Source organism: Conger conger, chromosome 15 (genome assembly GCF_963514075.1).
Source record: "Conger conger chromosome 15, fConCon1.1, whole genome shotgun sequence".
Classification (NCBI taxonomy): Eukaryota; Metazoa; Chordata; class Actinopteri; order Anguilliformes; family Congridae; genus Conger; species Conger conger.
In genome coordinates, this window is record NC_083774.1 from 12,014,151 (window position 1) to 12,084,808 (window position 70,658).

At 40.5% G+C, this 70,658-nt stretch overlaps 1 protein-coding gene across 1 annotated transcript; it reads right to left on the minus strand.

Annotated features, from left to right (window-relative positions):
• Positions 1-35,518: 35,518 nt before the first annotated feature.
• On the minus strand, positions 35,519-49,056 carry LOC133111652 (annexin A2-A-like). Its single transcript, XM_061222172.1, has 13 exons — positions 48,969-49,056; positions 46,846-46,906; positions 46,280-46,373; positions 45,422-45,516; positions 44,565-44,678; positions 43,494-43,584; positions 43,027-43,106; positions 42,862-42,921; positions 42,190-42,283; positions 41,181-41,276; positions 39,480-39,538; positions 38,461-38,583; positions 35,519-35,901 (listed from the first exon to the last, which is right to left on the minus strand). The coding sequence occupies exons 2-13, from the start codon at positions 46,894-46,896 to the stop codon at positions 35,842-35,844; spliced, it is 1,017 nt and encodes a 338-aa protein (XP_061078156.1). The 5' UTR covers positions 46,897-46,906; positions 48,969-49,056; the 3' UTR covers positions 35,519-35,841.
• Positions 49,057-70,658: the final 21,602 nt, after the last annotated feature.

Genomic DNA, 70,658 nt, shown 5'->3' on the forward strand with positions numbered 1-70,658 from the left:
AGGTGGTGAAAGTTATGTTTTTGTCGTAAAGATTTATTTCATTGTTGTCTAATACTGCAATTTTATAATGTTGCCGATTTAGCCCTACCACCGTACACTACACACATGCATAATCACTCAAAAAAAAACTTGTGGAAGAACACATGGCTCATCAGTGTTGCAGTGCTGATGACTAAATCGCAGTATTGGTTTTGTGACAAGACGGATTGCATGTTGAAAATGGCCCTTGATGCCTCAAAATCCACAGCAATTAACAGCCTCTTGTTTATGACAGTAAACAGCAATACATCTCCTTCAGGAAGGAGGCGGTTCCTGGCGTTCTCGCAGAGCCGACCGCGCAGTGCGCAGGGAAAGCGCGGGAGGAGGCTGCCGGCCAGCTGGAGCGGTTTTTCTTATTTACACTGCGCCCGAAATTAAACGCGGCTTACCATGTCACGTCAAAGACGTTTTTACTGTGGTGTCGGCGTTCATAAGTACGAGAGTGTTTTATATCGTTTCTCAGCCTCTTGACGTGTTGAATTACCGGGATCCAAATAGGCCGCTGAAAGAAGGCTCCCTCTACTGGTCTGAAGTGACAGCGCGCGATACTATTCGTGTGTTTGGCCTGAAAACTAAGCCAAACTCCTGGATTTACTGACGACTACCAAATTGTTTTTAGAGTTAAAAGATACAGGATGACTATTTAACACAAAGTGTTTTTGTCCTTAAGAGAGCTTGATAATTTTGTTTCTCATTTGCTGAGCTCAGGGGGCTCTTTATATTAATATAGTGTGCATTTGATTTGTGATAGTGTTTTTTTTTTGCTTTTGAGTGAATAATACTTGTACCTGCAGATGGTTTAACAGGTTTGTAATCTAGGGGTAATTTATTTTTCTACTTATGTGTGGGACTGTATACAAACTGAAAGGTGCTTTATTCTTTTTCAGCTTAGTTTTTATTGCGGGTTCGCTTGTCACGGCAGCATCCCTTTCAGTGTCACAATCTTGTGTTGTATTGCAAGGGATGATATTAAAAGTGCTAGGAAAAGAACTCCCTGCTAGGGTTTTCTCATTTTATCACTCACCTTCTAGTAGTTAAGCCCTATTTCAGTCTCACTCAAAGGATGACGGGAAGTCAAGTAAAAAGGAAAAGTACTTTTTACCCCCAGAGGCATGTCGAACAGAACTGCGCTTCTTTTTGGAAGTACATATTTCTCTAGAATGTCAGTTTTAGCCTTTTCAAACGGGCTCCTGTGGACGGGAGCTCGCGGGTATGTCTGTGTGGAGGGAAGAAGAAAGAGCCAGGAGTGCTGCTGATGCCATGCAGCTTCCGGAACGTTCTCTCTTAGCAATGTAGGTGCGGGAGGGGGGTACGCACATTTAGAGTGGATTTTGTTTCGCGTTCCTTCTCTCCAATGTAGGCGTCGGAGTGGGTACCCACATTTGGACCGAAGGTTATTTTAAGTTCTGCGTAGGCGATGTAGGTGTGGGAATAGGTGTCTGTGTTTGGTGGGAGTGATACGTTTTGTGTTTCATGTTGGCAGCTGGTAAGGGAGTGGGCTCCCATATTTCGAGCAGGGGTTGTTTTCTGTTTGGTATTTGTGAGATGGATGTGCTGGTGGGTATCTGTGTTTGAAAAGGAGGTCATTTTGCAGTTTGTCTTGACAGTAAATATCTGGGCGTGTGTGTTAGTCTGGGGGGCTGACATTGTTTTTGTTGTAGGAAGAGGCCTCGCTGTTTAGAAGCTCAGAAAACTCCAATATCTGTGAAAAAAGGGAACTACTCGATCCAACAAAACACCACCACCACAGGCCAGCATGGTGCCAATTAGTACGTTGCAAGCAAACATATGCCCCCACTGTAGTTTCTGATTAAAGTGCATATTGATGGTATAAATTACCTCTGAGTACAATAGATTGTTGGGCATATATATGTAAATGTTTAATTAACCCACGCCTAAATCACTGGGCTGGTTAGAAGCAGAGGTATTAATCCACTGATATCAGCAATAACCTGGGTCCTCAGCCCAAAGAGTGGCTCCTTGTGACAGATTAATTTGGGGCACTACAGCAGTTTACCTCTCCTCATTAGCATAACAGCTAACTCAATTCATTAAGGGGCTGTTCCCTATGTTTGTGTTTTTCTGTAGTTTGGTCCTGAGAGGGTGGAAACTTTGTTTTCTCTGTAATCTTGGACCAGGGCCTAGAGCAGCAAAATGCCTATTCGGATTCAGTAGCACAAAGATGAATTCTGTAAATGTGTGGCAGATTCCACTGTTAATTATTTTATTTACACAATATTTCGATTAATAGATTCCCACTATCTTGCAGTAGACATTTTCTTTTAAAACAAATTGCCTGTATGATGGTTACTCCATATGGCATATTCTTGTAATGTTTGGTGATGATGATTGTCAAGTGAGCATATTTTAGTAAGTGAAAATAATTTATTTCTCATGTAACGGGGCTCACAACTAAACCACATCATATCCAAGCCTACGCTTGACATTTTACAATACGGGCACGTCCTGTGAAAAAAATGTGGGGTTGGGTGAGGGGTTATCCATTAGATAAACGTGTTTCATCATGTAAAATCCTGAGAATAGTGAAAATGTCAAAATAACATTAGGTCTCAAAGGGTTAAACCCTGCCGGTGTGAATGGTTTGGTTATGACTACCTGTTTAAACCCTGCCAGTGAATACTTTCGTTAGGACGGCCTGTTTAAGCCTATTAACACTGCCCCCTTGTGGTTGCGTCTTTGACATCCAAAATTATTGTTACATTCATATTTCTATAATAATAAAAACTGTGATGTAATAAAGCCACCACATTGTTAAAAAGACTTTCTGCTAGCAAGAACAGCAGTATTTTTGCAAAACATCCTAATAAAACATCAGCCTCCCCCTCGCCACACTCACGGTTTACAACCCTCACCTCGCCACAGACTCAGACAACAAAAGGAATATTATAATAATCCTTGATAACATTTCTCTATGTGAAAAAAATCACATTTCAATATAAGAACAAAAATATCCAATTCAGAAGTTGCATGAATAAAAACTTTTTTTTTTTCTTAGCTCATTTTATTGCACTTCCGGCCGACATATTTAAATTAAATTAAATAAATGCGATTTCACCACCAGTAACAAAATGCACAAATTGGTTGGACAACTGAAAGAAAGGTTCTGGCTGCATAATAACTTCCGTCAGGCTAGGGAATTGAATGCTGCAGTACTATAGTTGTCAAAGAATGTCTGTGTGTTTTAAATCTGTAGCTATTGGTTAACTTACAGCATATTGTATAGCCTTTCTTCAGGTTCACAGAGGACTCAGTGTTTATTTGTTGACACGCAAATTCAAACTACTGGATAACTGAACGTAGCTTTCCACTATGTCATATATATATATATAAAATGGTAAATGGTAAATGGTTGGCATTTATAGAGTGCCTTTATCCATAGCGCTGTACAGTTGATGCTTCTCATTGACCCATTCATATACACACTCACACACCAAGGCGCCTTGCCATGCAAGGCGCCGACCAGCTTGTCAGGAGCATTTAGGGGTTAGGTGTCTTGCTCAGGGACACTTCGACACAGCCCGGGCGGGGGAACGAACCAGCAACCCTCCGACTGCCAGACGACTGCTCTTACTGCCTGAGCCATGTCGCCCATATATATAAAAACAAATACGGCAATACATCATTGGACGAATGCTGCCTCAAACATTACTAACGAGGCAAGTTGAAAAATAAAGGCTATAATTACATGTTAATTTTATTAAATCCAACTATTCATTTTTTTGATTGAGTCTAACTTACTTGCCTAATAGTGCAATCACTATCCAAGTGTTGTGTTCTATATATCTAATGTTGGCCAGAGCTAGCTTACCGACATTTTCCAGGACTGTAGTTTAAGTATTTCTAAAATCAAGCATAAAACAAAAATCCTTATATCAGTAGCCTATGATATCCATTGGATATTGAAATCGAAAATTCCCTGCTTCAAAACGACCTCATTAATCCTGTCACCACAAAGATTGCCCTGCGTCATATAAAATCAAATGCATTGGCAAAGTTTCCTGCTACATAAAAATGTAAGCCAAATTGTATAGAAACCATTGGCATAAAAGTAATATCATTAGACCAGTCGAATATGGTATCTGTACAAAACTCCATCAGATTCCTTGCATAAAATGTATTGTGTCGCCACCATGACACGGTGTTATGCTATTGTATATCATGCAAATATTGGACAATCTGAAAACACGAAGAATTCTAATTGATACATTTTAAAAAATTACACAGGATCGAACTACGCGATTTTAACTACAGACTGCTGTAAATGTAAATACTCAATTTGGCAATTAGGCTATTACCTGGCTTACAATGTTGATATTTAAATGAAACTATTTCAAGACGGCCCAAAATAAAGTTTGAAAATCCAATTACATTTTTGTCAGTAGGCTACTAGTATTGGTTATACAGCTAACCACTTTCAAAATGATATTGGTAACCATTTACAAAAACTGAAGATTTGTCACATCCCTAACTCCAATGTTGTACTTTTGTACATTTATGTTTGTTTACATCCTAAAATCCAACCCCATGTCCATGTTGTATGAGGTCGTAACAGACAATTACAAGATTTGGAAGACTTGCTATTGATAAACCTGTAATTGTACTGGCTAATAGGGCTAACAGGTCTCTGGTTAATTTAAATTTGAAGTTCCGTTTTAAAAGTGGTGCGGGTTGGTTAGCATTAGGGTGAGGAATCATTTTTGGATAGCTTTTTGGACTCTTTGGGCATGCTTTATAAAAACATACTCTCATATATGTGAAAACAACACAGGTGTATCCAAAAATCTGTTTAATAGAAAAATACGCTTTTCTGATCATTCATGTGACTGGACAAAAATATATGAAGATGTTTTGTATTTGGAGACATTTGGGGACAGTTTTGGGAAAAGTCATGTGGAATTTGAATGCTTGTCGTTATCTTTACCAGATTTTGCAGACAAGTTGACATTGAGTCTGTGCACAAAGGTAACATAGCTCTTGGTCGTGTCCTTGACTTAGAAATTGAGATATTCAGTGCTAGACTATATAAACTTTGAAAAAGTTTTTTTGTTTTAATGTATTTAAATGTAGTTTAAACTGTATGTACATGCTCTGACATACATTTGTTCTCTCTCAAATCTGAGTGGCACAAGCCTCTTCTTTCATTTAAGTCTCCAACCATGTGTGTGTAGTAAATAATTTTTGAGATATTGGCAATTTTATAGAACTAGTACAAACTAGGTGGAAATTATCCTCTAGGGGGGCAAAGTGGAAAGGGCTAAACCCTGCCAGTATGAACACTGTGGTTATGACAGCCTGCTTAAACCCTGTTTAAATCCTGTCACTGTGAACAGTTTGGTTACGAGGGGCTGCTTAAACCCAGTCGCTGTGAACAGTTTGGTTACGACGGCCTGTTTAAAGCCAGTCGCTGTGAACAGTTTGGTAAGACGGGCTGTTTAAAGCCAGTCGCTGTGAACAGTTTGATTACAACAGGCTGTTTAAATCCAGTCGCTGTGAACAGTTTGATTACAACGGGCTGTTTAAATCCAGTCGCTGTGAACAGTTTGGTATGACATTCTGTTTAAACCCAGTCCCTGTGAACAGTTTGGTTACGACAGGCTGTTTAAACCCAGTCGCTGTGAACAGTTTGGTTACGACAGGCTGTTTAAACCCAGTCCCTGTGAGCAGTTTGATTACGACGGCTGTTTAAACCCAGTCCCTGTGAGCAGTTTGATTACGACGGGCTGTTTAAACCCAGTCGCTGTGAACAGTTTGGTTACGACAGGCTGTTTAAACCCAGTCCCTGTGAGCAGTTTGATTACGACGGCTGTTTAAACCCAGTCCCTGTGAGCAGTTTGATTATGACGGGCTGTTTAAACCCAGTCGCTGTGAACAGTTTGGTTACGACGGGCTGTTTAAACCCAGTCGCAGTGAACAGTTTGGTTACGACGGGCTGTTTAAACCCAGTCGCTGTGAACAGTTTGGTTACGACGGGCTGTTTAAACCCAGTCGCTGTGAACAGTTTGGTTACGACGGGCTGTTTAAACCCAGTCGCAGTGAACAGTTTGGTTACGCCGGGTTGTTTAAACCCAGTCGCTGTGAACAGTTTGGTTACGATGGGCTGTTTAAACCCAGTCCCTGTGAGCAGTTTGATTACGACGGCTGTTTAAACCCAGTCCCTGTGAACACTGTGCTTATGACGGCCTGTTTCATCAGGTGCCGCCGTGCTCTGGGTGTTTGAGCTGATCACAGAGGGAGAGCGGATCGCGTCGGGCCCGTCCCGTCTCCGGGGAGACGTGCTGTTTTTTGCCTCTAAGGTAAGATCAGGATTCCCGGGATTTTGGAATTAATCATGGCGCTTGGGTGCCGCGCGCGAGTTTCGGGGAGGGGGTGGGAGAGGCAATTACGCTGCCCCGGCTGGCCGTCCTGTCGCGGTGACACCCTCCCCCAGGCGGCGGCAGTGAGACGGGGCACGGGGAGGGGGAGGGAGGGGTGGGTACACGACCCAGAGACACGCCATGAAAGAGCTGCCAGATCGCCAGCCATCCCAGGCACCTGCCCCCATCTCTTTTGTCAACTTTTGGCTCCTTAGGCTTCCAACCGAAAGCAGCTTTGCATAGCTAAATTCTCTTTCCCCCCCTCTTTGTTTAATTAATTAAACATTAAACGAAAACAAGATAAGCTGTTTTTTTATTTATTTAACAATCCTGTGTGCTTGCTTATTTACTTCAATGGACAGGATTTTTTAAAATGAAGTTTTCTTTTTTATCTGAACAGTATTTTTACCAGTTAGATATTATGGATTTTATATTTGGATGCCTGCATATAAAATTGTATTTTGTTTACCACCTCCATCTTGTAGAAGAATAACAAATATACCTTGCATTCCGTGGGTATTTGGTTGCATTATCCTTAATATTATTAGAACTTCTCCTGCTGTCAGTGTGTTTTTTCTCTGGTAAACCACAGTAAAGTAGTAATAAAGTTTGTTTTTCTTTTCTCAGGTAGAAGAAAACATGGCACAAAGAAATTCTCAAGTCTATTCTTTACTTGTTGTTTTATATTGGAATAATCCGAGACCTGCCTCTCAGATTGCAAAATAGGGATCGTTATTTTTGAAAACAGACATCTGTTTTGTTGCTTTAAATATTTGCAGTCTCGTTGTTAATGGGCAAATACCCTATTGACACTTCACACAAAATGAAATGCGCATGAATATTTAATGGGCTTTAATATAAAGACTCTAAAGACTCGTGTGTGAGCACCGTACAACAATGCTCGTTGTTTGTTCCCTCAGGAGACATCGACATTAAAGCTAACCTCTCCGCTGCTGTTTGCGCGCGCGGCTGTTCATTACCAAGCGCTCTTGAGGTGGGGAACGGAAGGATCCAGCGCGAGGTAGAGCAAATAAACACCGTAGCAACAATATCTCTCCTGGATACATAATATTCGAGAAAAGGGGAGTGGGTAAAATTAATGCTGGCACATTTTGGAAGTGGAAAACAAATTGCGTTTTATTTGCATTGAAGTAACGCATCATCTGATATTGTGCGGTGCGAGTTAACACCGCCTATCCTCTGTTTATTCAGAGTCAATTTCTGTTTATGTGATAAACACTGTTGTATCTAAACTTGAATTCGAGACAGCAACTAAAAGCATTTCCTCTCTACATTGAATACATTCAATTATCCCATCAGCCCATCTTCAATCTTAATTTCCATGGGTAAAAACATTACTATAATACAGAAGCTATAATTTATGGGCAGAATTAATTATTCTGATGATTGATTCAATTTTGTTCAGTTATTTTTTTTTTGGCCTTTATAAAAATTTTCTACAGTTTTGCATTAACATCCCTCCTAGGTAATTATTTTATTTTTAATGTTTTTCGACCTTGAAAAGTACATAATTCGGTACACGGAGGATACCGCAGCGAAGCTGTGCTTCCCTCTCCAGATTTCGTGGTGAATTTTCGAGAAGAACGGGAAAGCTGTCAGAGGACGAGGAAAAACCCGAGGAGACTGCTCTGAGTTACGCGCTCTTCAAAACTCTCTCGGAAGTGAGTGATTTTCTTTTTTTTCTTTTTCAAGTCTTTCTCCTTCCTACTCCCGCGCTCGTCTCCTCCAGCCTACAGCGATCGCTTTGTGACTGACTTTCTGAGCGCGCGTCCGATCCTGACGGGAAGCAAGGAGAACACTCTCTGTCTCTCTCTCTCTCTCGCTCTCTCTCTCTCTCTCACTGGGGGAAAGTGACAGGCTGCCTAATTGGGACTAATCAACTGGCAGCTCAGGTTGAGTGGCACTGGAGCGATCTGAAGAGAAATGGCATTGACCCAAAGAGCTAGGAACCGCCTTGGGCCGCGCTGAAACCGCCTTGCCTTCCACCACGCCACACGCCGCCTCGTACCATATTCAAATTCGACTACTGCGGCAGCTACTTTCACATTCTTGGGTCAAGAACAAAAAAGAGAGAGAGGGAGAGAGAAAGAGAGAGAGGGGAAACTCAGATAATCAAAAAGGAGACAGAGACAGTAAAAAGAGCACTGCTTGACAATTTTCCCATCGCACATTAAAAAAGAGCGGTCTTGTTCAAGAGCGGCGCGCTACATTATTCCTTTTTATAATTTCACTTACAGCTATTGCTTTGAATTACAGAGGAATCTTTGTTAAGAGTAAGGGGGAGGAATCAAAAATTCATCAGAAGGAGTTGTGGAGAGGGTGAGGAGAATGTATTTTGTGCTGGAACCAACATTTGCGAAAGTTCCAGCTCCTTAAGCAATTATTAGCGGTGATAGTTTGACATGCTCAAGAGTTGTCAACAACTGGCTTTAAACAAAGTACAAAGCAGAAATAAACAGTGCCCCCGGCGAAATTAACTTGGGGACGTGCGGCTCCATGAATTATACATGCTGTTTCAGCAGTGCGGTTATATCAGGAGGCCCCGTCTCACTGAATGCCATAGTATCAGCACGTCTATATGTAAAGCAGCAGTAGAGAGTGCTAGGATGGAAAGAAAGAAAGAAAGAGAAAGAAGAGGGGTAAAGAAAATGACACGTTACTGTATAAATGGGTTGTATCATTTTCAGTGACACCTAATGAACAACATGGTCCCTGGGGTCCTCATTGTCATTTGGTCTTTTCTTTCCATTTGTTTTTCAAGCTCAATTAACTAGTGTTCGCCCAGAAATTAATTCTGTTCCCAAAGCTCCCTTTTTTAATCCAGCTAATTAGCCGACTGCTTAAGACATAAAAGAAAAGTTTTATCTCTTTAATCTCTTATTCCCTTCTAGTTCTTCGAAATAAAAACGAGGGCGGTGTCGGCGAGCTCATTTTTTTCGCAGTGCGAATTGTAGTTGAAATGCTTCAGCGACGTTTCTATTTGTCCTCTCCTTTTATTTTAACAGATAGTTGTGCGCGCGGGTTGTTTGGAGTCTGTGCTTTTTATTTATTTATTTATTGACTGGAAATGGGAAAGGAAATGTTGCTCTTTTGCGACCACACGCGCACACAATCAAAACCCGGTAATAAAACTTGCAAACCTCGGGCCCCTTCGAGGCTGCGCTTTGAGAGATGAGTTCTGCGCTAATCCCGGCGTGTCTCGCCCGCGGCGCGTTACGGCTGATCAGGCCGGCGGCGGGTTAATGCATGCACCTGAGAAAAGCGCGGTGTGACAATTCAAGTTCGGTGCGACAACCGATGTGCTCTGAATCGGAAGCCGAACACCGCGTCTCATCTGCATGAGATATAGCCAATGTATGGTAATTCCACCTTTTTCATTATACAAATTTTCGTAGGTTTCAGTATGTGGGCTGCATTGCGCCCCGGCAGAAGTTATGTATCACGTCCGTATATGAATAATGCAGTGCTGCTGTGTGTTGGCAGTGCTGTCCGGTTCACCTATGGTAGCATCTGTTAAACTTTGGTGTCAGATGCCCGGAATGAAGCGGTGGACAGAAAATCTGGTGAGTCGGTAACCTTGGTACCCGATCTTCAAAATGGCGGTCGCTACCTTTTCTCCGTCAAAGCCGGCGTTACACACGGGGAGTGGGCCTCGTGAGGCAGTCCCCGTCTCTCTGCCTCCGTATGTAAAGCTCCTCTCAGCCTGTTCACACAGCCGGATCACCTCTGTGTGGGGCTCCTCTGGTCTGGGTAAGGCCTCCAGGGCCCCGGTGCTTCTCCCCAGCTGAGGCGCTCACCGCTGGTTATGATTAAGACCGTGTGATGGCCTAATCCAGGCCCGGACAGACCCCCCTGGAGGAAGATCTGCCTTTCCTCTCCTTTAATTGCTGCTCCCCTGAGCTCACCTCTAACCTGCGAGAACTTTGCGTGCTCATCTCCCTCCCCTACAACGAGGTCTCGGAAAATTGGCTCTCCAAGCAGCTTGTAGGCTACAGATAAAGGCCCTGTTTTTATTTCGTTTTGTTTTTACCCGCCGTGTTCTGAATAAACAGCAGCCTGCGGTTTGAACGGGGTCATATTGTGTCCATGGTCGGCCCTGAGAACGTTCATTTTCACCACGTCCACAGAGGAGTTCCTCTGCTTTTCCGAGCGTCTGGCTACAGTGTAGGGCTGTGAGGCTTATTTGTGAGGTGTAGCTTATCCAACCTGCTCTGTGTGTTCTAATGACCTTGATATGCACTTCTTTGTACCTTGCTTTAGACAAACACATCTGCTAAATAAAATGAAATGTAATGTAATGTGAAAGCCAGGGCAGTTCTCTTTAGCAGTTGTCATAGCTTTGAGCTCTCTGTAGTAGTTGTCATAGCATTTAGCTCTCTGTAGCAGTTGTCATAGCATTGAGCTCTCTGTAGCAGTTGTCATAGCATTGAGCTCTCTGTAGCAGTTGTCATAGCATTGAGCTCTCTTTAGCAGTTGTCATAGCTTTGAGCTCTCTGTAGCAGTTGTCATAGCTTTGAGCTCTCTGTAGCAGTTGTCATAGCAATGAGCTTTCTGTAGCAGTTGTCATAGCATTGAGCTCTCTGTAGCAGTTGTCATAGCTTTGAGCTCTCTAGCAGTTGTCATAGCACTGATTCTCTGTAGCAGTTGCCCTAGCTTTGACCTCTCTGTAGCAGTTGCCCTAGCATGACAGTATGCACCAGGTACGGATCGTACAGCTATCATGTGCTTAGCATTGCCATGGAGAGATGAGAAGACCATCCTGGGACTCCTTTAAACCAGCTTCCCCTGAAATGTTAGCATAATGTATGGGTTAGAGGAGGTACCTAATTCAGCCAAATTATTATCAACAAATGCAACATTATTTGAGTTGGGTCATATGGTATCCACTACAGTTTTTGATGGCAGCTGTTTCATTGCATTTCTCTCAATGTTCTTTACTTTAAGTAAGTATTACATATCATTTATCCTGTAATATAGGTCAAAATATATTTAGAATTAAGTGATGCCATCAGATTTCTCCTGATTTCTCAGATAAGTTGGGTGCTCCATTTAGAAACATGCTGTACACTTGTCATATGACAGGCTGAATAATGTTTTAGGTGAGACTAGCTTATCTCAGCAAATAAACACCCCTCAGTTGTGCAGACAGTGTTCTCTCTCTGGCTGTTTTTAAATTCCCTGGCTGTCTGGTTGTTAGCCCAGAGAGCTGTCAGGTGAGGGTAAAGCAACATACCCATAACCAGGCCCTCACCACTCAATCTCATTCATCATTACACTCTCATGAACACTACCACATCACACTAAATCATTTAGTCATCTTTGGCTGCGGAGTGTGCTTGTGAAATACTCTTTTCTTGATTTATCTTTCCAAATTTGTAATTCTCGTCTTTTCAACGTTGTTCTTTCCCCTGTAAATATTGAAATATGCTCCACACCCACTCCCTGCTTGTGCATTGGTAACAGACAAAACATCAGCCACACTTCGGCTATTTTGACAGTTGACTCGATATTGACCAAACACTCCCAGCATAGGAAAACAGACCATGGATTTAAAACCGTACTTGATATGCAGACCCTTTATGTTTGGTTGAATTATGTGTGTTTAAATGCATCCTGCCACCCTGTTCAGCGTGCGCCAGCGTTCACCTTCCATCGTAATGCCACATCAATAATCAAATAATCAGCGGCCCATGAGCAAACAGAAAGCGCTGGCCTTAGCATATTTAAAAGCGGCATTTCAGCGCGCGCCCATTAACTTATCTCTCCGTTATTTATTTCCTTTCCTTGTTATTAACGCCGGCAGCAATATTATTCTAATTATATCAGTCCAATCAGCAGTATTGCGTGTCCGGGCTCATTTGCATCAGCGGGAGCTTTGTCTTTTCAAACTGCCGTATTAATTCAACGAGACGGCAAGCGCTAAAACGGACTCCGGAAGCGAAGGTCGCGCTCGGGCGTAATTGTGTTCGTCCCACTCCGGATGACGGATAGCGCTGCCGTGAGCTTCCCGAGCTCAAATGAACATCACACTAATACATTAGTTTGCCCTATAATATCAATATGTGTTTAGTTCTGGGTGGGCGTGACTGGCAAGTTGGCCGTCTATGGTTAAAGGCACGTGGGGTTTGCTATAATAAGTCAATTCCGTAGATTAATCATGGCCCGGTTGCCGGAGTGGCTGTGTTTCAGAGGCACTGTGGCGTGTGGAAGATAGACTGTACACGGTTTATGAGCGGTCCAGGTGAGTCATTACAGAAGCAAGCCTCACAAGGATGGATTTCTATTAAAAGCCATAACGATGATGACCAATTGTAGGTTTTCCCTGGTTACGCCTTAAAAATGTATGGTCATATATTTCCATCGTGTTTGTATGTATAGTTAGTTATTATATGTTTGTGGCTAGTTTGAGCTTGACAAGGTGCCAAAGGTTGACAGTTATTCTTCTGCTTATCCACAGCCATAAGATGTTTTTCAAAATGCAAAATGTAGCATGAATAAGCAACCGTCTCAATACTGATATTAGTAGCAGACCGGAGCTCGATAATTTAATTTAATGCTGAATCATTCATCATTTTTTTTATTATTCAAAAGACACATCACAACAAATCCCAGTCTCCTAAAATACTTAAAAAAACAATGAACACACATCACAGATCTTTGTTTACTGTTGATAATAGTAAGGAGAGAGATAGGGATAGAGAGAGAGAGGGGGAAAGATGCAGAGAGAGTTCCCGAGCTGATAATAGTGTTTAATTTATCACTTCCTCCGGTGTGTGACCTCTGCGTGTCCCTCTTCCTCCACCTCCTCCACAGCTGCTCCAGTTAATTGTTGGAGCCAAGAGTAAATGAAAATCAACTGGGCTAATAATGAATAGAGGCTATTACTCTCCGCGGTGCACAGCTCAGCTCGGCTCGGCAAGCTTCAGCGAGAGACATTACATCCCCCCTACCCCACCACCACCCCCGCCCCTGCCCTGCCTACATACCCCCTACCCCACCACCACCCCCGCCCCTGCCCTGCCTACATACCCCCTACCCCACCACCACCCCCGCCCCTGCCCTGCCTACATACCCCCGTACCCTACCGCACCCCCACCCCTGCCTACATACATACCCCCCTACCCCACCACCACCCCCACCCCTGCATACATACTCCCACCCTACTCAACTCCTGCCCCTGCCTACATACCCCCCTACCCCACCCTACTCAACTCCTGCCGCTGCCCTGCCTACATACCCCCCTACCCCACCCTACTCAACTCCTGCCCCTGCCCTGCCCCCCCTACCCCACCCTACTCAACTCCTGCCCCTGCCCTGCCTACATACCCCCCTACCCCACCCTACTCAACTCCTGCCCCTGCCCTGCCTACATATCCCCCTACCCTACCGCACCCCCACCCGTGCATACATACTCCCACCCTACTCAACTCCTGCCCCTGCCCTGCCTACATACCCCCCTACCCCACCCCCCGCCTCTGCCCTGCCTACATATGGGCATATGGGCATGGCCATTCCTGCATATCCATAACCCCCACTCCCACCAATGGGCAGGAGTGTGGTGTAGAGGGCTGGGATGCTGTGCTTGCAACCAGAAGGTTGTAGGTTTAGTTCCTTTGTATTGTATTTTCCTTTGTATACGTTCTGAAGCCACTGTAGCACTGGTTATGGTCAAGGTGCTTGGCCCTCAGCTGACAGCTATCTGGGCAAACAACCAGACAGTCAGGGTATTTAAAAAAAGGCGGAGAGAGAAAAGGAAGAATGGTAATGTTCAATGTGTATGGTTTGCGGATTGTTGTATCATACAGTAAGAAGTGTACACTGAATGTAAAATACTGTGTTGGAATGTTTAACATGGTATTCTTTTATCTAATGACCCCAGATAGAGTATATAATACAACCTAGCCCTGTAAGGTAGGAATTACCAGTGTGTTGAACACTCAGCCAGTGGCCGTATCCTCAACCGCCTCACCCCAAAGCATGCGGAGGGTAGCGAGTCGTATCAGCATAAATAAACAGAGAAGCCATTTTCCTCCCCGCCACTCAGAGACGAGCGAGCGGAAGCAGGTCATGCTTCGCAGATCTTCATCCCGCGTTCCTGCCCCGTCGAGTTTTACACCCCACGCCCCCGTCGCCCACCCGCCACCCGTACATACACGGTGTTGGGGTGGGGCACGGGAGCCCCCCCCCCCCCCCCCCAGAGAACGCCTTCAGTGGGCCCCAGGAGCTCCACACCGAGGGGGGGTGGGGGAGACTGAGACTCCATTATGACCCGTCATCAATCCTTCCTTTTTCAAAGGCATTACATTCATCAGGAAAATTAAAAAAGTGTCATGTCTCCGGTGATTTGTATTCTTCCATCAAAAAACACACACCTTCAGAGTACTTCAATTTGCATATTCTTAGGGTGTAATAATAACTCATTGGGTGACCCAAGTCTATAAAGAGCTGGGGAATATATTAGTCCCCTAACATGATTCCGGTGGAAATATGAAAGGATGGGGTGGTCAGAATTGATAAAAGCCGGCAGCAGTCTTCTGAAGAGGGACTTGGATCTGCGGTGGCGAAGCAGGCCCTGATTAATAAAGCAGTCAGAAGGTTTGATTGGACTCTGATTGGAGACATGGATGGCCATCGGCGTTTCCCTGCGGTGATTTGCTGCGTGGAGTCTCCAGCGGAGTTTCAGAACCCGCTAGTCGTCTGTGGGCGGCCATTTTGGGGTAGACGGTCCCAAATGGTTGGAGATTATGGAATTCTCCAGACAGGAAGAGAAAGGGTGAAATCAATATTTGTATTAGCGTTTTTTTTCTTCTTTTTCTTCTACTGGTACTTTGGAGGGGAGGCGGTGGATGGGTTGAGGGTGGTGTTCTTAAGTGGTGAGAAGAGGTAGTGTTTTTGTATCCGTCTTGCATATGGAGGAGTTCTTATCTATAAATCCGTGTCACTTGAATGTGACAGTAACTACGGGGTTAACAAACAAAAACAAAGCCTCGCTGCTTGAGGAAACTGTTTGTTCACATTTACTCATAAAACAAAAACTAAACCAACAGCCAGGGCATTCAAAATCCAATCATTTGCAGGTGCCGGTAATTAACAACATTTTCTAAACTTTGCATTTTCAAATACCCGGCCAATCACCTTCCGTTCCCAGCCCCAGCCGAAACATGCCTGGTGTATTTATAGCATTCTCGGCTCCCGTTTAGATTGCATTACAAAGGCGCTCCCTTCCTCTGCGATGGCTGTGGTGCTGTGCAGACATGAAACGGCGAGCTGGAGCGAAACCGCCTTCCTGCCAGCTATTTTTCACCTACAAAACATTCCCGAAATATCTTTATTTTGTTTTGATTTGCGGTAAAGTGTACATTAATAAAAATAAACATAGACACAGCGTGTGATATGAATCTGCCGCTGCCACTATCCTCCCAATAGATGAAAATATCTCTTATATCTCTGTGTGTATGTGTGTGTGTGTGTATACACACACATACAGTGAGCTCCATAATGTTTGGGACATTTTTATTTTATTTTTTCCTTGATTTGCCCCTGTACTCATGTCAAGTGCTCATTCTCAGCTTTTATTTAAGGATATTTTTATCCACTTTTGTTCACTGTATGGAAATTACAGCATGTTTTACATATAACCCACCATTTCATGGCACCATAATGTGTTTGGGACATAGTAATGTTATGTTATAATAATGCTTTTGCGGATCATTGTCTTGCAGTAGGATGAAGCAACGTCCAATGAGTTTGGAGGCATTTGGTTGAACCTCAGCAGGTAAGATGAGCAGTTATATTATCAATGAAGTGAGCCAATATCCATGGCAGCCATACATGTCCAAACCATAAAACCGCCACCGTGTTTCACAGGTGCAGGATGCTTTGGATCTTGGGCAGTTCCTTTTAGCCTCCACACTTTGCAATTCCTATCACTGAGAATCTTGGTCTCATCTGCACACTATACCTTTTTCCAGAACTCTGCAGGGTCTTTTAGGTACTTCTTCACAAACTGTAACTTGGCCATCCTGTTTTGGAGGCTCTGTAGTTCTGTTTATGGAGTCGTTTGGGGACAGTAGTCACTCCCACATCCATCCCTACCTCCTGAACAGTGTTTCTGATCAGACAGGTGTTCGGGAGGTTTTTCCTCATTATGGTGTGAATTCTTTGATTATCATCCGTAGATGTCTTCCTTGGCCTACTTGACCCTTTGTGATTGCTGAGCTCACCAGTGAACATCAGTCTTAATGATGTTCGAAACAGTTTCTTTTGGTAAGTCTGTCTGTTTTTTGTTTTTTTCCCCCATCATGGCTTCCTCGACTTTCCTTAGCACAACTCTGGTCCTCATGTTGGCAATGACCAATAACAGAATCCAAAGGCAATCAAAAGCCTAGAATCAAGGCTAGATGCTGAAAGCTCTCTTATACCTACACTAAGGAAGCAATTTAACTCACCTGACTAACCGGAAACACATGTGCAGCCATTTGCCCCAAACATTATGGGGCCCTGAAATTGGAGGTCTATGTATAAAAAGTGCTGAAAATCTGTACTTTAACCCCATGTGAAAGGTTTGATTTGAATAAAATGTCTTTGTCCCAAACATTGTGGAGCTCACTGTATATACATATAGACATACACATAAACAGAAATATGAATACAATATATATATACATATATGTATTGTTTTGTCTATATTCAGGCCCATCAATATTTAAATCTTATCATGTTCAGATTTGTTTGATGTTTGAAGTGACATGCTCCGCGCTTATTCATTATTCTTTCTGGGATGCATATGCAACAGAGCCGGTGCTTTCTTGTGGCTGACAGTTGATTAGAGGTGGGGTGAAAAGACAAGGCGCTATGCTAATGTAAACATTAGAAGTTGCTTAGATGAAAGTACCGGCTCTAATAAGGGACAGTGGCCAGCATTAGCATCGGGCCCCGTTGAAGGTGCGCGTAGGAAGACGAGGCCTCGCCCCTACATGCCTTCAAGTTATAGAGGCGAGCGCTCTGGCCTGGTCCTCCGCAGCCTTTGCTGCACTTTGCATATATGCGCTGCTTACCCATGCAAAGGGGACGCGGCTAACCGGGGCTCTGAGTGATCTCGGTGACATCGCCGAGTCATTTTGTTTATCATTAAAGGGAACACCTTGTTCTATTATCCATGAGGGACTCCCTGTAATGACTCTAATGGCACCCCCTCAATGGCCTTTCTGGTGGCGAAACCTGACAGCCATCTTTCCAACGCTTTCTGAACTCACCGTTGATGGGGGGATTAATGTGTGGGGGGGGGGGTGTAGGAGAGGAGAGGAGAGGAGGGGGACTCAGGTAATTACCTCATAGACCTCAGTTTTTGGAGACCTGGGGCTCCCTGCAGAACGGGGCTTTTTATGTGTAATTAGCCCAAAGATGGCTAGAGTGTCCCAGCATGCTCCAGGACGCGGGGACTTTCAGCGTTTGATAGGATCAGCGCGGCCTGACAAGAGGCAGAGCGCCACCACAGCGGGGGATGTGTGCGCCCAAACGTGCTTTCGGCCCACACATCTACCCCCCCCCCCCACACACCCCGTTATACCGTCACTACACGTGTAAGAGGGAGAGGGAGAGAGGGAGGGGGGGGAGCCATCTTTTGACAGAATGCCTTCCTTGTTGTTATGTTTGATATTTGGATGATTAAAAAAAAAAAGAAGGATCTCTGTAGGATAAATCAGCCCTGAAAAGTCCGTGAGCGAGAAATCAAATAGCGAAGAGAAAGTGCAGGTCTGAGCAGTGTTTTTTCGTTCGTGTCCTGTGATGTTTTCAGTGGAGCTGCACGAATAGCCAAGGGCTAGCAGAAATTCATGCTCTCTCATCCTGTTTAAGATTTTTTTTTCTCCCATTTTAATGATCCACTTCCTGTCCTAAAGTAAAGTTCTCCACTGGAAGTGCTCCGCAGCTAGTCAGGGCTTTCCGAGTCCTTTGAAATAAGATGTAAGTATATATTTAGTTTTGTTGTTGAAAGGCTTCTAGGCCTAGCCAGAAAATTAACAGCATTGGTGATGACCACGGTCCTATGGCAATAACAGTGATACTCTTTCTAGGGTGAAGCATTAATGACATGCAGTATAGGGAAATGTGGATTCATAAATTAAGCACAAAGATAAAATATTTATGTGAAAGGAATACTGTAATATGTGTCTTGTATTTATCGTTGTCGTTGTATCACACATCTTTGACATTCAACGAAATGGACTGCAGTGTGAGAACTTGCATGAAAGTCTGAACATGATGTAGTGTCAGTAGTCTATCTGTATCAGTTTAATGGGTGTCATGCATTTTAAGGACATAATCCCCCAATAACAGTTTAACAAGGCAGGAAGATGACAGCTAGCATGCTGAGCGCTGACGCGGTATCAGTCAGTGAGACAACCCGATGCCTCTTTTCCTCTTCACTGTAAAAAGTTTGGGTTCCCAGACAGATGCTCCACCATGTATCTATATTTTTTGGGAGGGGGTCGGGGGGGTTGTGAGGAGGGAGCAAGAGCAGGCTGAAGCCAAACAAAGACTCTTTGCGGTTCAGCCGCAGAAATCCTCGCAGCGTTCAGCCGATCCCGCTCTCGTTCCTCCCTCCGCACCGGCCCCAGAGCTCAGACGGAAAAGATTAAATATTTATGCTAATTGTAGAGAAACTTCTCGCAAAAAAAAAAGAGACAAGGAAAGACAATCAAATGAAGGAGGGGAGGGGACCTGTCAACGGGAGCTGGCATCATCGCGAGCGGAACTGTTGAGGAGCCAGATATCAAAGCCTCCTTCCTGATATCTCCTGTCCTGTACGGGGCTCACGGAGGTCTGCTCCTCCTTTAAAAATATTTATAATGAAGGCGCGGCATCAGGAGGGTGTCTGAGCGGATTAGGGGCGAGCTCGTCTCCTCCCCGATTCACGGCCCCGGGCTCCGTCTAAACGCACCTGATTCTCCGCTCTCCTGCAAGAAAATGAGCCCGTCCCCACTTGAAAGCGCGGCACGGGCTGCTAAAGTTTGCATATTCCCGAGAACAAGAGCACACAACGCGGAAGAAAAGGAATGTCGGGATTAAACAAGCGGGAGGCGGGCATAAATAAAAATTTTAAAATGCCGGGTCCTGGCTTCCTGGCACAGAGACTCATTTGCATTGCTTTATAAGAGAAAGAAGGAAGGAATGTGTGGGAGAGATGGAATAAGAAAGAAAGAAAGGCAGGGAGAGGGAAAGAAAGGAAGGTAATGACAAGTGACTGAACTGATTCAACATTCAGAAACGGCAGAATTCATGGACTGCATAAAATGACAGCCATCTTGTGATTTAACAATCAGGATTCAAACGGCTATACACTGTGCTTAGGCTCTGAATCTCTATTGTTTTTTTTGTTTTTTTACAATCCTACATTTCTCATTAATTCAATCATCTGTTGAACTCATGACACAGAAATACAATTCCCGGCTGTATTCTGTAAGTACTGAAAAACCGATGCCCAAGTGCAAACTGCGTTCTTTTTACGTTAAGTTTTTTTAATGACTTGCCCAACTGCACAGACAGGACTACGGCCTGATCAACTGGGACCCTTAGCACACCACATGCTAGAACTTTTAGCATACGTAAAACTAATAACACAACTAATGATTGGTACAAAACAAGTACCATGACCAATCAGTGATCATGTTTGCAGACAGAAAAATAAGGGAAAATAAGGGGGGAAATGAACAGAGAGGTTTTTCATGAGCTTAATCTCTCAGGAAACCAGGGCCTGTATTTAGATAAATAAGGAAACAATCATTTATTTTCTTTTTATAAGTGGCATGGTAAATATATTTGAACTTCCAGTAAAAAATACATGACTATTTTCAGTATTAAATGTTTGACATGATTCATGAAATGTTCCTTTCAGTCATGTAGTGATTTACTTGTAGAGTGGCTTGGGTTTAATAAATGAAAGGCGATATCCATATTCATTGAATCCACTTATGAATAATTAGATCAAGTAGGGTTGCGATTGTTGTCAGAGAATGAATAATTTGTTTTGTTGTATATGATGTGGCTGCTAAGTGTTGTTTAGGTTGTTTTTGCTTTACACTGCTGATGAGTTATAACTCTCTGCAGTTACTGATAAGCAGGTAAGTTGCAAGTCACGCAAGCCGAGAGCTTTGGCTGTTTGTAGAAGAAGACTGAATATTAAGTGTGTGTTTAAGTTGGAGTGTCTGGCTCTTTATTCATATGGCTCATAGTGATTAATGGAGCCATTTTGAAAGTAGCAGCATTCATAATGCTGACAGGTAAACCTTTTCGATCCTGCGGACCTCTGTGGGATGAAGGAAAGAAAAGTAAACTTAATGGCAGGGACTGTAGCCATGTTTGCGCAGTCAGAAAGATGCATACTTTGTCATAAAACCTAAGTCTCCCCACACTTGCTCTATACCAGATTTGTTTGTGTAAAAAAAAAAACACATGGTCATGTATAAAACATTTCTTACTGTGCCCCTCCCCGACCGCCATGTTTTGGAATGGCCAGTTGCAACTGTTGGGCCCGTAGCTAACATGTCAATTCAGCAGTGTTCTCCAGTTCTCCTGTTTGTAGTTAGCCAAAGATAAGAGCGTCTGGATAAGAGCGTCTGCCAAATGCCAATAATGTAATGTAATGTAATGTAACTTATTGTCTGTGGCTGATGTGGTCAGCCTGCAGCTGCAGCACTGACCAGAGGGGTCACTGTTGTGCAGCTAAGTGGGACGTACTCGAGTGAAAGTCCCTGCTGTAGTACACCATGGCCAGTTATGTATCGCCTGATGAGATTAGATAAGGCTGGTTGAGGATTTACAACTTGTGGTTGCTCAGTACCTGTATGTAACATAATGACATTCATAGCAAGACATGATCAGTGAATACTGAACTGACTGACTGTACTCAGGGGTCACAGCACAACATTTTCCATCCAGAATACATCCACTGTGATTTAAATCACTGATGAGGAGGTCTACACCTGATTCCTCCATTTTGAAGCTGTGCACTCAATCTATTATGGCATTCGATCCTGCAAGTTAAAGTTTTTAGCAATAAAACAACATATGATATATCATGAGCGGTAAAATAAATGCTCATATTATTTTCATTTTTGCACAAAAATAATGAACAAAGTGGCTGGTACAATTCATAGCCAAAAGCCTGCAGCCCTTTTTAAAATTTTAGATTTTATTTAAATAAGCACCCTTTGATTAAAACCTTCTCACAGATAGGCAAAGGGCATGCTGGTTCACCCTTTTGGTCGAGCGCTTTGGTCACACCCAGCCACGGTAGAAGGTTCTGGAAGGAGCATGTGTGCTAACCCCCCCAAACCCCCCCGAACCCCCCCTGCCGACCTGCTCCCCTTCCCCAGGAGCAATAGCTTCTGAGAGCAAAGTTTGGCTCTGCGATCGCCACTGGAGATCCGCAGCCTATCTGTCCCTGGGCATAGCTTTGATCAAAGTCGCACCACAAGACGTATCCTTGAGGGAAAGTTCCCCCCCGATTCTCTGTGGCTAATTATAATTACAGCCTTTTTAATTGTGCGTTTTAGTGAGGACGAGGACTTAAGAGCTGTGAAAGGGGCTTGTTTTCTTCCTGACTTTGGTAAAAAAACGACCAGGTCTGAAAATAAACCTGTAGGCGTTTTTTTGGCGTTCTTCTCTCAAGTGCGTCCACCATACCCTCACGCTAAATCAAAGATTGTTGCGCGCATCATTTATTTCTGGGCTGTAATGTACACATAATACACACTAACCTGGCGACAAGTCTAGTGTGTTGTGAACCGGCTGATGCACAAAGATGGGATTTCCTCAGTGTAGTGGCAACGCAGACCTGGACACGCTGCCGTTCGACCGCAGGTTATGTTTGCTGACCGTAGCGGTCGCTGGCCGAGGTCCCGCACTACCTCCTCACGCTACCTACCAGCCAGTGTGCTAGGAGTGAGCAGTGAACTGGTTAACAAAATAATTGCATTGGAACATCTCTTTTCTTTCGGCTGAGGCAACACAGGGCGCCATTTTGTTTTTGCCTGCCGGGAGCTCTTTTTTAATTTGCTTTGTGTTGTCTAGCAAGAGCTGAAAAGGACCATTTCCCTAGCAGCCAAATGCTGGAAAAGAGAAAGACAACCCCCCCTCCTTCCCCTTTAGCGTGAGCGGCTGTAGGCTACAAGTGAGCGTCATCGCCTGTTCTCCCCCCGCGTACATTTCCATATCCAAGGCCACCTCGAGGGGTTGTGGGGGAAGTTGGGCAGTTCTGCCCAGGTTTGCTTGGGGGAGAACCGAAGGGGGTTAGAGAGGGAGGGGAAGGGGGTCATGGGATGCCAGGAGACGACAGCTCTGCTCATTCAAGCTCTCTCTCAGCCACTTACGTTTGAAGTTCGGCCCTGGCAACCGAGAAGAACTTTCATACATAACGGGAAACGCAACAACAGTACAAGGAGAACAACAATGTGTTTTTTCTTCTTCTTCTTCTTCTTCTTCTTCTTCTTCCTCTCCTCTCTCCTCTCTGTTCATTTCCCCCCTTATTTTCCCTTTCTTCAAAGGCTGGAACTCTCGTCAGCGCCCCAGGGTTAATTAACATGAACCAACAGCCGAGCGATCAGAGAGAATAAAGAATCTCCAAAGGTTAAGTGTCATCTGAGAACGTGCTGTCAGCAATAGAGATGTGTTTTTTCCCCCTTGTGGTCTAATGAAAGAGCAGCCAGTGAGAGAGAGTGGAGACCTAGTGACGCACCTCTTCAAAACTTTGCATTTTCACTGTTATGCGTTGTTACGTGGTTCGCTGCAAACCTTTTAAAATGGTTGAATGAAAGGTGTTGAGAGCCGTTGCTCATTTTGTACGCTTGTGTTGTGATTTTTGTTGAAGACATTTTGACTAATTACAGTGAAAACAGAAACAGTTAATAACAACATTGAATTAAATAAAATATATATATTAAATGGGATATACTTCAAGTGATATTCTTTATTTTTAAGTTCTGAATTACAGTCACTGACCTGATGTTTGTGCATCGCACACTGAAATATTTATTTCTGCGTTGACATGCCTGCTTCACACAGGTTAATTAATTGTAAATTATTAATAATTAATATTTTTTTTCATTTTTTATTTTCACATTCCAGTTGATTGTCATTGCTTGATTGAATAATTGTGGGCTCAGTATTGTCTGTGTGAGATTTTTGGGATTGATGCCTGGTCCTGATGGTGTAGGAATGGTGCGTTATAAAGAAGGTTCCGGAGCCGCCTGTGCTTCTGATTACCACGGCGACCGATCCTTTCTCCATGCCTCCTCCCTGACATTTGGATCATGCTCGAGTGTCTGCCTGTCCGATTTCCATCTCCTGCATGAAGGTGAAGTGGTGCGTGTGTCTCTGCACAAGTGTGTGTGCATGTGTATGTGTGTGCATGTGTGTGTGTGTGTGTGTCTGTGTGTGTATGTGCTTGTGTGTGTCTGTCTGTCTGTGTGTGTGCTTGTGTGTGTGTGTGTGTCTGTGCGTTTGTTTTTGTGTGCGTTTGTTTGTGTGTGTGTCCTCGTGTGTACGTGTGCCTGTGTTTGTGTGTCTGCCTGTGTATGTGCATACGAGTGTTCATCTATGTGTGTGTATGTGTGTGTCTGCGCGTTTGTTTTTGTGTGCGTTTGTTTGTGTGTGTGTGTGTGTGTTTGTTTTTGTGTATGTCCTCTTGTGTACGTGTGCCTGTGTTTGTGTGTCTGCCTGTGTATGTGCATACGAGTGTGTGTGTGTGTTTGTGTGTGTACTGAATGTGTGCTGAGAGGGGGCCTCCAGTGCCTGACAGTGACAGTAGTGTGAGGGCTGACCCTCGGCTGAGGGGGATTAAGGTAGCGTGACAATCCTGGATCACAGCCTCTCTAAACCTACACTGGCTCAGTGCCCAGGTTACAGGGTCAGCGCTAAATGCTAAGACTCAGGCATTCACGGCCACGAAGGAATGTCCACCTCTTTTCCTATCTCTGTTGCACCCGGGCTATAGTGATCGCAGGATTTTATTTGTTCGCTCATTTCTGAACTCAAGCTGTGTGCTGTCACCCCTTTTCAGCAAGCTTTCTTTCCACTGAAATGCGTTTGTTTGACTATAAACAGGATGGAGTACACCTCATTTGCTTATTGAAGTAAAAATATCTTTACCGACGAGCCAACTTTAGTTAAGATATAGGCACGGATTTAAGATTTAACTTAACTTTCCTGTGGCTCGTCTGGATGTCATTTCCAGAGCTTCTGATGATCTGAAGATTGTTGATGTTTGTCATATTTTCATACCACATCAGAAACAGATTGTGTGTTGATTCACAATGTTTTTAATTTCATTTTTGTAAATCAATTGATCCCTTACACACACTTGTTTCTTAACAGCACTACTGTGTTACACTGTCGCGGGTCAGCGTAAGGCCAAGCGTCAAGACTTTCGGCCAATCCCGGCCGGTTACAGTGATACCGCGCACGAAGGTCCAACAGAACCTCTTCATTAAGAGACCGCGCTTGATGGCGCACGTCATCCCCATTAACATGCAGCCTCCCGTAGTGTTTGTCTTAACCCGTTCTCAGAAAAAATATTACGCTCACAAACAACTGGTACACCGTGCGGAGCTGAGCCCAGCCACAGAGCCTTGTACAAACACGGAACACGGCGAGGGCGGGCGCTGCCTCCCCCAGACGATTAGAGCCACTTCAGAGGCAATCACGATTAGCACGCTGGCGCCGCGCCACCGGTCCCCGCCCACTCCCCCCCCCCCGCACGCGCTCGCAGACGCCGTCGATGAACGGGGGGCCGCGCGGAAGCGGGGGAAACGCGGTCCGACAGGGCGCCCCTCCAGGAGGAGGAAGACCTGACAAGCCCTGTCTCTGTGACAGGCAGCAGGAAACACCCGGTCTCCATAGACACCCCGCCCCGCATGCTGCTGTGATCCACCTGTCACACACACACAGACATGCTTGCACACACAGGCACACACACACATGCACACAGACATGCTTGCACACACAGGCACACTCACACATGCACACACACACACATGCACACAGACATGCTTGCACACACAGGCAGTGACACATATGCACACACACACACACACACACACACAGACATGCTTGCACTCACAGGCACACATACACACACACACACACACACGCACACAGACATGCTTGCACACACAGGCACTGACACACAAATTCACACATACACACACACACGCACACATGCATGCATATACATACAGACAGACAGACATGCTCGCACACACATGCACACACACAGACAGGCTCACACGCACACACGCACACATGCACACATGCACACATGCGCGTACATTCACATTTATATACACACATACACATGCACACACTGTGGGGACCAATAAGACTGACACATTGTTCCTGTCTTTCTCCCAGCTCTCTGCTATATCAGTGGTTGCCTTGATCTTCCAAAGAGTTCTCCTGTGATGAGTTTGGGAGGAGGATGGAATGAGAGCCAGCAGCTATATCCATTCCATAGTGTGGTCAGCTGGCCTAAGAACAATCAAAACAATAATCTGCCCATTCAATTCCTTTTAGTTATCAATGTGAACTATCACGTCTACTCAATCAGTCTGTTTTTGATCAGCTGTCCAAAAAAGCACGGGACCAGTTCCTTGGCATTGGTTGGTTTATCCTCAGTGTTTGGTGAGTGACTTGCCAGACCTGGGTTAAATTCATAATTGTTCTGGATTCAAATACCTTTCTACACTTTCCTGAGCTTGTCTGGTGTATTGGAACAAATGAAATACTCTCCAGCGAGTGCAAACCCCACCTTCCGGTCCTCTAGGTTGGCTCAATTTCACCAGGCAAGATCAATCGAGCACAGAAAAGTATTTGAATACAGAACAATTACGTATTTGACCCAGGTCTGTGATTTACACCAGCAGTGATGAGGAAGGGATTGCTCCACAGGACGGAATGTTCTAGAAATGTTTCATGGCTCCCTCCTGTCTGAACAGCGGGGTGAGCAGGGGGAGGTCACGGCAGGGGGAGACGTGTGCAGTCTGTAAGTGTTTGGACAGTTGGTACGATTTCTGTTCTTTTGCCTCTGTAGTCAAACACATTGGATTTGAAATGAAACAATAAATGTGAGGTTAAAGTGCAGACTGCAATGAAGCACCATCCTATGAGTTTGTAGGCATTTGAACTTTATTGATAAAATACTTCTGCACGCTTTAGAATACATGCCCAACTGTCCACACCCCCACCACCATGTTTTACAGATGATGGGGGGTGTTTTGGTTCTTGGGTAGTTTACAAGTCAATCATGGTCTTTTTTTTATTTTTTTGCTGTAACCTGGCCATCGTGCTTTTGAAACGTACTAGTGGTTTGCGTCTGGCAATGTAGCCTCTGTAAATCTGTTTTTGAAGTGTTCTGTGGAAAGTAGTCACTGAAACATCCACGCCTGCCTCCTAAAGAGTCTTTCTTGGCCTACTAGCCTCTTTGCACATACTGAGCTCACTAGTACTCTCTTCTTAATGATGTCACAAACAGTTTATTTTGTAAAGCCTATTGTTTAAACTGTGTTACTGACTAATAATGGCTTCCTTGACGGTCTTTGGTACAACTCTGGGCCTCATGTTGAAAAACACTAATAACAGACTTCAAAGGCCTTGAATCAAGACTAGATACCAGAGGCTTTCTTATACCTGCACTAAGGAAACTATTAACAACTGTACACCAGACTATTCTGCAGAATGTCTCCACATTAGGTCCTGGCCCTACCACTAGTTGGTGGTATTGTGTTCTTATCACTCATTGACTTTCTTATCTCTGAAGAACTGGAGTTCAATGAACAAAATGAGCTTTGAATCGAAGTTAGATAGATAGATTTATCAAACTTAGCTTAATATTATCCATAATTCCTCTTTTAAAATGCACTCCAAGTAATAACAATTGCCTTTGCCATCTGTACTGTAGTGTATGGCTGTTGATAGCCATCACCCATAGCTATGTCTGTATAACAGGGGACCCCTAATGCGCGTATCATAACAGATTTTCTGTGTTGGCCTGTGGGGCCCAATCGTCTTGGCCCCACTTATGGTAACACCCCCACAAATAGTTAGTGCAGGGTGCAGAAATCAAAGCTAGGTGTCAATTGATTAGCTGTCTGTAGATAATCTCATAGTAGTTGTAGCTGTAGTAGCGGTCACATTATAACTAGTGCGGTAGCCTAATATTTGACTGTAATGAAGTGTACTGAAATGACCGTTTTAATTGTCTCATGTTTATTTCACCGTTTATAGGCTTGACAAGCTGAGTGGTGCCCCACTAGAATGTATATGTCAAAAATGTCACTGCTATTCAGAAGCAGCTGAGAAGCCAACCGTCCAATTACTTTTGGTCCCTTAAAATTGGGCAGACTATGTGCAGAAAGACATATGATTCCTACCTTCATCATCACTTGATATAGATGTAAATACCCTCAAATTAAATGGGACAGTCCGCACTTTAACTTCACATTTATTGTTTCATTTCAAATCCAGTGTGCTTGACTACAGAGCCAAAAGAACAGAAATTATACCAACTGTCCAATTACATAAAGACTGCACTGTATACGTCTGCCTCTCTATGTGTAGAAATGGTCACTGCAGCGTGAGGAGCGGTGCATTATGGGCTTGTGTGCCGCAGGGTCTGGATGTGGCCTCAGTATTCACACACACACAGGGGACCTGCACTGCTGGTGGTGTTTCCATTCAGCACCTATTTCAGCCCAGAGCACAATGCAATGCATGTATGTGTGTGTGTGTGTGTGTGCGTGCCTCCCTCACATGGCCTATATTGAAAAGGCAACACATTTGCTTTCCGCCAGACTGAATTTTCACTGTGCAGATTCAATTGCTATTAAGGCACTCGAGTTGTGTATAGAACAAACAAGAGCAATGTTGACTTTTCATTAGTGAAATTAGGTTAATTCAGTGAGAGTAAATACAAAATAGGAAACAATAAAACCTACATGCAAACTTACATAGCTGAAGGGCCTGCTTTGAATTTAGCTATGTGTCCTGTTCCGCGACAAAGTCGCTGTATTGGGTGGAGAAAAAAAGACAGGGGTCACTCATATCTGTTTATTTTCAGATCCTGAAAAGTGGTGCTAACTTATGCAATGATGCTATTACCCATCTACCTGTAGCATTCTTGGCAAATTGGGCAAGATGTGGTTAAAAACTGTGAAAATGAGGTTGCTACTGAAAGCGGTGTTAATGGGGCGATGGGGGAAACGTTCCCTCTGGCCTCAGTGGGAAACAACAGCCCAGTTCGATGTGCTGTAGGAGGTGCCATCTTTCAGAAGTGACGTTAAGCCAAGAACCCAATTCACTACGGTCATTACATATCCCATGGCTCTGACCACAGGGAGGAGGGGGCTAGCCAATGTCCTGGCAAAATTCCCAGTGTGCACCTCTCAATCTGGCCACAGTAATCCCCCGCTTTAATTGGCTTAATGAAGCCCACCCTCTCCACCTTGTCTGGTGTGTGATGAGTGTTCTCGTGCAAAGTGTGTGTTACATGTTAGTGGTGGTTAAGGTACATACCCCCCTCCAATTTAGTGCTTTGAGATACTTCAATGGCAGTCTGTAACAGTAACATTATTATTATTTATTCATTGTTATTAGTATTACTTATTATTATAACTCCTCAATCAAATAAATAAGTATGCAATTAAAAATGAAATAAAATAAATAATGCCTCGTTGCAGAATATAGCAAGGAGGCATTGCATTATGTGTCTGTATGTGTGTGTGTGTGTGTGTGTGTGTGTGATATTATGACATTCACCACTATGATGCATTTAATATGAAGACATTTCTTGTGTAATTTAACGTACTGCACATAGCTCTTCTGCTTTCTTTTGGTGTTGTGGGAGAAAAAATATTCATATTGTTCCTGAAAAAGAAAATAATATATGTAAGTGTATTAACCTTGCGTCTGTTTTATAAAAAAGAAAATAATAAAAAATCTGGATATAATTTTTCTTATAAAATACGCACCCAGCCTGAGTATTGATTTTGAAATATTGGGCATGTATGTTCAGTTTACCACATGATTACCAATATAGGTTTTTATCAGTATTGTATCTTATATATTACTTCTATACATTTATCTTCATTATCTCTATCGTATATCGCAAGCCCATTGAAATATTACTGTCAAATGTATTTTCTCTGAGCACTCAGAATGCATTTTCTTTCCATGAGGGAAATGACAGTTAAAATGTTCAAAGTAACAGAAGAGCATGCATCGCCCGCACGCTGTGACTCGCTCTTCTCCATGTGTGTGCCTTTGTCTGTGGATCTGTGATTGGCTGCACATACATACAGTGCAGACAGTGCCACACTGTAGGGCTGCAGAACTTGTTATTTTTTATAGTTTCCATCCATTTTGTTTTGTAGTTTCCGTCAGACGTCTACAAAGATGGAGCAGTGCAGACGGACCGAGCGTGTGAGTGATCTCTCTTGTTTTTTTTTTGTAGTTTTGGTTTGAGAATCATGAAAGGAGATCGTCCCGATGACAACAAAGGCTGAGAATTCTGTTACTAGTTTGAAAAAAGGCCGAGTTGTTAAAGTGAGCTATCCTTCGCCTTAGTGCCAGTGTGCCCGCAGGCTGAGAAAGATGGCTGCTGTGGTGGGGGAAGGGGAGTGTGTGTGTATGTGTTTATACATGTGTATGTGTGCATGTGTGTGTCTGCGTCTGCGTCTGTGTGTGTATGTGTGTGTGTGTGTGTGTGTGTTGCTGTGTTTATGTGTGTATATGTGCATGTGTGTTTGTGTGTGTGTGTCTCAATTATTACATGCACATACTCAATGGTCATAATGAGGTGCAATTCATTCATTTTAATAGTGAAGAAATTGTGGTTGGAGCAATAAAAAAGAATAAGGATACTAATTAAGGAGAGGTGCATCAGTGCTGTTTCTGAAAGCCCCTCTCCCTGCTGCTCAGCAGCTCTTCTGGCGTAACCTGTAGCGGTTCTCCTTTGCGCTGCGGCAGCACCGCGTTAGCGCAGAGGAACAGCTGCGGGGCGGCGCGGGATCGGCAGGGAAGACCTCCGCGGCCCATAATGCAACACCACGCCGCGGCGTGCGGCAGACCACCAATCCACGCCACCGGCACAACCTTCCCCGAGGAAGGGGGGCCCCCAACAACGAACGCTGCTGTCGCGCGGAAAGTGCCGGAGAACGGCGGTGCTTCTCCCCGGCCCGACGAGCCGGCTCAACAGCTGGGCCTTCAAATTTTAATGGGGCCTCTTCTGAGAGGGATGTTCCTCACCCCCGGGCCCGTCCGCAGGCCCGGCACGCGTCCAGCACCCCGCTTTAACTGGGACAGTCTGGCGGGAGAGTGCACCTCTGTCACCACCGCACCCCCCAGTAACTGAACTGAGGCCGCTGGCTCAGTCTGGGCCAAGCATAACGGCCCACTGAGGGCCTCACCCTGGAACTGACCCCAGATCAGCGCTGAGGGTTACGGCCTTCTGCGCCGCTCGTGAGTCACGCCCTTTGGAATGTGCAGTGCCCCACTGACCATTCAGCTGGTCTTTCACAGCCTATGAGCATTTGTTTAGTACTAGGACGTAGGGCAGATTTACAGGACACTAAATGCGTTTATGATTTATGTATTATAAATTTGATTTAAAAAGTCATCTGCTAGAAAAGGCAGACTGTTGGTGTCTTTTTAGCACACAACGGCGATTAAAAGTCCTGTTTTTACTATTGGGGAGCTGCTACTTCCTGCTAGTCCAAAGTGACACAATGTCACTTTACCCCATTTCAATATATCCATTTATATTTATCATTATGATGGGCATGTTGCAGACACTCGTAACTAAAGTGATTTACATTTTCTTTTTGTAAAAATAACAACAGCAGTGTCTTACCTGGGGCTATGTTACAACCCCATTCCCTAACCTCTATATGAGTCTCAGCCTGTTGTTGTAGGGTGTACGAGACAGTGGAGTCTAACAGTGGTACAGAGTATAACATTCAGTACTAATGATGGTAGTCCCATCTTAATAGTGCATTTTATGCAGGAAACTTGCGTGGCGTTGTCCTCCATTTTAGATTTTTTCACAATTAAACATTTATTTACCCATTAATGATAACTAAAGAAAATGTTTGTAACTGCACTGTATTCGAAGGCATTGGTTTTTGATTTCAATTAATTCAGTAAGGGGCGACGTATAGAGGAATTCTAAAAGTAATCCTGTATGAAATGAATGAGCATTAAGGTGTCCCCCATGCTTAACTTTAAGACAAACACCCAGCGCCCGGGAATGGACGTAAAACATCACAATTTAAAATGATGGGTCCTGTCACAGGTGCATTGACCTTGGCGGGTTGCAGCTGCAGCGTTGGTATTGGCAGTGTGGCGGTTTAAGGCGGTGACGGGAAGTTCCCGTGGCCGTTGTGGAGTTTCCCGAGGGTGGGGCCCGTCGCAGAACAGCATGTTATACATCCACATAAAAATGGAAAAATATGGGTGGTACTCTATTCTTTATGATGCACAGATTAATCTGTCACCGCATCAAAACATCAATCTCAGCCCCCTGCTTCGCAAAATACTATTTTACCTTGCTTTATGCAATATTTTATCTTTCATTGGCAATAAACATTAAAAAACATCACAAAAGGATAATGTCCTCATCAATATTATTACTTAATGACAATAAATTTTAAGGGACATGAGGACACAGATGTGCTACTGTACTTTGCTTGGATTGGAGTTGAATGACATATTTAACGTAAATATCTATTTTCAAAATAAAAATAAAATAGGCTTTCAAGGTTATTGGTTACTGCTGGAACTAGGAGGTCAGTAGTGAATTGAGTTTAATGTGATTTCATTATGTACTCTATATAACTACACCTTTATTATCAATGACTACTTTTGTAGTAGTCTTTTTTTTTTTTCTCACCAGCATCCAGAAGGAATATAATCCTGTTTCGGTCTGCTGTTGAATTTTGCCAATTTTCATCCATGTGTATGCATGCCTGTGTGTGTGTGTTTGTTTGTGGGGGTGTGTGTGCATGTGCACACACGCTTGTGTGAGTGTGTGCATACTGTATACGTGTGTGTGTGTGTGTGTCAGTGAGGGTCTGTGTCTGCGTGCTTCTATGAGTGTGTGTGTGCATGCAGGTGTGTCTCCGTGTGGGTGAGTATGTGCCCTGATCGTGTCTGGTGCAGGTGACATAATAATGGCAAAATAATAAAATGAAAGAATTTGGCCGTGGCGGTTTTTGGTTCTCTGTAGTGGAAGCGTGTAAAAAAGCCTCCTCCGTCTTTTGCGTTTGCGTTTTTCCTGCAGTCAGAGCTCATCTTCAGAGTGCTCGCCTCCCTCAGCCTGTGAAGAAGTGCCTTGTCAACGCTATGGCGGATCCCGCATCCTAAGAGACCTCAAACTAAACAGGAGAAATATATAGAAGCTGTTTGCTAGTATGCAAATCACTCTAGCTGGAGGTCAAATTAACATTTTCAATTAAAAAATTAGTGCCAAACAAACAAAGCAAAACACACTAATGATTAAAAAATCTAAATAAAGCCTCTTCACTGGAGAAGAAGGGAGGAGGTTGAAAAGAACAGCATTCGTTGCTGAAGGAAAAAATAGTTTGAACTTCCTGTATGAAATTTAAGTACTGTATTTATTTATGTACTATAAAAGCAAATATTTCTGATGTATATAGCAGATATGCAATGTAAAATCATGGAATATTTAAAGGGCTATTACTTAATACGTATTGTGCATCATAGATATATTCAATGGGTAATGGCATTGCATCCATCATAAAGGGTTTAAACATCATTATTTGTGTGGGCTATTCAAGATCACTGGACTAGTTGCTCCGTAGTTGAAATAACCATATTTGATAAATCTAATGAAATATGAGCCATTTCTTTTTTTAGTCAGCACGTTTACATGAACACTAGAAGTTCAACTTTATACTGATTAGGGCAATAATTGGGTAGTTTCAAATGTCAAGTATATATTTTATTCAGATTGAAATTGGTTTAGTTCAATTTAGGCATAGTGCAATTAACGTATTTGGATTATGTCATTTGATTTACTGTGCCCTGTATATACCTTAATCAGATGCCTTTTGGTGTTTTCACTCTGCGCCTATATTGAAACAGTTGTCGCGTGCAAGCAGGCAAGTATGAAACTTGACTGGTGGTGACGGAATGGTTGATGGGTATAATTTATGTCATAGAACAGAACATGAAGCTCTCTTAAGTTATATCTAAGCTTATTTTCTGCAAAAATGGAAAACCCTTTGGGGAAAAAAGCATAGGAAATCTGCTGACGGCAATGCTAACTTCCTTAGCACTATAAACTGTAACACTCAGTTACATGAGTAAACTGAGTTTATTAGCCACGTAAACTCAGTTGTTTACAGAATCCTATCATTCTAAAGACGTGTAAATGGTTTAATCAAACTGTTGCCTTAATCTGTGTGTTTACAATAGTCGTGTTATTGTGTGCATGCTGTGAGTGAGACACTGTTGGTATAGATAGAACTGCTATATCAGACATCCAGTATAATGCAAAGATTGAACGCAGTCTAGTTATTTAAATTGACAGAAGTTAGCATCATTAGTGTCTAGCATTCTCTGTGTTTGACAGGACTCAGTGTTAAAGGCAGTCGCTGCATATGGATGCATGTTCATGTAAACTCTGATGTGGAGACACATATGGTATAGTTAAAGGAGCTTTCAGATATGTGCCTAAAAGAACATGCATTCTTTGTAGGTTGCATAATATCCTCTGGAGAAGGGTATTATTGCTTACTTGTCTGTACTCGCTGGGTTCCTTGGCATGTGGAAACGCTGTCACACCCCCTCCCCACCCCTACAGAAACCATGTATGTGCATATCACACATGTTACAGTCATGAACACTTCTTCTTTGACTATACTGCTCTCTGTTCCTTGTCACTTATCTCTTACGTTCCGGCCTTTTATCATGCAAATGTTGTGGATACACTTGACACGTGAACATCTTATCACGACATTATGTTGAGCGTGATGTATATATTATATTTTCGCCGTATACAATTGGTATTTCGTGAGATATGCAGCAGAACATACAAACATATGAACCTGAATCGCGGACTAGCCGACTCGTCGAAGAGGGATTGAAACCACAAGCAGTACTTGCAATTATGCTTAATCAAACTCGTTATTATCAAAAATAGCAAATAAGGGGCATATATTTGCACTGTCGATAATTCTGAAAAAATAAAATGTTATTGTATTTGTTATATGTTATTGTTATATCAAATATAGCTGGTTACTGGATAGGAAATATGGAAAATCTAAATTAATTGAAATTATTAGATCCTGCTTAGCACTTACTTGATTACAGGCTATGAACATAATGCAAGGATACATCTACAAAATGAGAGGAACCTATGTAAACAATTAGGCTTCAGTAATGTGAACAATCATTCTAGTCAATAACAGTGAATTAGTCAATAGAATTGATGCATTTTCACAAGTTTTGTTTGGGTTTTTTAAAAATAATATTGCATTGTGAAATTAATGTACATATTTCTTCTGTGATCAAAGCCTGTCTGTTACTTTCAAATATGCTTTTTTGGTTCTAATCCAACTTTCACAAATTAAACTGTCACTGTTATGCCTTTAGTTGACTTGTGGTCAGTGAAGAATGTCTCAAATAATCAAAATAATGGTGTTGATCTATTCCCACAAGGTCTCAAAAGTAATTTGTAGAAAAAAAGGCTTAAACATCTTTTTAACATTTAAACATATAAAATGTGGAAATGTTGATATAGTTTCCAAAAATAACACCTTGCACTTTGTATATGTAAAAAGATCTGAAGACTTCAAAGTCAATGCACAGCAAGCCACAGATGGTTTCAGGTCACATCCTGCTGATGCTTCTGCACTGTATTACTCTAGCGCACTCTTCTGGACAAATTTAGAATTACACTTTACTTCACGACGCGTGGTTATCCGCAGAACCGCATGTCAACTGATTTCCGCATCACACGATAATCTTTTCAAACCACGCAAGATACCTCTTACAACAGAACACACCTTGAATGTCGTCACGAATGAAAACCACCTGACGTGGTGTGTTTATTATCACCAATGAAACAGGTTACATGCGTAGCTCTGCAGCTTCTGGTCCTATAGGTCTTCTTTCATTTTTAACTGAAAGGCAGTGATAACTGTTTTTCCTTTTATCAAGTAAAAACAGGCTAACAATGCTGATACTGCTTGGCGTTCGGGGAGGGGGTTGGGGGGGGTGGCGCTGGAAGCTCGGTCTGTAGCTCAGATTGACTGGGCTCTATTCCTCAGGAAGCTCTTAGCAGGGCAGGAGGAGGAGGACAGCTGTGCTGAGGGATTGTGGAATAGCTCCGGCCTCAGTCGTCTCCTGCGCACAGACTCAGGAGGACCGCCTGGTAGTCCCCTTTCGTGTGCTCCTGTGGGAGAGGAGAGCAGCGTGTTCAGGAATACACATCGTTCCCACTCACACTGGTGACTGATGGGATATGGAGGTATATTAGGGCTATAGATCAGGGATGTGGTCTGTGAGGCATGCTAAGGGAGTGTATATGTATACGCTAATAAAAACTGTCTATCGTAACAAGCACTTTTAGTCTTGTAATAAAACTTAAAGGCATACTATGCCTTTTTCATCATACTATGATTTTCACCTTGAAAACAGTATAAAACAAACAGGCTCAGTCATTACTATGATAGACTGGTGACCTGTGTCTTCTGCTTGTCTACTTCATTCATTCATTCATTATCCTAACACGCTTATCCTGAACAGGGTCGCAGGGGGGCTGGAGCCTATCCCAGCATACATTGGGTGAAAGGCAGGAATACACCCTGGACAGGTCGCCAGTCCATTGCAGGGCATGCTTGTCTACTTGTATTTGATATTCTATAACAAATACAAGTAGACTAATACTCATAATCTGAAAAGCATGTGTCCAATACACCAAACTCATACACTATGATCCAATAGAAGGAGGAGGGGGGCAAGAAGTGACGATTGGCTACTGCAGTGGTGAGCTGGGTTTGCGAGAGATTAGCCTTAGTGGCTAACCATTATTCAAATGGCTGGCCAGCTTTCAATAACATTATTTAACAGGCATGTTAAAAGCTAACTAAATTCAGTTTTGTATGTCTGCTGGCTGGCCGTGAGAGCTGGGTCCCAACGCATATACTAATGTTACTGCTTATATTTTCGGGAGATTCTAACAGCATATTTCCTCTCCTGGGCAGGGAGCTCATGCCTAAATACAAAAGACTGCCAGACTTTCAGAAGACTTGAGATGTCTGATAAAAATAAAAGTGACTATGAATTGATGCGTTTGTGAATATGCATGGTTATGTTATAGATTGGGCAGGCAGGCTAGCAGATTAAGCAGACTGAAATCCACTGCTGTGACTAGTAGCTGTTAGTAGCTGTGACTAGTATCACCACTAGCTAACGTTTACATAACGTAAAGTTATCGAACTAAACACAAACACAAGTAATGTCAGTTAAATGGCTGGTCAAACTGCCTGTGTGGGAAGCGACTACTATAGCTGATGCTTTCTGAATCATATCAGACTGTGGTTTCTTAGCTCATTGCTATCACGGCACACTGGAGAGGCGTGGTTGAGAATGGGGTGTATACGTTTTTTGTATGTAAACAGGGGTGAGAAATCCTGCATAGCATGCCTTTACGATCTTATTTTTGTTTGCTCATGTAGAAAATATTAGTTGGTTTGAGTTACTGTTTGCTTGAAATGTTCTTATTCTATTGGCAAATTATCTTACCTCAATGGCAATATTTTTGTCTTTTTTAGCAAATAAGTGAAATAGATATGATTTTAAGTCTCAATATAAGTACTAAAATACTTGGTGAGATTTACCTTTTTGTGGTAAGGCAGGGGGTGTACTGTGGCGTACTGAGTGCATAGAGTGGGTGGAATGGGGTGGAGGTTGGGGGTGAGTGGGTTATAGAGTGGGTGGAATGGGGTGGAGGTTGGGGTGAGTGGGTTATAGAGTGGGTGGAATGGGGTGGAGGTTGGGGTGAGTGGGTTATAGAGTGGGTGGAATGGGGTGGAGGTTGGGGTGAGTGGGTTATAGAGTGGGTGGAATGGGGTGGAGGTTGGGGTGAGTGGGTTTTAGAGTGGGTGGAATGGGGTGGAGGTTGGGGGTGAGTAGGTTATAGAGTGGGTGGAATGGGGTGGAGGTTGGGGGTGAGTAGGTTATAGAGTGGGTGGAATGGGGTGGAGGTTGGGGGTGAGTAGGTTATAGAGTGGGTGGAATGGGGTGGAGGTTGGGGTTGGGGTGGAGGTTTGGGTTGAGTGGGCTATAGAGTCGGTGGAATGGGGTGGGTGTTGGGGGTGAGTGGGTTATAGAGTGGGTGGAATGGGGTGGAGGTTGGGGGTGAGTGGGTTATAGAGTGGGTGGAATGGGGTGGAGGTTGGGGTGAGTGGGTTATAGAGTGGGTGGAATGGGGTGGAGGTTGGGGTGAGTGGGTTATAGAGTGGGTGGAATGGGGTGGAGGTTGGGGTGAGTGGGTTATAGAGTGGGTGGAATGGGGTGGAGGTTGGGGGTGAGTAGGTTATAGAGTGGGTGGAATGGGGTGGAGGTTGGGGGTGAGTAGGTTATAGAGTGGGTGGAATGGGGTGGAGGTTGGGGGTGAGTAGGTTATAGAGTGGGTGGAATGGGGTGGAGGTTGGGGTTGGGGTGGAGGTTTGGGTTGAGTGGGCTATAGAGTCGGTGGAATGGGGTGGGTGTTGGGGGTGAGTGGGTTATAGAGTGGGTGGAATGGGGTGGAGGTTGGGGGTGAGTGGGTTATAGAGTGGGTGGAATGGGGTGGAGGTTGGGGTGAGTGGGTTATAGAGTGGGTGGAACAGGGGTGGAGGTTGGGGTGAGTGGGTTATAGAGTGGGTGAAACAGGGGTGGAGGTTGGGGTTGGGGTAGAGGTTGGGTTGAGTGTGCTGTAGTGTCCAGCCGGGGGGAGAGGAATACTCACAGCGATGGTCTGGTGGAGTGACTTCCCGTATTGCTTCTTGAACTCGGTACGTATCTTCATGAGGTCGACCTCACAGCGTGAAACCATGATGCGTGTGACCACCTTCTCCTTTGCCCCTTTACTCTGAGAGAGAGAGAGAGAGAGAGAGAGAGAGAGACAGAGAGAGAGAGAGAGAGAGACAGAGAGAGACAGAGACAGAGACAGAGAGGGTTAGGGTTAGACCCACTTTGTAATAAAACCGTGAAATTCTTAGATATATTTATACAGTGTTTATCTATATATCTACCTATCTATCTCAATCCAACTAACATTATACATCTGATATATCCATCCAACAGTCCACTGGCTTGACTAAACAAACTCCTCTAACCACAGGTTGAACTGTGTTCTCACTTGTTTTTCCGTGTGCATTGAGTGAATACGCTGACATCATAGCCCATCAGAGTTTCTGCTCCCTCCCACTGCTGCTCTTGGCTGAGAATGCCTTTTCCTCCATGCAGTTCCATGCAGACTGTATACTTCAGACGTACGGCTCCACTTAAAGCCATGCAAAGCCTAATTACAGGCAAACACGCCCTTCCTACTTTCCCACACAGCACCATATGTATGCTGGGCTGTTATTTGCTTAAATGATGGTGTAGTGTGGTAGTCTCTGCTGTGCTTTTCCTTCATTATCCATTTTCTGTTCACTACCTGTATACTGTGTACACAGTATATACACTCAATGAGCGCTTTATTAGGTATTTGTGAGGCTTATTTTTTAGACTTATTGGTCTGCATGCTTTTATGCATTTAGTTGCTGCCACATGATTTATTGGCTGATTAAATATTTGCATTAACAAGCTGGTGTACAGGTCTACCTAAGAAAGTGCTCAGTGTACCCTGATATACATTAGAATTTCACACACATTGTTTCACTTGCCACAATCACACATTACCACTGTGTTTCTGCATTACTGAAATGCTTAAAGTTACTGAAAGTTACTTTGTTTTGGGATGCAGTTCAATATTTGAAATACCTTCATGCCATCATTGAGCCTGCTCGCAAAGTACAGCTGCTTGTTTTCAAAGCACTGAACTGCAGAGAGAGAGAGAGAGAGAGGAAAGGAAATGGACAAGAGGAGAGAGCAGGGCATTTTTAAATAACCTGCATTTTGGTGCTTGTATTTTCTCATTGTGTATAAAGTGTTCCTGGTTAGGGGGCTGCCTGAGGTTCTTCGGCATAGATCCACCCCCTCTTTGGGGCATCCTTTCAAATCAAATGTTGTTTTTCTCAAAACAGCTTGCAATTATGTTTAATAAGAAATGAATCAACTGCTCGCAGAGTACAAATGGGAGCTGAGGAGGGCTGAGGGCCCTGGGGCAGTGCAGTCACCTCACTGTGCCAGTCACAATACAGCCAGAGACACGCAGATCAGCTAGTGCTTTACACACACACACCCTCGTGCGTGTGTGTATGGGTGTGGGTGTGTGGGCAGTGCAGTCACCTCACTGTGCCAGTCACAATTCAGCCAGAGACACGCAGATCAGCTCGTGCTTTACACACACACACACACACACACACACACACACACACACACACACACACACACACACACACACACACACACACACACACACACACACACACACACACACACACACACACACACACACACACACACACACACACACACACACACACACACACACACACACACACACACACACACACACACACACACACACACACACACACACACACACACACACACACACACACACACACACACACTCATGGACACATGCACACCCAGGGCGGCCTGTAGCGTAGTGGTTAAGGTAAATGACTGGCATACACAAGGTCGGTGGTTCTAATCCCGGTGTAGCCACAATAAAATCTGCACAGCCGTTGGGCCCTTGAGTAAGGCCCTTAACCCTGCATTGCTCCAGGGGAGGATTGTCTCCTGCTAAGTCGAATCAACTGTACGTCGCTCTGGATAAGAGCGTCTGCCAAATGCCAATAATGTAATGTAATGTAAATGCACACACCCACACCCATACACACACGCACATGCGCATGGACACACTGACACACACACTCACACACATGGACACATGCATACACACACACACACACACACACTCTCATGGACACATGCACACACCCACACCCATACACACACGCACACACTCACACACATGGACACATGCATACACACACACACACACACACACACTCTCATGGACACATGCACACACGCACACTCACATGGACTCATGCACACACTCACACACACACAAGCACACACACACATGCATATGGACGCCCTCACACACGCGCACACGGACACATGCACACACACTCACAGAGACACATGCACACACTCACACACAGAAGTATGCACACATATATAGACACATGCATGCACTCACACACACACACACACACACACACACAAGCACACACACATATATAAGCATACATATACACACACTGGCGCATAAGAACATTCACATAAACACACGCTCATACATACGCACACACACACTCACACGCACTCATATACATCCATACTTAGACATGAACACGATGCATACAGCACATGCTCAAATTCGTACAGATATGAACATCTATCACACAGACCACCTTAGAGGTTACAATTTGCAAGTGACCATTCCATGATTGCATCCTAATTAAAGTCTGATGGACTATAAAATGAAATATAAAAAGCAAATACCTAGTGTGACGAATGATGTCTCCAGGTCTCCTTTCACTTCCTTGCGGATGCTCTCCTGCATGTTGTAGGGGCTGTAGTTGTTGTACCTCTGGAACACTATGAAGAACAAACACATTGGGCTCTGTTCCTCTCTGCTTATCGTCACCTGCATGTTTTAAATGTGCGGCTGGTCGCTTATGGCAGGGGTTGCCAAACGTTTTAATCTCTTAAGGCCCTTTCTGAAATCTCTTAAGGCCCTTTCTGACCCTTACGCCTGTGCAATGCTTTACTCTATCCAATATGCACTACAGGCTATATGGTAGTAGTGTGGCTAAATTTGGATGTCATTATAATAGAGATCTATGTAAGCATTTACCACAACAAATATATTAAATTATTCCATGTCCGTGGTATTCATATCACAGTTTGCTAATTAATAAAGGATTTTTTTATTGTAATGTCTGATTTGTTCAATACAGAAATGAAACCTTTTCTTGGGCCGTGGAGGCAGTTATCAGTTAGGCTATGCTAATAGGATGCTAACGGCAGCACTTTCAGACCGAGCTTGATGTTAGCATTTACTGTCCCTTGCATTTATATTTCCACATTTCCACGACAAGGCTTTTGAATCGAATTCTTGCCATCAACAAGACTTCTATGAACCCTTGGTACCGTAATATTATCCCCATTTCTTCATAATAACAGTAATTATGCTCTCTCTTTTTCAGCACTGTGTCTCTTCCCCGGTGGCCTGTAATATGGGATCTACCACAGATACCCTAATTACTGAACATGTAGTCATCCCGGTATGCTTAACATTGGGAATCCTTTCTCTGCAACTGCTGGAGCAACAAAAAACATTTTGATTTGTTATGGCTGCTATGAGTTCATGAAGGGATGTGAGCAGAGATGGAGCAGTCAGTCGGCACGCCATTACACATTAACACCTGGCAGCCATTTTGTCACCACGCATACCATGTACGGAAGTGCAGAACGTCGGAGGTAATTGCTAAAGTTTCTCTGGCAGTACCTTTCTGTAGGTGCGGGATGCTCCTCTCAGTCATGATGGAGATCCAGGTTGCCACGTCTGTGCCACGCCTCTTGAGACCAGCATCGTAGAGAGCCTTCAGTGGGGGAAAACACATGGATTATGAGTCCTCAGTCTTGAGGAAGAAGGGTCATATTGGCAGCATTACGACATGGAGGTCGAAGAACACTATTTGGTAACCAAAGGACTTGCAGATATCAATTCTAGGCCCTGTATTAAAACCTTTATTTAAACAGGGGCAGGCCAATTGAGAGTGCTATCTTTTACAATGGTGCCAAAATTAAAGAAAGCAACATATATGTATAGGAAAAAAAGTGAATGCATATAAAAAGCAATAATGAACATTGATTTTAAAGCATACTTTATGAACTGAAGAATCTGGTGTGTAAAAATGGTCTTCTACAGTGACACTATATGTAATTTGACAGCCTTTCCTATAGTGTGTACACTGTATGTGATTGTCAGTTCAACAAATAGGTTTGGAGGGGTGCCAGTCCATTACTCATAATCTATGTCTTTTAATTAAGCAGGGCAAAGTGAGGACCCCCAAAGCCTCAGAGTCTGGTTAGCGGTTAGCGTCTTTTATTTGTGCTCAATGTAGCACACAATATTACTAAACCGCATAAGTGGAAAAAGAAAGAGCCTTTGACTTACTCTGGCATCCTGGTCGATCTTCTCTTGGTCCTCTATGCTACTGGGTCCCTCTCGCTTTGTCTTTTGTGGGACAAGAAGAGGCAGATGTTAAGACCAGAATGCAGCAGTCTCGATGGATAAATCTGTTTATCTTTAGCCTTGGCTGGCTTAGGCCCTGGGTCTCACCTGCACGAGGGCCAGCAGAAGCTTCTTGAAGTCTCCTGACGTGTCACCGGACACATCTTTCTCCAGCTCTGCCTTATACACTGCAGAGGAAAGAGAGGCTCAAATGCACTGTAAAAAAGAAGTGTCTTAAGAAGTGTTTTAGTCTTCTAATGAGACTTAAAACCAGATTTATTTTCTTTAAAATATAAAATATTATTTTACTTTAAGTAACTTCTTCCTACTCATTCGAAATTGTCCTACCCCATTGGCACATCTTGAAATGGAGTCAAACTGTCTCACCTCATTGGCAAGCTTTTTGTCTTATTTTGTAAAATATTTAAAGTCTAAATATGAGACTAAACTACTTAAGATTTACTTCTTTTTTGGTTTTTGCAGTGTGTGCCAAATGCCTTCAGAATCACACATTTGTGTTTTGAAAGCACGGTGGTCCCCCATCCTCCCACAGTGAGCAGGTTCCTCGCACTTACTCTCCTTGTAGACCTGTTTGATCTGCTGGAGTTCTTCATCACTCCGAGAGCAGACCATCTCGATCAGGGTTTCTTCATCTGTACCCAAGCCCTGTGAATGTATGAATAGACTGCTATACATGCTGCCTTTGCACTATTTTATAACATAGAGCACTTTCAATTAATTTAGCAGACGCTTTATCCAGAGTCTCTTGCAAACATGGATAAGTGCATTCACTTGGTTTATATAAACAATAGTTCCAGACCTGGATAACAGTATTCCCAAACCAGTGAGCTAGTCTAGAATAGTCTGCTAGCCAAGACCTAAAATACAACTGCTGAATATAGATTTCATCCTTTACAATACTAACACAATAACACCATAAAAATACCTGATATATCTGAATGAGAAAAATGGTGAGTATGTGTATGTGTGTGAAATTGAAATTGAGTTGTAACAAGTAGCAAGTGAAAATTTACTTAAAACTGGGAGGAGTATCCACAATAACCTTGCCAAAGCTGCCCTCTGTTTCAGATCAATACTGAGGCATGCATAATACAGGAGACATATCTGCAGCATGACACTGCACTTTGCATGTTCCACTGCAGGTCCCCCTGAATTGTAGTCTGTTAATGTGCCACTAGAGGTCAGCAGAGGCTGGGCTTTGTGTTATCTTTGCACACGCCCAATATTTCAGCCTTTTTCGTTCTTGCTCCCGTTTTCTGACAGTTAAGAAGGCGATCTTTCTAAACAGGTTTGTTTTATCTGTCTACTTTGATGCTGAATGTTAATGGGCATTAAGCTGTACTGCAGCCGCTGTTGTTGCTAATAACTAATATCGTTCCAACAGTTCTGCATTTTACCTGGAACTGTTGTTTTTTGTTTGTTTAGTTTGAGCTAAGCTATCTTTATTAGAATTCAATCTCCTTGGTCCACCTAATATTGCACATAGCTTAGGCATAGTCTGCATATGGACACATTGTGTGCAGGCTTCAGTAGCCTGACCAGAAACAGACACGTAAAGCAGCCAATCCTGTCACAGAGAGGGAGGATGTTACCACATACAGTAGCCAATCCAGTTAAGGCCTGACCTTTATGGAGCCTCGGATTTCAGATGCGTCAAACTGAGAGGTGCTCTTCATCAGGCCCAGGATCACCGACTCCAGAGACCCCTTCAGTGCCCCCTTCAGGGCTGTGATCATATCCTGGGGAGAAACAATCCAAACACTTCAGACTAACACAGAGCTTTCAGAAATACTCCAGTATATCTCTCCCTATTGGACATTTCTTGCCTGTTCATAATGGAAAAACAGCTTACTTGCTTACTGTTGCACATGTAGATTGAGTACATTGGATAAGAAGGTTGTTAAGTTGGTGTAAAGTTTCTCTAAATGTAGTATTGATGATATACATATTTCCAGGGTTAAGCTGACTGTGGGTGTGCCCCTAACTACTGTGTATGCTAAACATGCTCTGACCTTCGTATCGCCATGCCATTTTCCAACGGTACAGCAGGAGTGTCGCAAGCCACCTGCCCTTGTAATAAAAAGCCCCCGCCTCTTCCTCTATGATCTATTGGACTGTGATTGGACCCAAAGATGGCTCCACCTCTTCCTCTCTGTGGGACCTCCTAAAAGGTGTGGTTTGCTTCCTGATAAGTCTGCTCATAAATTCTCTCAGCGAAACCCCAGAAATATGATTTGTACACAACTACCTCATCTAGTGTACTCATGGCCTGCATTCGGGAACATATCATGTACTAATATAAGTAAGCAGTATCTTTAGTAGACAGTACAGTTTGAGTGTGCAGTAGTTTGGAGGGTGTTCTCGACATGGCCATGTTGTTTGATACATTAAAATCTGAGCAAGGCCATCACCCTCTATTCTTCATTGTTTTGAGGGGAAAGGAAAGTTGGAGTAGTGATCGGTTTCTTAGCCCTGCTCTGACCTTCTTGACTCTCCTCTCATAGCAGAAGGCGATCTCACGACGCTGGGTGTAGCTGCGTTTGGTGAGGATGTCGATGATGGTCTTCTCATCCACGCCTGAGAAAACAAATCCAGGGAGAGTTTCGGGTGGGTTTTTAAGGAATCCACATCTGCGACGCAAAATGGCGGTTTAGCAAGTTAACCATCTAATTTACTCTGACTGCAGTATACCGAACAAAATCCCCTCAACCACACTGAGCCAGGCCTGTTTGTGTGCACTGACATGAAAAACCAGCCTTTCAGACAGCAATGGTATGCTCTGGGTAAGCTTCAATAACAACCAAAAACCCATTGCCCTTGTGCACATTTTCCAACGATTATAATGCGCTCAAGAATGAGAAATGAATCTGGAAGTTGACTTGAGTTTGCACTGTGCTCTTTGTCCTCCCGTATGAAGTTCATCTGCCTGGCTGAAGCCTTCAGCCGCAGCCAACCCCTGGGCGTTGCCCGGGAAACGTTCCTGCTGTGGTCTGTGAGTCCACACAAGCAGGAAAGTGACTCATTTTCACCAGTCATCCTGCTCTCACATGGAGTGGGCAAATGGGGGAAGAGCTGGTACAAGCATATCTCCTTTTCTGTCTCCACCTTTGTATCTCAACAGAACAAGTACAAAGGCAATGTTGATTCAGGCTTTCAGCGGAAGTCTTCTGTCAACAGTGCCATTTTTCAAAATATAACCAATAACAAACTAAAAAGAAATCATGATTCAGCAGATTAAAGTGGTTTAAAACCTTTCTCACCCATTACAGTTTCTGGCATGGAAACTCAATGAGTGGTTAATAGGATTTTGATTCAGAGAGTCGGAGATGTTCCTTCTTACCCTTGGTTTTGATAGCTGTCTCGATCCTGGCAGCATCCTTCTCTGGGTCAAAGTTGCCACAAGCCACCACAGTTGGGTACTTGGGTTCACTTTCCTGCAAATTTAAAGTTAGGTGAGTCGGCTGTTTTAAGGTGGCCTAAAATTAGTCACTACAGTATAATAGTTTATAAAATGGCACTTATGGAATGTAATTATGTGTGGACCCCACATGTGTACAGTGTAATTGTGCTGCAGAATCATCGTGGTCTTCACTGTGAGACATAGCACTAAACCAGACACAGTGGTTATATGAATTCAGGGCGGCCTGTAGTGTAGTGGTTAAGGTACATGACTGGGAGGTCGGTGGTTTGATCCCTGTTGTAGCCACAATAAGATCCGCACAGCGATTGGGCCCTTTAGTAAGGCCCTTAACCCTGCATTGTCTCCTGCTTAGTCTAATCAACTGTACATCGGATAAGGATAAGAGTGTCTGCCACCCTTAAATGCCTCTTTTGAGAGGAGCCATATCTCTAAGATTAGAGTTGATCTTAAGTGATGCTTTTAGAAAGGTCTGTATTGATACTTACTGCACCCAGATTAAGAGACAGCTGACCCAGGAACTCGGACACCAGTGCCATTGTAACCTACCTGCAAAAGAAAAACACAGGGCTTTCTGTTCCATGTAGAAATCTGCCTCTTGTGCTGTCGAAAACTTGTAAAAACCTGTATATGGCTTACTATGCTTCAGTGAATGACTCCCCGTCTCACGACTATGGTTACTCATGGTGAGGAGAGCATTGTTGTGCAATCACGTTGCAGCAAAGGCCATGTTGTAAACTGGCGGACAGGCACTGATACGGCTCCTTATGATTGAATTACATTTTCTATTACATTATAGGCATTTGTAGGCATTATCTAGAGCGACGTACAACAAAGTGCATACCCATAACCAGGGACAAGTGCACTGAAAGACCCTTGAAGGAAGTACAGTTTCAAGTGCTAAGAATACAACAAAGATAAGGACTTGGAAGATAAGCCCTGTAGATGAATCTGATGACAAAGGATTATGTCTATAAAACCATTTAAAGAAACACGTTAAGTATACACTTATGTAGGAATGCTGAATTCCCACAACACTACGTGAAAGAAACATTAAAATTTAAGCCATTTATCAGTTGCTCTTATCTTGAGTGACTTACGCAGATTACATTCTTTTTACATACTCTCAGAGTATACTGCTGGATATCTATTGGAGCAATTCAGGTTAAGTACCTTGCTCCAGGACACAGTAGCAGTTCTTTACATGGAAATTGAATCTACACCCATTGAGTTACTAACCCAATGGCCTTACTGTACCACTGCACTGTACTGCCACTCCTGATTAAGTAACATTCTGATGATCAGTGAACTTGCCAGACTGTTTGTGAAGAAAAATAAATAAAACCTGTATTTAGTTGCAAGTAAATGTTGACTGCATCCAGACCAAGTGCCTGAGAGTGAGACATTTTTGTGAAAGCCTTCAATGAATCCCTGCATTAGGAAACCATTGTGCCATTGTTAAAATAGCTGTTTTTAATGGTCATGTTTTGGCTATAGCCCTGAAGCGATTTGTACACATGCCGCGCAGCTACGGCTCTACAGTGCTCCCATTTTATGAGCATCATTTGCTCCTTAAAGTTGATGTGTGTTAACTAGAAAATGATCTAGGAGCGCATCCACTAATCCACTAATCCACAAAGTGAGGAGCACATGTGCTCCTTGGAAGAAATGTTAGCGTAGAGCACTGCTAGCATCCATCTAAATTTTTCCGAGGAATATCCCACCCACCCCCCTGCCCAACCCCCCGCCCCCCCCCCCCCCCCCCCCCACTACCAACTAACCACACCCCAATTCAATAAATCTTTTCTTCGATACTGCCTGGATACTATGTTCCTATGTAACATTTTCCTCACTGTTCTTACTCCATACATAAACACAGTAAATCTTAGTTTAAATAGGCCTGTGCAAATAAAACATTTCAGAACTCGATATTGATATTTCTGGGAAATCTCTACAAGTTATTTTGGCCCTGTGCTTTTTTAATCCGTTTACAATGACATAAATAAACCCAGCAAAGTCAAAAAGCAGTGAGAAAATTCAACGCTATTTATTTACTTGGATACCCATCAGACATTAGAGAGGCAGTGATTAGAGCAAAGCCACAGTTGCTTGTGTGGTCCTAGATAAGTAGTTTTGATACCTTTCAAAGCAATCCTTTGCCAGACACACCCAGCAGAAAGTCTTTCTCGGAAGAATGTGAAGCCAAGACATTTTTAAAAGCCAGAGGAGGCGAAGGTAACTACAGTGGCATTAGCTCATTCAGACATGTACATACGACACGTAGTTACTGAGAATTTAAATATTTGTCATTTGTATTGTTTCAAATGAATCAAAGAAGAGTTTGAATTATGCACAGATACCACTTGTATCTGTACCTAAATCTCATTCAGTAAAAGAGTTGCTATACATACATAGGCAGTACTTACAGTATAATCTGTGACTTTATTCTACTTTATACTTTTTGTGACCTCATTCCCACAAGCAAGCTAGCGTGTGACTGGCAAGGTCCAGGGCAGTGTGAGTGTGTGAAACCGCAGTCAGCGTTACTGTCCGCAGTAGAGTGCAGAGTTAGAGCAGCACAGACCCGAGAGTGAGCTGGCAGAGGCCTTACCTTGGTGAAGACAAATCAGATGCTGCACAGAACGTTTCCCGGCTATGAGGAGTCCGCAGGGTGTGGCGCTTTAATACAGGAGGTGGTCCCTCTACTGCCAGGCCGAGCCCCCGGGCCTCCCCCGCCCCCTCAGCTCCTCCCCCCTCTCAGTCTTTTAACCCGCTGCAGAGAGGAGCAGGCTGGACTTCTCATGCTACACGAGCGCTTCTCACTGCAGTGACAGACAGCATGCTGGAGCATGCGTCTCCAGTGTACTGTGTGCTTTTTAAAGGAAAACTGAGCCTGGAACTCATTTGGATTTGTTATACACTGTGTGGAACGGATTAGGACAATATTTTTGCTGTGGAAAGAATGGTACAACTGAACTGGACTAGGCTGCACTGTGCTGGACTCTACAGTACCTGATAGAATAACAAAAAGAAAGAAGGGTGTATGCTACGTAAGGATTGTTCGTAATGATCGTTATTCTTGTATAATAAGGCTTTTCATTAAGTTGAGAAGGAATTGATTTTGGGATTGCAGATCACAAAATCACTGTTCTTCTGTAATTGGTGAACAGTCATGTTCAATAGCATGGGCTGCTTCTCTTCCATTCATTTTGATATTATATATCCTAGACCTGTCAGATAACTTTTCTCTGGAAACTGCTTGATCTTCCAGCGGGACATTCGAGAGACTGCAACACTGAGACACGCCCCTCAGCTGTATTATCCATGGTGAATATTGGTACTACATTGCTTTATGGGGATGCTAGATGCCAATCAGAAGCTGGGGTGTCTGGCTGCTGTCTGTATAGTTCATAAGAAATCCATCTCTCCTATTTTGTGAAACATCCTCTTACATCAGGATTTAGGAATGCATGCAGTTTTATTGAATGTGGGGTTTCTTGTGTACACAAACACTTCCTAGCCACTCCCATTGGACCGGCATTCTTCCCAGCATGCAGTACTCTAGAGTGAAAGCTGTGTGGGAGCCCTTGAGTTCTCTGCGTCAGAAGCAAAATCAGGTCTAGACGAATGCCTCATCCTGACAGAAGCTGGAGTAAATCATCCTTGCTCATGTTGTTTTATGTTGTTGATGATTACAGTTGTCTCGGAAAGACAACCATTTTGAACTTCTCTTCTTGGTGAGGGAAAGGTGGGCTTAGTTCAGTCTCCTATGAACCCCTTAAGTAATGCCGTTAATGGTTACTATTCTTCAGCTCCTTTGACAACATGCATAATACTGTTTTCCAAGAGGCACTTATTCTACAGTAATTATTGTGAAAACAAAGTTTTGTGTAATATCTATAAAAATAGTGTAATATCTATAAAAGTGTAATATCTATAAAAATACATAATAAAAAGTTTTCACATTTTGCACATAGTCTTATGTATTTTTTCATTTTCCACTGAAAAACATTTTTCCAAATAAAACACTTAAAAAACATTTGTTTGCATATATTTTTGCATGGGTCTATTATAAAAACAATTGCCTTTCCATTTCAGTCAGAAAATGAGAAGAAGAAAAAAATTTGTTCCATTTTCCATGTTTTGGACATAAGATTAAAGTCTTATGTATTTTTCCATTTTCCATGGATAAACATTTTTCATGATAATTGTGTCAAAACACATTTGTTTGCATTTATCTTTGCATGGGTCTATTATAAAAACACTTGGCTATTCATTTCAGTCAGAAAATGAGAGGAAAAAAATGGTTCCATTTTCCATGTTTTAGACTTAAGATTATAGTCTGATAAATTTCTCAAACCACATTTGTTTGCATTTATTTTTGCATGGGTGTATTATAAACATGATTGCCTATCCATTTCAGTCAGAAAATGAGAAAAAACCTTTTTTTTCATTTTCCATGTTTTAGACTTGAGATTATAGTCTTATGCATTTTTTAATTTTCCACTGAAAAACATTTTTCCCAATAAATGAGAAATAAAAATCTTTGGACCATTTTTCATGTTTTGGACATAAGACTTTAGTCTTATGTATTTTTTCATTTTCCACTGAAAAACATTTTTACTAACAAAACACTTCAAAAACACTTGTTTGCATTTATTTTTTGCATGGGTCTATTATAAAAAAATTGCCTATCCTTTTTTGTCAGGAAATGAGAGGAATTTTTTCTTTTTTCCATTTTCCATGTTTTAGACTTAAGATTATAGTCTTATGTATTTTAAATTTTCCACTGAAAAACATTTTCCCCAATAAAACCCTTTAAAAACATGTGTGTGCATTTATTTTTGCATGGGTATATTATAAAAACGATTGCCTATCCATTTCAGTCAGAAAATGACAAACATGCAAAACTATTGCCTATCCATTTCAGTAAGAAAATGAGAAAGAAAATGTGTTCCATTTTCCATGTTTTGGACATAAGACTTTAGTCTTATGTATTTTTTAATTTTCCACTGAAAAACATTTTTCCCAATAAACCCTTTAAAAACAAGTGTGTGCATTTATTTTTTCATGAGTGAATTATTAACATGATTGCCTATCCATTTCAGTCAGAAAATGAGAAAAATAAAATGTGTTCCATTTTTCATGTTTTGGACATAAGACTTTAGTCTTATGTATTTTTTAATTTTCCAATAAAAAACATTTTTCCCAAGAAAACCCTTTAAAAACATTTGTGTGCATTTATTTTTGCATGTGTGTATTATAAAAACTATTGCCTATCCATTTCAGTCAGGAAATGAGAGGAAACTAATTTGTTCCATTTTCCATGTTTTAGACTTAAGATTATAGTCTTATGTATTTTTAATTTTCCACTGAAAAACATTTTTCCAAATAAAACCCTTTAAAAACACGTGTGTGCATTTATTTTTGCAAGAGTTAATTATTAACATGATTGCCTATCCATTTCAGTCAGAAAATGAGAAAAAGAAAATGTGTTCCATTTTTCATGTTTTGGACATAAGACATGTATTTTTTCATTTTCCACTGAAAAACATTTTTCATGATAAATGTCTCAAACCATATTTTTTGCATTTATTTTTGCATGGGTCTAATATAAAAAAAATTGCCCATCCATTTCAGTCAGAAAATGAAAAGAAAAAAATTGTTCCATTTTCCATATTTTAGATTTAAGATTATAGTCTTATGCATTTTTTAATTTTCCACTGAAAAACATTTTTCCCAATAAAACCCTATAAAAACACATTTGTTTATTTTTTGCATTTTCCATGTTTTGGACTTAAAACTAAAGTCTTATGTATTTTTTAATTTTCATGATAAATGTCTCAAACCACATTTGTTTGCATTTATGTTTGCATGGGTCTATTATTGAAACGATTGCCTATCCGTTTCAGTCAGAAAATGAGAGGAAAAAAAATTGTTCCATTTTTCATGTTCTGAACTTAAGACTAAAGTCTTATGTATTTTTAAATTTTCCACTAAAAACTTTTTTCTACATTTTCCCATTTTTAACTTAAGACTATTTTCTAATGTTTTTTTTTTCACTTTCCACTGAAAAACATTTTTCCCAATAAAACCCTTTAAAATATTTGTTTGCATTTATTTTTGCATGGGTGTATTATAAAAACGATTGCCTATCCATTTCAGTCAGAAAATTAGAAAATAAAAAATATTGTTCCATTTTTCAAGTTTTGGACTTAAGACTATTGTCTTATGTATTTTTAAATTTTCCACTTAAAACCTTTTTCTCCATTTTCCCATTTTTAACTCAAGACTATTTTCTTTTGTAATTTTTTCATTTTCCACTAAAAACCATTTTTCCCAATAAAACCTTTTAAAAACATCTGTGTGCATTTATTTTTGCATGAGTGAATTATAAACATGATTGCCTATCCATTTCAGTCAGAAAATGAGAGGAAAAAAATTGTTCCATTTTTCATGTTCTGAACTTAAGACTAAAGTCTCATGTATTTTTAAATTTTCCACTAAAATTTTTTTTCTCCATTTTCCCATTTTTTACTTAAGACTATTTTCTTATGTATTTTTTAATTTTCCACTGAAAAACATTTTTCATGATAAATGTCTCAAACCACATTTGTTTGCATTTATGTTTGCATGGGTCTATTATTGAAACGATTGCCTATCCGTTTCAGTCAGAAAATGAGAGGAAAAAAAATTGTTCCATTTTCCATGTTTTGGACTTAAGACTAAAGTCTTATGTATTTTTTCATTTTCCACTAAAAACTTTTTTCTACATTTTCCCATTATTAACTTAAGCCTGTTTTCTTATTTTTTTCACTTTCCACTGAAAAACATTTTTCCCAATAAAACCCTTTAAAAACATTTGTTTGCATTTATGTTTGCATGGGTCTATTATTGAAACGATTGCCTATCCGTTTCAGTCAGAAAATGAGAGGAAAAAAAATTGTTCCATTTTCCATGTTTTGGACTTAAGACTAAAGTCTTATGTATTTTTTCATTTTCCACTTAAAACTTTTTTCTACATTTTCCCATTTTTAACTTAAGCCTGTTTTCTTATTTTTTTTCACTTTCCACTGAAAAACATTTTTCCCAATAAAACCCTTTAAAAACATTTGTTTGCATTTATGTTTGCATGGGTCTATTATTGAAACGATTGCCTATCCGTTTCAGTCAGAAAATGAGAGGAAAAAAAATTGTTCCATTTTTCATGTTCTGAACTTAAGACTAAAGTCTTATGTATTTTTAAATTTTCCACTAAAAACTTTTTTCTACATTTTCCCATTTTTAACTTAAGACTATTTTCTAATGTTTTTTTTTCACTTTCCACTGAAAAACATTTTTCCCAATAAAACCCTTTAAAATATTTGTTTGCATTTATTTTTGCATGGGTGTATTATAAAAACGATTGCTTATCCATTTCAGTCAGAAAATTAGAAAATAAAAAATATTGTTCCATTTTTCAAGTTTTGGACTTAAGACTATTGTCTTATGTATTTTTTAATTTTCCACTTAAAACCTTTTTCTCCATTTTCCCATTTTTAACTCAAGACTATTTTCTTTTGTAATTTTTTCATTTTCCACTAAAAACCATTTTTCCCAATAAAACCTTTTAAAAACATCTGTGTGCATTTATTTTTGCATGAGTGAATTATAAACATGATTGCCTATCCATTTCAGTCAGAAAATGAGAGGAAAAAAATAGTTCCATTTTCCATGTTTTGGACTTAAGACTAAAGTCTTATGTATTTTTTCATTTTCCACTTAAAACCTTTTTCTCCATTTTCCCATTTTTAACTCAAGACAATTTTCTTATATATTTTTTTCACTTTCCACTGAAAAACATTTTCCCCAATAAAACCCTTTAAAAACATTTGTTTGCATTTATGTTTGCATGGGTCTATTATTGAAACGATTGCCTATCCGTTTCAGTCAGAAAATGAGAGGAAAAAAAATTGTTCCATTTTCCATGTTTTGGACTTAAGACTAAAGTCTTATGTATTTTTTCATTTTCCACTTAAAACTTTTTTCTACATTTTCCCATTTTTAACTTAAGCCTGTTTTCTTATTTTTTTTCACTTTCCACTGAAAAACATTTTTCCCAATAAAACCCTTTAAAAACATTTGTTTGCATTTATGTTTGCATGGGTCTATTATTGAAACGATTGCCTATCCGTTTCAGTCAGAAAATGAGAGGAAAAAAAATTGTTCCATTTTTCATGTTCTGAACTTAAGACTAAAGTCTTATGTATTTTTAAATTTTCCACTAAAAACTTTTTTCTACATTTTCCCATTTTTAACTTAAGACTATTTTCTAATGTTTTTTTTTCACTTTCCACTGAAAAACATTTTTCCCAATAAAACCCTTTAAAATATTTGTTTGCATTTATTTTTGCATGGGTGTATTATAAAAACGATTGCTTATCCATTTCAGTCAGAAAATTAGAAAATAAAAAATATTGTTCCATTTTTCAAGTTTTGGACTTAAGACTATTGTCTTATGTATTTTTTAATTTTCCACTTAAAACCTTTTTCTCCATTTTCCCATTTTTAACTCAAGACTATTTTCTTTTGTAATTTTTTCATTTTCCACTAAAAACCATTTTTCCCAATAAAACCTTTTAAAAACATCTGTGTGCATTTATTTTTGCATGAGTGAATTATAAACATGATTGCCTATCCATTTCAGTCAGAAAATGAGAGGAAAAAAATAGTTCCATTTTCCATGTTTTGGACTTAAGACTAAAGTCTTATGTATTTTTTCATTTTCCACTTAAAACCTTTTTCTCCATTTTCCCATTTTTAACTCAAGACAATTTTCTTATATATTTTTTTCACTTTCCACTGAAAAACATTTTCCCCAATAAAACCCTTTAAAAACATTTGTTTGCATTTATGTTTGCATGGGTCTATTATTGAAACGATTGCCTATCCGTTTCAGTCAGAAAATGAGAGGGGAAAAAATTTGTTCCATTTTCCACGTTTTGGACTTAAAACTAAAGTCTTATGTATTTTTTCATTTTCCACTAAAAACTTTTTTCTACATTTTCCCATTTTTAACTTAAGACTATTTTCTTATGTATTTTTTCATTTTCCACTGAAAAACATTTTTCATGATAAATGTCTCAAACCACATTTGTTTGCATTTATGTTTGCATGGGTCTATTATTAAAACGATTGCCTATCCATTTCAGTCAGAAAATGAGAGGGAAAAAATTGTTCCATTTTCCATGTTTTGGACTTAAGACTAAAGCCTTATGTATTTTTAAATTTTCCACTAAAAAACTTTTTCTCCATTTTCCCATTTTTAACTTAAGACTATTTTCTTATGTTCTTTTTTCACTTTCCACTGAAAAACATTTTTCCCAATAAAACCCTTTAAAAACATTTATTTGCATTTATTTTTGCATGGGTGAATTATAAACATGATTACCTATCCATTTCAGTCAGAAAATGAGAGGGGGAAAAAATTGTTCCATTTTCCATGTTTTGGACTTAAAACTAAAGTCTTATGTTTTTTTTCATGTTCCACTAAAAACTTTTTTCTACATTTTCCCATTTTTAACTTAAGACTATTTTCTAATGTTTTTTTTTTCACTTTCCACTGAAAAACATTTTTCCCAATAAAACCCTTTAAAATATTTGTTTGCATTTATTTTTGCATGGGTGTATTATAAAAACGATTGCCTATCCATTTCAGTCAGAAAATGAGAGGAAAAAAATTGTTCCATTTTTCATGTTCTGAACTTAAGACTAAAGTCTCATGTATTTTTAAATTTTCCACTAAAATTTTTTACTTAAGACTATTTTCTTATGTATTTTTTAATTTTCCACTGAAAAACATTTTTCATGATAAATGTCTCAAACCACATTTGTTTGCATTTATGTTTGCATGGGTCTATTATTGAAACGATTGCCTATCCGTTTCAGTCAGAAAATGAGAGGGAAAAAAATTGTTCCATTTTCCATGTTTTGGACTTAAGACTAAAGTCTTATGTATTTTTTCATTTTCCACTAAAAACTTTTTTCTACATTTTCCCATTATTAACTTAAGCCTGTTTTCTTATTTTTTTCACTTTCCACTGAAAAACATTTTTCCCAATAAAACCCTTTAAAAACATTTGTTTGCATTTATGTTTGCATGGGTCTATTATTGAAACGATTGCCTATCCGTTTCAGTCAGAAAATGAGAGGAAAAAAATTGTTCCATTTTTCATGTTCTGAACTTAAGACTAAAGTCTCATGTATTTTTAAATTTTCCACTAAAAATTTTTTTTCTCCATTTTTCATGTTTTGGACTTAAGACTATTGTCTTATGTATTTTTCTCATTTTCCACTAAAAACTTTTTTCTACATTTTCCCATTTTTAACTTAAGCATGTTTTCTTATTTTTTTTCACTTTCCACTGAAAAACATTTTTCCCCAATAAAACCCTTTAAAAACATTTATTTGCATTTATTTTTGCATGGGTGAATTATAAACACGATTGCCTATCCATTTCAGTAAGAAAATGAGAGGGGAAAAAATTGTTCCATTTTCCACGTTTTGGACTTAAAACTAAAGTCTTATGTACTTTTTCATGTTCCACTAAAAACTTTTTTCTACATTTTCCTATTTTTAACTTAAGACTATTTTCTTCTGTATTTTTTAATTTTCCACTGAAAAACATTTTTCATGATAAATGTCTCACACCACATTTGTTTGCATTTATGTTTGCATGGGTGTATTATAAAAACGATTGCCTATCCATTTCTATCTGAAAATAATAAGAAAAGAGAGTTTGGAACATTTTCCATGTTTTGGACATAAGATTATAGTCTCATGTATTTTTTTATTTTCCACTAAAAACATTTTTCTCCATTTTCCCATTTTTAACTTAAGACTATCTTCTTACGTATTTTTTCATTTTCCACTGAAAAACATTTTCCCAATAAAACCCTTTAAAACCATTTGTGTGCATTTATTTTGCATGCGTGTATTATAAACACGATTGCCTATCCATTTCAGTCAGAAAATGAGAAAAAAAGAAATTGTTCCATTTTCCATGTTTTGGACATAAGACTTTAGTCTGATGTATTTTTTCATTTTCATTTTTGAAAAAACTGACCTTTGTGTGCATTTTTTAATGTGGTTGCAATATGAATGTGATTGCCTATCCATTTAAGCCCAAAAAAAGATAATACATTTTTTTGCCCATTTTTCCCATTTTGAACTCAAGACTATTGTCTTATGTATTTTTTTAATTTTCCACTAAGAAAATTTTTCTCAATTTTTCCCATTTTTAACTTAAGACTATTTTCTTATGTATTTCTTTAATTTTCAACTAAAAAACATTTTTCCCTTTAAATATGTTATAAACCTTTGTGGGCATTTATTCCAATGTGATTGTAATATGAATGTGATTGCCTACCCATTTCAGCCCAAAAATAGATACTTTATATTTTTTTGCCCATTTTTTTCATTTTGGACATAAGACTATACTCCTATCTATTTTTTCATTTTCCTGTAAAAGTATTTTACCCAATAAAAATCTTAAAAGATGTTTGTGCGCATTTTTTTGTTTTCCACTGAAAATCATAATGTCATCATCATAAATGTCTAAATCCCTTTATGTATAAAATTATACTAATTCATATAGTCTTATTCATTTTCTACTGAAAACATGTTTCAATATGTTTCATCATGAAAACATGTTTCACCATGTTTCATCATAATTGTCTGAAAACAGAATTGTATTTTTTTTATTTCAATGTGGTTGTGATATGAACATCAACAGTTAAAAACTGAACAATTAAAAGAAAAAAATTGCATTGTTATTTTTTTTCCCACTTTTCATTTTTTGGACATAGGACTATAATCTTATGTATTTATTTCACTCTGAAAGACATATTTCATCATAGATGTCAAAAAACACAATTGTATTAATTTATTTAACAATATAAATTAAAAAACAATTCTTTTTTGGGGTAATTTTTGGACAATAGCCTTATGTATCTTTGTATTTTTGAAACATATTTCATCATAAATGTCTCAAAACACATTCAGAAACTTCCTTTTTTTGTGACCAATTTCTAATTTTTGGACATAATACATTAAAAAAAGATCCGCACAGCCGTTGGGCCCTTGAGCAAGGCCCTTAACCCTGCATTGCTCCAGGGGAGGATTGTCTCCTGCTTAGTCTAATCAACTGTATGTCGCTCTGGATAAGAGTGTCAGCCAAATGCCATTAATGTAATGTAATGTAATGTGGTCAGAATATAAACATAATTTCCTATGCAACTCAATCAAAAAATGGCAATGACATAGTTGTAATACCGACATGACTGACTGTCAGAAAATGAAAATATTCATATTTCTGACATAAGACATATCGTTTTATCACATTTTTATTTTCTTTTGAAAGACATTTTTGACAATGAAATTCTTTTAAAAAACATAACATGTGTCCAGTTATTTCATAGTGGTTGTAATATAAACATGATTGCCTATTTTTTTTAATATACAAAGACATAAAAATTTTAAGCAGTTGTGTTTAAGGTTTTTGATCCAATCTGATGTTGTTCCCAACATTTTGAGGAAACACATGCTAATTTTGGCCATTGTTTACAACAACAGTACTTAAACATTTCATTTTAGTGACTGTCAAACTCACAACGAAAAGACTTTCAATAAAAGAAAAATAATATCTTCAATACGCTTATTTTACTTTTGTAAAATACATGCCCAATCCATGCTAGATTCCTCTCCCACTTGCATTTTTTTCAAAAAATGATCTTTAGTTTAACCCTAGAACATTTGTAGAAAAATATATTTTTATATTCTATGAATATTCATTCAGTATATTCGATAGGGGTACAGTTCAGTCATTTCATAGGTGTAGGCCTTTCAGTCCAACCAATCCAAGCTCAACAGTGCTAGCCTACGACCACAGAAGAGGCACACCGATGGAGTTCTGCACATACTGTTCCAAGCCTCCTGCCTGGACCCAGTTCACCCTCACATCTCTGGAGCCCAAGAGTGATTTGTGATTTTGTTTCCTTTTTAGGAATCTCTGGCAGAGTCTCTCCGGTGCAGGGAAATGCCTGTGAAAGAGTTCAGGGAGCAGCTGGAAATGGGCTGTCTGATAAAAGGACGCCAGCTGAACACAATTCCCCTCTCGTCCTCCTTCTAAGATGGACGGGCGGTCAGTGTACAGTACAGTCAGCGGCACAGCCACTAAGCTTCCTGAAATGCTTCTGTTATGACTCATCACGCCACGTGGCTGTTTTGCTGCTTGTTTGCCATGTTTCCATGCCAATCCCCACATTACTTTTGAAAGGCTAGCGAAAGCACATCTCGGAGAGAGTGTGTGGTTGCATTTCTTTGCCTCAGCACTGATGAACAGGAATTATCCAACAAGCTGTAATGGTGTACAGTTATCTTACAGTATTTTTACAATCACTTCGACCCCAATCTCACAAGCTTGTGATCAATTTTCAAAACCTTAGACACAACACTCAAAATGGTAAGCACTTGTAACACAGCCCCTTGGCCTGTTCAAAACATGCATTGTGCATTCATGTCTTTGAAGAAATCTTACACTTCCAAACTCATTGGTTCAAATTCCTCATATTTCATGAAATACTATAGGAACATTTGTTTCGATCGCCCACACAAAAGATACCTATAGCTTTACTATTTAGTTGTTTTTACAATACTTTACTCTTGCAGGAAAAAATACTTGATACATGTTTCAAAATGTGGTTCTTGTGGTTCTAAATAAAGGGAATTGTGGAAACAGTAGAAGAGAGTGGAATCATTGAAAAAAATCTGAATACTGTAAAAAATGAATATAATTTTAACATACTGTGGGTTTGTTTCAGTTTTTTTTTACAATTGCAAACAAGCATTTTTTGATAGTTTTTAGAATTTTTTTTAGAACTTTTCACAGTTCGCACAAGAACACTGTATGTGCACCAAACTGAATGATCTTTTCATTGCTTTTACAAAAAATCAGGCTGAACCACCAAAAACTGTACATTTCTACGGTCCAATTTGAAAATCACTAACAGAAAATAATGCATCGACTGTAATGGTTGTTCGTGTTTTTTAGATCATTGTTCTATGATTGACACAAAAAATTCTAGTGCTGGTGCTTTTTCTTTGAGACATGTTCACAATGGTTTGGTAGCTTTGATCCATTTTGTGAATGAAATGAACTGACGTATGTCAGTTGTATGAAAAGTTTTGAAAAAGCGAATTTTTAGCAGTTGTAAAAAAAACTGTAAACATAGCAACAAAATCATAGGTACAAAGTGGGAAAAAATCAAAAGACACTGTCTTCTACCAGGACAACACCCCCACCTCTAAGATGAGAAACAAGCCCACCTCTCTGAAGGGGTACTCGTCGTCTGCCATTCCATTGATGTTGCAGGTGGATAAACATCCTTACTCCTGCTCTTACTACTATGTAAAATCAATCATCAGTCATTTGACCACCAGCTCAAACACGTGTGTCATAAAAGGTTGAAAACCCCTGTGACAAAGGATAGTGATGCAATATTACATTCAATGATAATATGGTAAAATTGATCCTGCTCCAAAGTAATGGCTGTAAATCGATTAATTTATCCTAAAACATTCATGATCTAAACATGGAATGTTGTTACAAGTAATCTGTTTCCATAAAACTATGTTTTCAGAGTAATGTTACGAAAACACAGTAATTAGTGTCCAAGAGATTGTAAAAAACTGTAAAAATACATTGGATACATTGGTAGTTAGATACATTAAATTGAGATGTAATGAATGAAAAGACAATATTTTCAAATGTAATGTGTGTATTTCATTTTGAAATGCTAATACCTTGAAAGTTAAGTTGAGTCATTGTAAACAAGTGATTTAGTTCAGTGATCAAATGATTTTTGGTTTATGTATATTGTATCCAAGCAATTGAAAAAAGTGTTTAGAGTTTAGAAAAATTCATTTTGATTATCCGTTTTGAGTTTTGTGTCTACAGTTTTGAAAAACTGAAATTACACTGAAATTAGTGTCATGTGTTAGTGATTGTAAAAAAAACTGTAAGAAAATGAATTTAGCAGGACAGTGACTTGAGGAGTGTTCTAATTGAATTGAACAGCATAGCATATCTGTGCAAGATACATTCGTTTTTGCTCCAAATGTTACCTACGCAAAGAAAAGGGAGTATCACCATCATAAATCAGCTCAGTGAACACATCCTGAAAGAATGCTCTTTAAAGTTGTTGAAATCTTGGTCCTCGCATTGTGCTGTGTTTTGGTTACAGTACACGTATGACAGCCACATACAATGCTTGGTAGACATCCATGCTTTTCAAATGGAGTACTTCATGTTTGGAGATGCTGAGAGATTAGTGGGAATGTCTTTTCTTGCACTCCAAGACTGTGAATAGTCGTTCACAGTCTTAGAGTGTGACTGGATTCAATAGGAACACCTCGAGCTTATACAGGAGACAATATGGCTGTCGAGAAGGCCTGTTTTTAAAAAGAGCCGTGATGCGGACAGCTTTGCAGCATTTAATGCAAAATAACACTGGCGCCGTTTGACTTTGTGCCAGTATTTTTTTTTCCTTTCCCCGAAGTGGTCATCCTTTTTTGCGTCAGATACATTTTATAAATATAGTTTGTCTGAATACTTTCCATGATTCAGCGTTTCTACAATTAATATTCATCCTCTTACTTATCATCAGACTACTTCATTCACAAACTGGTAATAAAGACAGATGCCAGTTCTCAAAATTTAACCACACAATTGTCCAGTTCTGCCTAGGTTGGACCCACACTCCACAGTCATCAGGGAGATCCAGATGTCCAGAGGCGGGTTTAGATGGATAAGAGTGTGTCTGTAACTCCCACTTTACTCTTTTGCTACAAAGTGGGACTTCATCAGATTCTGCACACTGTTTAAAAAAAAAACATTCCCATATTGAAGAATTAAAGTTGATCACAATACAATGATTGAAATGGAATTAAATCATTATCAAAAGCCTGTCAAAAAAACTCCTGCCAGAATAAGTTTTCAACACAACTCAAGCCAACCCCACAATTGTTTATGAAGGAGCTGTTGCTCTCTGTTTCATCATACTGCTAGTGAAATACCTCACATTGCTTCACTGTTGATTGACTGACAACCAGTAACTTATCTAGATCACATCAGGAGCAGGTTTATTGATTTTCAAGGTACACTCCTAGCAAGAATTGCAATAGATTGGCAGGTTTTTCCCATGTGGCAGGGAACAGCAGTTTTCTGAGGAAACAGATCCATGTTTCACCAAGAGACTTGCCACAGTGCCACTGCACTTACCCAGCTGCTGTGTGAGACTGTCCTCATTCCTGGGCTGACGTATTTTCAGGGATACACCCGCAATTGAACTAAACTAAATTAAATTCAAATGAAATTGAATTGAATCAAATACTTCAATTCATACAAAGGATTGGCATTAGGCCCTTTATCGAATTGAAATCAGGTTGTCTCTATTTCATGCAACATTAACTTGCAGCCACAAATGCAGCTGATAGCCGGCTAGCCTCCAAATAACGTAAGACACATGATCTTTAAAAAAAAGTTTTAAACATTTAAACCTGAATTTGACATTGAGACATGCAAATCAGGCGGCACGGATGGTGCAGTGGGTAGCACTGCCGCCTCATAGCAAGGAGGTCCTGGGTTCGAATCCCGGTTGGCCGGGGGCCTCTCTGTGTGGAGTTTGCATGTTCTCCCCCTGTTTGCGTGGGTTTCCTCCGGGTACTCTGGTTTCCTCCCACAGTCCAAAGACATGCAGGTTAGGCTGATTGGAGAGTCTAAATTGCCTGTGGGTATGAGTGTGTGAGTGAATGGTGTGTGTGCCCTGCGATGGACTGGCAACCTTCATTCATTCCAAGCCTCTGCAAGCCTTTCACTGGTCAACCCTGAGTTAAAATCAAGCCATGACCAGCTTGAAATAGCAGCTACCAGCTGTTTCAAAACATAGCTTGAGCTGGTCAAACCATGTTAAATACAGAGCTAGACTAACTGGTCAACCAGCTTCCAGCTGTTTCAAATGCCTTCCCAGCTGTTTTTTTTTCAGCAGGGAAGACATTTGGACACAGTTCATCTTTGAGTGGAGCTTACAGGAAGGAACATAACAATGAAGTTGACCACGCCTTTTCCTCTCCCTCACACACAAGTATAACACAGAAGACCCCCTGAATACTATTCAGGCTTAATACTCTTTTGTGATTACTATGACATATTATCATTACTAGTCCCTCAACTGCTGGTCACCACAGTAGATACTCACTAGATATTGAATGGCTCTTTTTTTTGGGCTTTGGCTATCACAAGCTTTGAAACCACATTGAAACATTCTTTGGCTGTTTCCACAGTGTATGAAAATGAGCCAAAGATACTACATTCACTACCTCCCAACTGTTGATAAAGCAGTGAATTTTGAGGAATATATCTCATTACTGTGCAGATTTTAGGAGCTGTTCTGGACCTGTAAGATGATAGTCTGGACCTGTAAGTCCTGGGAAAAACTGTACATGAAATTTCTGGAGCAGAATGAACATGAGCCAGCCCATAGGTCAAAATAAGGACAGGGCAGTTGCGACTGCATGTTTAATCTTATACTTTGATGCTTAGTACTGAACATAAAACATGTCAAGATAACTTTGAAACTACATTCTTTGCAAGTTCTCATTGTTCTTTGATCACGTGCATCATCAAGTCTTAAACAGTATAAGCGTATTATAGTGGGGCACAAAATAAATATTATTTTGTGACATTAAGAATCATTTGTTAATAAATGTGATCAAGCAATTTAGAAGGTCATCACCAAAGTAACAGTGATAGCTTTTGAGTTCTTTTTTTTTTTTTGGAAGTCAATGACAGGAAAGTCATCTTTACCCACTGCATTCTAACCCATTCTCAGAATGTATTCTTCACAATGCCATTGATTAGAATAGGTGACGATAGGGCCAATTATGATGCATTCTTTCTCGTAACACAGCGTAAACGGCACTAAATCTTGCAGAAGTGCATTCTGGGTATGACACACACAGAGGTTGTGAAGCTACTTTAGTAAATCTAGTAATCGGGTTCTAACGTTACCTGTACATAGCCTCCCGTTTAGCACTTTGCTGTAAGTCGACCTGTCAAGCAGTCAGTGTTAGAGCATTGAGAGTGCTGAGCACAGTGTGGGCAGGCTGGAGTACTTGGAGAGCGTTCAAGAATGCTGCAGCTGTACCTCGAGAATCCCCCACTGCATATTTCACATGGAGAGGTGGAACGAAGGCGCAAAGGAGGAGTGCGAACAGCAGAAGAGACGGTTGAAAAAAGATGGCTTAGGCTCACGGAGGGTTCATCGCCTAAACAGGATAAGATATAATTCATATCTTTGTCCTGTCAAAAGATTTAAACAAATTCCCGAACCTGAGTCTGGACACCCCTCTGTGTGGCCCCTATCAACTTCTACAGAATGTCACTTTTAAGAACAGAAAGAGCACACAAATCATTTCTGCTGACAAAAAACAGCAGGCATTGACACTCTTAAATTAAGCGATTGAGTTTCAATTCATAATATTTTTGTCTTGTTACTTTGTCTCTTTTATTCATAAGTTATCAATCACTATGCCCAAATTGATCATTTAGTATGAAGCAGCGACATTGCTTCCTCTGGATCCTCATTGTCCAACATTTTTCATGACTGATTTCTTTACCTACAGCTGGTAATAGGATCTAAGAATAATAAAGAATTCCACTGTACATACAAGCTATGCTACAAGACCCTACAAAATGTTTCTTACTTATATTGTAAGGAAATAGATGCTTACTGTTTTTTCTTGTGTCAATTATAATATAAAGTATCACAATGCATATACAGTATGTACTGTATGTATACTCATTTATTTTGATAATGTCAATAGATTTAAACTTGAAAAAAGCAATTGATAAGAGAGTGAGAGAGAGTAATCTCTGTCTGTTGTTTATAGAAGCCCTTGTAATGATCTCACAGTGATTTGGCTGTGCAGCAGGGAGATGTCAGGTGACCTGTGGGCGTAACAGGCCCAGAGCACCAGACCCAGTCTGAGAATGTGCAAATCACCATGGAAACTTAGAAACATTGCATAACCCACCACATTCCCCTGAAAACCCATATGACTCGGGCCTGGAGGGCAACAGGAAACTCCCTTTTAAGTTAAGGAATTATGACTCATTTTGCTACAGTGATACACCATAATTTAAGATACAATGATATTTGGTGAGAGCAGTACTCCCTTTCCATTCATTGGGGAAAACTTAACAACATAATTAGTCAGGTAAAGAAATGACGAGGGGAGAGGTTACTAGCTGTAGAGAGTGAAGAAAAGCAAACAGATGTACATCTGTAGGTATTGTGCCGGTGGGATATGGTGTTTGTGAGTGTGTTTGTGGGTGTGTTTGATTGTGCTGAACCTTGCCTGCAGTCACAGCCTATGCAGTAATGTATACTAATGAAACCAGAAGCAGAATATTGCTAGTTGGTTCAGGATATAAATACTTGTGGCCTCCGCCCCATGTCGCAGATTGGTGAAACTGACAAAATGTTTTTGCACCACCCTGTGGCTGAATATTGCAATTACAATTACAAAAAAATAAAATAAAGATTTAACAGAAATTCAATAGTTTTAGCATTTTGTTTTATGTATAATTATTGAGGGTACTTGCAGTGCCTCGGATGATTTAACTGTAACCTACAGTTACAGATGCGGCATCAGTCAGAGGCTTCTCCCAGTTAACATTTTTGTGGTGAAAAGTTGGTGAAATGCCATCTTGGCATTCAGGCGAAAAACCCAGCTATATTTGGTTGAAAAGTGAACGTTTTTCAGTGGAATAGGATATGGTCAGGATATATCTGGGTAAAACCTGAGCTACATTGCCATTAACCTCGCCCATTTAAGTCAAAATATCTCTTAACCTAGATCCACCCTAGATATCTAGATTCCAGCTTTTGCTGGGCTCACGCCTGACATGCTGCCATGCTGCATATAATGTATTAATTTGCCATGAGCCATGTCATAATTTCAATACTTCTTAAATCTAAATAATAAATGATTCTGAATTACATCAGTGCAGTATAAAAACACTGTTTCATTGAAGCAAAATACTATTATGCCCTCTGGTGGATATATGTATGAACAGCATTAAATCAGTATGTGGAAGAAAGAAATCCATGTTCACACTGAAAATATATATGAAATATATTACAAATCATGCTGTCGAGTACACATACTAGTCTTGACAAGCAAATATTCAGTGTTTTGCAGGTCTCCATTTCAAGTGAGAGGATGCATATACTCCTAAGGCTTGGAAATTGACCCCTGTAGAGGACACGAGTAGTCTAAATCTCAAAAACCATACATTCCGCTATGCTTAAACCTTCACTACAAGGGACGTTGACAATTAAAACATATTCTCCAGTCTCAGAAGGGCCAGTCAGATTGGATGGGCCTTGGGGTAGAAGCACAGTCTTAATCATCTTACTGAATATTTGTGCACAAACACTTCACACTGCTCTTGTAGAAGGGAAGAGGTTAAATGCATGCCAGGCCTTTGAAACATTTGCCAGCAAAACAACATTTAGTGCATGTAACAGAAAAGGCATAACTGATCTGACATAATTTTATCTGTGTGGCTGCCTAAGGCAAAGTAGTAATTTTGGTAGAGGTGTCATAATGATGCACACATCTACCCTTCCTCATTTTTGAAGAACTACAATTGAATTGGCCAGGTAATTTGACTGTTTCAGTTTAGCTACATTAGAAAAGATACAAACAACAACACTGTCCCTGAAGCAAGTGGAAGACCATTCAGCTATTGTAGTCTTTAATAAAGCAGGAGGCTGTGCTGATAAGTGGGGCTGTTTCTCTGCATTCACTACAGGTAGAGAGCTGACTGAGAACTAATTTGTCAAGGTATTTTATCTTAGAGACCAGACTTTTTGAAGCATTTCTGGTTTCAAACCCCAAATAAATAAATACATAACACCTCTGAACTGAGGGGCCAGGTCATTTCTTTTCACTCAAATATGAATTTGTCCATGTGTAATTCACCTCAGTGAACCACTTCTTTCAGCTGTTATTGCCAAACAAATCCTCTCATTTCAGGGCCTACATTTTTACTGCTGTTCAATGATTACGATTTCAACCAATTGAAATCTTTCCAGATCACATGTTATTTAGCTGACGCTTTTATCCAAAGCAGATCACAGTTTATGACACTGTATAGAGGCCTTGGGGCATAACATAACTGCTCGATTTAATACACTATAGCAGTTTACAAATATTTTTTCAATAGTGAATGAAATGAAAACAGAATCTGCAAAAACCTAGATTAAAAAAAAAACCCCAATGTGTTCACTATGGCTAAAATTAGAATATGCTTACACACAACACAAAAATAAGCATAGCCCAATATAGGTTTACAGACCCATAGCACAGCTGCATTAAATGCTACTTATCTGTACATGTACTCATCTTGCTTGGATGTTCAATAACAAAATGTGTGAAATAGACAAGTTACGGCACAAGTAATAATGACACTCACTCTTTTCCCCTCTAGGGAGTTGAACATCAGTGCTAATGAGTGAATTAACCATACTACAGAACTGCAAGGCGACAATATGTACTTACAATTGGTAAGAGGACAAACCAAGCTAGACCCACACCAATGAAAGGTGACATATTAAAAGCCCATTAGGCCACGAAATGTGCTGTTATGTTTTACAAACGTGAATGAAAGGCAGGCCGACACCAATGAAAGAGACAGAGTGTGAAGAGTCCATTACAAGCTGTAATTTTTATTCTGGGCTAACGGCACACAGAGCACATCTCAAACCGATGTGTCCCATGCACTTTTAATAAAGGTAATATTAAAGGTACAGTTTCTAAGTACAATATAACAACATTCATATTAGAATGAAAAGTATTTAAAAGACAACATTAAATTTCTTATTTTCTTTACAGTCGTATTTACAAAAATGAATCAAAATACTTTTTTTTTTATATTTAAGAATCAGACAAGAAGGAGCAAAGCTACCGTTGTGTGAAGACACTACTCCTAAAGAGAATTTAAAAGAGCAGGATTTAAAAAGTTAACATGAATCATTTGTCCCCATTTTAAGATCAGTAGCAAACATGTTACATAAAAATTTGTGACAACCCCAATCCTGGCTTTAGAATTCCTCATTTTTTGTTGCTTTAATACAGAACCCTTCAATCTCATATTTAATAAAAACAAGGTTAAAGAGATGCAAATGGGCTTGTAGGCATATACAGACACATTTGAATACTCAAAAAATACAATTCATAAGTCAATTTCCTGTATTAGATAAAATACATTTCATTCAGCGTAAAACAAACACACCAAAAAAGGATTGTCTACTGTTTTTTTCAGACATCCAAAACCTAGGTGTGAAGTGAATTTCATCTCCTTTTATGAGCAAATGTCAACCAGAATTTACTCAAAGTAAGTCTCAACTCTTGATAATCTGATCTCAAGAAATCTTGGTGTGGCTTAACCCGTTTTGTTTATATTTATTGACTAGAAAAAACATGTATGCTGTACACTGCAGACACGTTGTTCTTTATCAACTAAACTGAAAGGAAAATGGTTATTTCAATGCTCTTAGCAGTTATATAAAACACGTTTTATGAAAAGATGAAATAAAACTAGAACACTCTAATATCATTTATACATCCTGCAACACAGAAAGAGAAACCCTGTCTAAATGTGTCTTGCGTTATTGCGAGCATATTCTGGCTGATATTGGCCACAAAAAGAACATGACATAAAACCTCTCATGTACAGCATATTTCTGTATATTAACACTTAATAGAGGCATCCGCATGCAGGTCCTGTTGGACTTGAAGACAGACTACCTTTAAAAACGCCTGGTTGTGAAAATAAGGGCCAATGAAGCTGGCCTACCAAGACAGAACTCGTTCAGAATGGACTCAATTGGAATTATTACTTGAGAGAAAGCTAGCTTTCTGGGTTGAGGTACGGACCGTAGTAATGTCCAGATTTTGACACATAGGAAGGTAACTATATTCCTTAAGCACCCTCTAGCTCCCCCTTGAGGTGAGCTCTGTCACTGCTCCGGGGCTTCAAGACTGACCGGCAGTTTTTCACAACCAAGAATGCCACTGACAAACAGAAGAGGCAAAAACACTGACTTCTCAGCCAAAACTAAATCAAACACATTGGTTTTCCTTTTTTTTCTGAAAGTGGAAACACATGTATTGCAATTCTGCCTTTTCATTAAACCAAGGAACAGATACTGCTTTTGCTAATAATCTTAAATTGAGAAGGAATAAGAGACTCATCCCAAGACTAGCACGCTGATACAGGTACTCGCTGGGTATTATAGTAATTTTTACCATTAGCTTCATTATCATAATTATTAATATTATCATTATTCATTTAGTCCTAATAATAATGCATCAATATTGAGTGAAATTAATAGGACGAATAGGGTGGCCTAGCTCTAGGAATCAAGGTTTTGTTCACGAAAGTAACTTACCTAGCACCACACATCAGAATAACACAAAATAAATTTTCAGCACACCCTACCTCTATCAAACTAAGTCTAAAAGAGTAGTTATACTAAAACAGAGATATTGTACAGCATGATGTCTTTAATAAACAGATAAATATTTGCACTGAGTAGGCGTTTATAGCAGTATTTTCATCTTACCTATACAGACAGAAGTTATAAAGTTACCTCTATACATGTGATCAATAATAACATTAAATATTGTGAATTAAAAGCAGAGAGAGAGAGATAGACTGAGCGAGAGAGAGTGAGACAAATAAAGGTGTATGCAGGCCATCTCAAGTTCTTTGTTCTCAGCGTAGGAACAGAACTGGTCAAATATACAAATGAAAAAATACCAAACAAAAACAAACAAAAACAAAACAAAATAAACAACATGATAAATAAGGTTGTATTTACATGCAGATGTCTATAACCTATGCACAAAATTAATAATACAACATTTATATTATTGCTCAACATTCGGTTATGGCTAGAAGATTTTTTTATTTGTTATTATTTTCAAAAAAAGGTATTGTAATTTATACTTACTACGCCTGCTTTGGAAAATGAGAATATTGTTTAAGAGGATGTTGTGGAATGGACTGGTACAAATTGTTTGTTTTTTTCATTTAAAACAAAAAGGAGAGAAAAACCTCACAAACTGACCTCTTGACCCTGCGGTTCAGAACTCATTAAAGCCTTGTCTGGGTGTCTACTGCACACATACA

Excerpts from the sequence above, each read along its gene's own strand:
- LOC133111652 (XM_061222172.1), bottom strand. The coding sequence starts at position 46,896 with ATGGCACTGGTGTCCGAGTTCCTGGGTCAGCTGTCTCTTAATCTGGGT. Across the intron at positions 46,374-46,845 it reads TGTCTCTTAATCTGGGTGCA|GAAAGTGAACCCAAGTACCC; the intron begins GTAAGTATCAAT and ends TTAAATTTGCAG. Across the intron at positions 44,679-45,421 it reads ATGAGAGGAGAGTCAAGAAG|GATATGATCACAGCCCTGAA; the intron begins GTCAGAGCAGGG and ends GTTTCTCCCCAG.